Source organism: Rattus norvegicus, chromosome 20 (assembly GCF_036323735.1).
Source record: "Rattus norvegicus strain BN/NHsdMcwi chromosome 20, GRCr8, whole genome shotgun sequence".
Classification (NCBI taxonomy): Eukaryota; Metazoa; Chordata; class Mammalia; order Rodentia; family Muridae; genus Rattus; species Rattus norvegicus.
In genome coordinates this window covers 37,355,505-37,427,593 of record NC_086038.1, presented here as the reverse complement: position 1 = coordinate 37,427,593, position 72,089 = coordinate 37,355,505, and the positions used below count along the sequence as shown (strand labels likewise).

At 38.9% G+C, this 72,089-nt stretch overlaps 2 protein-coding genes and 1 long non-coding RNA gene across 7 annotated transcripts; 2 read left to right on the top strand and 1 right to left on the bottom strand.

Annotated features, from left to right (window-relative positions):
• The first annotated feature begins 12,160 nt into the window (after nt 1-12,160).
• Nucleotides 12,161-31,097, top strand: Serinc1 (serine incorporator 1). Its single transcript, NM_182951.3, has 10 exons — nt 12,161-12,281; nt 14,783-14,944; nt 17,903-18,072; nt 18,994-19,073; nt 19,296-19,433; nt 19,975-20,144; nt 20,894-20,984; nt 27,003-27,147; nt 27,242-27,472; nt 29,643-31,097. Exons 1-10 carry the CDS (start codon nt 12,243-12,245, stop codon nt 29,776-29,778), a joined length of 1,362 nt encoding a protein of 453 aa, NP_891996.1. The 5' UTR covers nt 12,161-12,242; the 3' UTR covers nt 29,779-31,097.
• A 2,574-nt stretch (nt 31,098-33,671) lies between these two features.
• Nucleotides 33,672-61,293, bottom strand: Hsf2 (heat shock transcription factor 2). 4 transcript variants are annotated; one of them, XM_017601769.3, is made up of 14 exons: nt 61,024-61,163; nt 53,830-53,983; nt 51,735-51,843; nt 51,460-51,587; nt 50,220-50,344; nt 48,195-48,270; nt 46,446-46,507; nt 45,116-45,203; nt 43,089-43,237; nt 42,411-42,635; nt 41,689-41,794; nt 37,956-38,009; nt 35,344-35,428; nt 33,672-34,925 (listed from the first exon to the last, which is right to left on the bottom strand). In XM_017601769.3, the coding sequence occupies exons 3-14, from the start codon at nt 51,763-51,765 to the stop codon at nt 34,630-34,632; spliced, it is 1,425 nt and encodes a 474-aa protein (XP_017457258.1). In that variant the 5' UTR covers nt 51,766-51,843; nt 53,830-53,983; nt 61,024-61,163; the 3' UTR covers nt 33,672-34,629. The 4 variants fall into 4 exon arrangements, with proteins under 4 accessions (XP_017457258.1, XP_006256567.1, XP_006256568.1 ...); XM_006256505.5 differs by lacking the exon at nt 53,830-53,983 and having other exon boundaries at nt 61,024-61,157; XM_006256506.5 differs by lacking the exons at nt 53,830-53,983; nt 61,024-61,163 and adding an exon at nt 60,545-60,687.
• A 3-nt stretch (nt 61,294-61,296) lies between these two features.
• On the top strand, nt 61,297-68,426 carry LOC108349075 (uncharacterized). 2 transcript variants are annotated; one of them, XR_005497712.2, is made up of 3 exons: nt 61,297-61,433; nt 66,855-66,996; nt 68,229-68,426. It is a non-coding gene; the product is annotated as an uncharacterized LOC108349075 (long non-coding RNA). The 2 variants fall into 2 exon arrangements; XR_005497713.2 differs by lacking the exon at nt 61,297-61,433 and adding an exon at nt 63,612-65,955.
• The last annotated feature ends 3,663 nt before the right edge of the window (nt 68,427-72,089 follow it).

Below are 72,089 nucleotides of genomic sequence, written 5' to 3'. Positions count from 1 at the left end.
AACATAGATAAATATCTCAGAAAAAAACCTACCTGGTGAGTAGTGTAAAAAAAAAAAAAGCTTAAAAACCTTACAAATAATTCAGGGATCTTCTTGCACACAGCGAAAGATACAAATCTTAAATTTACAAAGACCTGTCTTTCTCTGTTAGCCTAATCAATTATTCTTGGAGACCCTAAAATTACTAGTTGTGGGAGCTTCCTGGGTCCCCTCACTGTTTGCCCCCTGCTGAGCCTTGCTGATGCATGTGGAAGCTTTTGTTCCTAACAAAGGAACATCTTGACCATTCTGTTTGGCACTTGGGTGGTAACACCAGGGTGGTAACATCATTGAGTCAATTCCTGTTTTTTGTTCCTGAGGGCTTAAACCTGTTCTTCCACTGTGCTTCCTGGAATTTTCCACTCGGTGGACTTGGGGTATATGTTCTGTGAACCTCAGTAAAGCTTTGGCATTCTCATAACACGAACGACCCGAGTGTGTGTCTTTTCCTTATATCCCGTAGGCCTATGACCCATTCCCGGTACCATGACAGCATGGGCGCCATTAACTAGTGTATGAATGTTTTCAATTAAATTCTTTGACACCTAGAACATTTTTAGTACTAGAAATAATATTCTCCTGCAATTAAAACATTAAGAGTAGTTTTCCTTAAACTGATTCTAAACCAGTGATGAACAGAAGCAAGACTGTCCCATAGATTTTATCATAATTAGGAGTGACTAATAATAATAACCTAAGGGAGGCTAATAATAGTGATGAGATTCAAGGTTTGTCACTAACTTGTCCAGTAAAAATACAATTTCACTTCATAAAGTACTACACAGCCAAAAATTAAGTATTTTCATGGAGAAAGTTATTAACCATGAAGAAGTTCATACAGATACTTATGACATACTTCTAAAATGTGGGCAAAGCCTCAAGATTAGCATGACTATGCAATTTATCATTCAAATTTGATAATGACCCTAAATATTTATAAAAAAAAAATAAAGAACAAAGATCAGCAGAAACATGTTTGAAGAAAAGAATAAACGTTTCTTTACAAATATCACAACTCGAGACACCGCAGGACCCTGAAGGAAACAGACCGGATAAACAGTTCTCTGCACCCAAATCCCGTGGGAGGGAGAGCTAAACCTTCAGAGAGGCAGACAGGCCTGGGAAACCAGAAGAGACTGCTCCCTGCACACACATCTCGGACGCCAGAGGAAAAAGCCAAAGACCATCTGGAACCCTGGTGCACTGAAGCTCCCGGAAGGGGCGGCACAGGTCTTCCTGGTTGCTGCCGCTGCAGAGAGCCCCTGGGCAGCACCCCACGAGCGAACTTGAGCCTCGGGACCACAGGTAAGACCAAATTTTCTGCTGCAAGAAAGCTGCCTGGTGAGCTTGGGACACGGAAGCAGAATTTCTCTAGAACCGGGCACGTTCTGTGTTTACCGGAAGTCCCACACCCGCGGATCCCGGCCCGCAGCAGCTCTCTGCTCCCAGACCCGGTGAGAGAGAGACCCAACCGCCTGGTCAGGTGGGCACTCCTGAGGCTGCAGAGCGGAAGAGACCACCAACACTGCTCACCCCTGCCCACATCCCTGGCCCAAGAGGAAACTGTATAAGGCCTCTGGGCTCCCGTGGGGGAGGGCCCAGGAGCGGCAGGACCCCTGCCGGAGACACCGCCGGACCCTGAAGGAAACAGACCGGATAAACAGTTCTCTGCACCCAAATCCCGTGGGAGGGAGAGCTAAACCTTCAGAGAGGCAGACAGGCCTGGGAAACCAGAAGAGACTGCTCCCTGCACACATATCTCGGACGCCAGAGGAAAAAGCCAAAGACCATCTGGAACCCTGGTGCACTGAAGCTCCCGGAAGGGGCGGCACAGGTCTTCCTGGTTGCTGCCGCTGCAGAGAGCCCCTGGACAGCACCCCACGAGCAAACCTGAGCCTCGGGACCACAGGTAAGACCAAATTTTCTGCTGCAAGAAAGCTGCCTAGTGAACTCAAGACACAGGCCCACAGGAACAGCTGAAGACCTGTAGAGAGGAAAAACTACACGCCCGAAAGCAGAACACTCTGTCCCCATAACTGACTGAAAGAGAGGAAAACAGGTCTACAGCACTCCTGACACACAGGCTTATAGGACAGTCTAGCCACTGTCAGAAATAGCAGAACAAAGTAACACTAGAGATAATCTGATGGCGAGAGGCAAGCGCAGGAACCCAAGCAACAGAAACCAAGACTACATGCCATCATCGGAGCCCAATTCTCCCACCAAAACAAACATGGAATATCCAAACACACCAGAAAAGCAAGATCTAGTTTCAAAATCATATTTGATCATGATGCTGGAGGACTTCAGGAAAGACCTGAACACACTTAGGGAAGCACAGGAAAACATTAATAAACAAGTAAAAGCCTACAGAGAGGAATCGCAAAAATCCCTGAAAGAATTCCAGGAAAACACAATCAAACAGTTGAAGGAATTAAAAATGGAAATAGAAGCAATCAAGAAAGAACACATGGAAACAACCCTGGATATAGAAAACCAAAAGAAGAGACAAGGAGCTGTAGATACAAGCTTCACCAACAGAATACAAGAGATGGAAGAGAGAATCTCAGGAGCAGAAGATTCCATAGAAATCATTGACTCAACTGTCAAAGATAATGTAAAGCGGAAAAAGCTACTGGTCCAAAACATACAGGAAATCCAGGACTCAATGAGAAGATCAAACCTAAGGATAATAGGTATAGAAGAGAGTGAAGACTCCCAGCTCAAAGGACCAGTAAATATCTTCAACAAAATCATAGAAGAAAACTTCCCTAACCTAAAAAAAGAGATACCCATAGACATACAGGAAGCCTACAGAACTCCAAATAGATTGGACCAGAAAAGAAACACCTCCCGTCACATAATTGTCAAAACACCAAACGCACAAAATAAAGAAAGAATATTAAAAGCAGTAAGGGAAAAAGGTCAAGTAACATATAAAGGGAGACCTATCAGAATCACACCAGACTTCTCGCCAGAAACTATGAAGGCCAGAAGATCCTGGACTGATGTTATACAGACCCTAAGAGAACACAAATGCCAGCCCAGATTACTGTATCCAGCAAAACTCTCAATTAACATTGATGGAGAAACCAAGATATTCCATGACAAAACCAAATTTACACAATATCTTTCTACAAATCCAGCACTACAAAGGATAATAAATGGTAAAGCCCAACATAAGGAGGCAAGCTATACCCTAGAAGAAGCAAGAAACTAATCGTCTTGGCAACAAAACAAAGAGAATGAAAGCACACAAACATAACCTCACATCAAATATGAATATAACGGGAAGCAATAATCACTATTCCTTAATATCTCTCAATATCAATGGCCTCAACTCCCCAATAAAAAGACATAGATTAACAAACTGGATACGCAACGAGGACCCTGCATTCTGCTGCCTACAGGAAACACACCTCAGAGACAAAGACAGACACTACCTCAGAGTGAAAGGCTGGAAAACAACTTTCCAAGCAAATGGTCAGAAGAAGCAAGCTGGAGTAGCCATTCTAATATCAAATAAAATCAATTTCCAACTAAAAGTCATCAAAAAAGATAAGGAAGGACACTTCATATTCATCAAAGGAAAAATCAACCAAGATGAACTCTCAATCCTAAATATCTATGCCCCAAATACAAGGGCACCTACATATGTAAAAGAAACCTTACTAAAGCTCAAAACACACATTGCACCTCACACAATAATAGTGGGAGATTTCAACACCCCACTCTCATCAATGGACAGATCATGGAAACAGAAATTAAACAGTGATGTAGACAGACTAAGAGAAGTCATGAGCCAAATGGACTTAACGGATATTTATAGAACATTCTATCCTAAAGCAAAAGGATATACCTTCTTATCAGCTCCTCATGGTACTTTCTCCAAAATTGACCATATAATTGGTCAAAAAACGGGCCTCAACAGGTACAGAAAGATAGAAATAATCCCATGCGTGCTATCGGACCACCACGGCCTAAAACTGGTCTTCAATAACAATAAGGGAAGAATGCCCACATATACGTGGAAATTGAACAATGCTCTACTCAATGATAACCTGGTCAAGGAAGAAATAAAGAAAGAAATTAAAAACTTTTTAGAATTTAATGAAAATGAAGATACAACATACTCAAACTTATGGGACACAATGAAAGCTGTGCTAAGAGGAAAACTCATAGCGCTGAGTGCCTGCAGAAAGAAACAGGAAAGAGCATATGTCAGCAGCTTGACAGCACACCTAAAAGCTCTAGAACAAAAAGAAGCAAATACACCCAGGAGGAGTAGAAGGCAGGAAATAATCAAACTCAGAGCTGAAATCAACCAAGTAGAAACAAAAAGGACCATAGAAAGAATCAACAGAACCAAAAGTTGGTTCTTTGAGAAAATCAACAAGATAGATAAACCCTTAGCCAGACTAACGAGAGGACACAGAGAGTGTGTCCAAATTAACAAAATCAGAAATGAAAAGGGAGACATAACTACAGATTCAGAGGAAATTCAAAAAATCATCAGATCTTACTATAAAAACCTATATTCAACAAAATTTGAAAATCTTCAGGAAATGGACAATTTCCTAGACAGATACCAGGTATCGAAGTTAAAACAGGAACAGATAAACCAGTTAAACAACCCCATAACTCCTAAGGAAATAGAAGCAGTCATTAAAGGTCTCCCAACCAAAAAGAGCCCAGGTCCAGACGGGTTTAGTGCAGAATTCTATCAAACCTTCATAGAAGACCTCATACCAATATTATCCAAACTATTCCACAAAATTGAAACAGATGGAGCCCTACCGAATTCCTTCTATGAAGCCACAATTACTCTTATACCTAAACCACACAAAGACACAACAAAGAAAGAGAACTTCAGACCAATTTCCCTTATGAATATCGACGCAAAAATACTCAATAAAATTCTGGCAAACCGAATTCAAGAGCACATCAAAACAATCATCCACCATGATCAAGTAGGCTTCATCCCAGGCATGCAGGGATGGTTTAATATACGGAAAACCATCAACGTGATCCATTATATAAACAAACTGAAAGAACAGAACCACATGATCATTTCATTAGATGCTGAGAAAGCATTTGACAAAATTCAACACCCCTTCATGATAAAAGTCCTGGAAAGAATAGGAATTCAAGGCCCATACCTAAACATAGTAAAAGCCATATACAGCAAACCAGTTGCTAACATTAAACTAAATGGAGAGAAACTTGAAGCAATCCCACTAAAATCAGGGACTAGACAAGGCTGCCCACTCTCTCCCTACTTATTCAATATAGTTCTTGAAGTTCTAGCCAGAGCAATCAGACAACAAAAGGAGATCAAAGGGATACAGATCGGAAAAGAAGAGGTCAAAATATCACTATTTGCAGATGACATGATAGTATATTTAAGTGATCCCAAAAGTTCCACCAGAGAACTACTAAAGCTGATAAACAACTTCAGCAAAGTGGCTGGGTATAAAATTAACTCAAATAAATCAGTTGCCTTCCTCTATACAAAAGAGAAACAAGCCGAGAAAGAAATTAGGGAAACGACACCCTTCATAATAGACCCAAATAATATAAAGTACCTCGGTGTGACTTTAACCAAGCAAGTAAAAGATCTGTACAATAAGAACTTCAAGACACTGAGGAAAGAAATTGAAGAAGACCTCAGAAGATGGAAAGATCTCCCATGCTCATGGATTGGCAGAATTAATTTAGTAAAAATGGCCATTTTACCAAAAGCAATCTACAGATTCAATGCAATCCCCATCAAAATACCAATCCAATTCTTCAAAGAGTTAGACAGAACAATTTGCAAATTCATCTGGAATAACAAAAAACCCAGGATAGCTAAAGCTATCCTCAACAATAAAAGGACTTCAGGGGGAATCACTATCCCTGAACTCAAGCAGTATTACAGAGCAATAGTGATAAAAACTGCATGGTATTGGTACAGAGACAGACAGATAGACCAATGGAATAGAATTGAAGACCCAGAAATGAACCCACACACCTATGGTCACTTGATTTTTGACAAAGGAGCCAAAACCATCCAATGGAAAAAAGATAGTATTTTCAGCAAATGGTGCTGGTTCAACTGGAGGGCAACATGTAGAAGAATGCAGATCGATCCATCCTTATCACCCTGTACAAAGCTTAAGTCCAAGTGGATCAAGGACCTCCACATCAAACCAGACACACTCAAACTAATAGAAGAAAAACTAGGGAAGCATCTGGAACACATGGGCACTGGAAAAAATTTCCTGAACAAAACACCAATGGCTTATGCTCTAAGATCAAGAATCGACAAATGGGATCTCATAAAACTGCAAAGCTTCTGTAAGGCAAAGGACACTGTGGTTAGGACAAAACGGCAACCAACAGATTGGGAAAAGATCTTTACCAATCCTACAACAGATAGAGGCCTTATTTCCAAAATATACAAAGAACTCAAGAAGTTAGACCGCAGGGAAACAAATAACCCTATTAAAAAATGGGGTTCAGAGCTAAACAAAGAATTCACAGCTGAGGAATGCCGAATGGCTGAGAAACACCTAAAGAAATGTTCAACATCTTTAGTCATAAGGGAAATGCAAATCAAAACAACCCTGAGATTTCACCTCACACCAGTGCGATTGGCTAAGATCAAAAACTCAGGTGACAGCAGATGCTGGCGAGGATGTGGAGAAAGAGGAACACTCCTCCATTGTTGGTGGGATTGCAGACTGGTAAAACCATTCTGGAAATCAGTCTGGAGGTTCCTCAGAAAATTGGACATTGAACTGCCTGATGATCCAGCTATACCTCTCTTGGGCATATACCCAAAAGATGCCTCAACATATAAAAGAGACACGTGCTCCACTATGTTCATCGCAGCCTTATTTATAATAGCCAGAAGCTGGAAAGAACCCAGATGCCCTTCAACAGAGGAATGGATACAGAAAATGTGGTACATCTACACAATGGAATATTACTCAGCTATCAAAAACAACGAGTTTATGAAATTCGTAGGCAAATGGTTGGAACTGGAAAATATCATCCTGAGTGAGCTAACCCAATCACAGAAAGACATACATGGTATGCACTCATTGATAAGTGGCTATTAGCCCAAATGCTTGAATTACCCTAGATCCCTAGAACAAATGAAACTCAAGACGGATGATCAAAATGTGAATGCTTCACTCCTTCTTTAAATGAGGAAAAAGAATACCCTTGGCAGGGAAGGGAGAGGCAAAGATTAAAACAGAGACTGAAGGAACACCCATTCAGAGCCTGCCCCACATGTGGCCCATACATATACAGCCACCCAATTAGACAAGATGGATGAAGCAAAGAAGTGCAGACCGACAGGAGCCAGATGTAGATCGCTCCTGAGAGACACAGCCAGAATACAGCAAATATAGAGGCGAATGCCAGCAGCAAACCACTGAACTGAGAATAGGTCCCCTATTGAAGGAATCAGAGAAAGAACTGGAAGAGCTTGAAGGGGCTCGAGACCCCAAAAGTACAACAATGCCAAGCAACCAGAGCTTCCAGGGACTAAGCCACTACCTAAAGACTATACATGGACTGACCCTGGACTCTGACCCCATAGGTAGCAATGAATATCCTAGTAAGAGCACCAGTGGAAGGGGAAGCCCTGGGTCCTGCTAAGACTGAACCCACAGTGAACTAGTCTATGGGGGGAGGGCGGCAATGGGGGGAGGGTTGGGAGGGGAACACCCATAAGGAAGGGGAGGGGGGAGCGGGATGTTTGCCCGGAAACCGGGAAAGGGAATAACACTCGAAATGTATATAAGAAATACTCAAGTTAATAAAAAAAAAAAAAAAGAAAAAAGGAAAAAAAAAGGAAAAAAAAAAAAAACAAATATCACAACTCACTTCTAAATGTTATAATTAAAAGTACATACAAGAAATACAAGTGTAGATAGTTAAATTTATATACAGAACATAACCTATTTATCTAGAAACAAACACCTATTTATATGGAAAAATTACATATCACATTAGAGGCATTGCAGGAGTAAGATGAAGCTATATAATCTATAAATTTTAGTAGAAAAAATTAATATCTATAAGAAAAACTAAAACATAACTTTGCTTAGGCATGTACCAGTGGTACCTCCAGCTTACCATATGCTAAATGTTGAAGAATTTCAAAGGTATATTGGTAAACCACTGACACCTTGAAATCTTTCAGTGAGAGGGTTTATACAATGAAAAACAGTAAACACTACATATCCAGGTGTGGAGAGCTTTGGGGCTACCTTCTGAATGCCAGCAGCAAACCACTGAACTGAGAACGGTATTCCCATTGGAGGAATTAGAGAAAGGACTGAAAGAGCTGAAGGGGTTTGTGACCCCATAAGAACAACAATGCCAACCAACCAGAGCTTCCAGGGATGAAAACACCACCCAAAGACTATACATGGACTGACCCTGGGCTCCAACCTCATAGGTAGCAATGAATATCCTAGTAAGAGCACCAGTGGAAGGGGAAGCCCTTTGTCCTGGCAGGACTGAACCCCCAGTGAACGTGATTGTTGGGGGGAGGGCGGTAATGGGGGGAGGATAGAGAGAGGAACACCATATAGAAGGGGAGGGGGAGGGGTTAGAGGGATGTTTGCCTGGAAACCGGGAAAGAGAATAAAATTTGAAATTTAAATAAGAAATACCCAAGTTAGTAAAAATGGAAGAAAAAAAAAGAATTTGACATTGGACTAGGACACAGAAGTAGGCTCAAGAGGAATACAGCTGAGAAATGTATTCTTTTTATCTTGATGGTTTTTCATTTGTTCCTGCCCAGTCTATGCCTGTTTGTCCCCTAACTGCTTTGTTTATGACTTAGAACTGGCCTTATTCTTTGTATGTACTTAGAATGATATAAAAGCAGACTGGAAAAAAAAAAACCCACTTCAGCCTCAGAACTGACTGGGGTCAGGCTATAGTATTGTCTAATTGTCTTTTTTCTTTTTAATCCTCGCTCCTTCCCTGGAGAACCCTTTGCCTGACAGAGCTGGGGTGGGTGGGGTTGCCAGTACATCACTGGTGGAATTTCTAGCTTACATCATACATAGATGACTTAATCATTTACATGGAAAACTAAAATTCAAGACTTAGAAGCAAATAAACAGACGAAGACATCTTCTAAATCTTGGAATTGGAAATAAGTTTTGAACAATAAATAAAGTCATGTAACTCAAAGGACAAATGTGCTAATTATGACACTTAAAAATGATTTTAAAATTATGTGCCAGTAGTGACTGAAAAATGGTATTTTACAACGTGAAAAAAAATAAGTAAGCTCAGACCAGGGAATGACAGTTTTTCACTATATTTTTCTAAAAGACTCATATTTAAAATGTATACAAGGCCATCCACAAATCAATGAAAATAGGTAGGTGGTCCAACTGTGACATTTTTAAAGGCTTGAAAAAGAACTTTATCTAGAAGAGTTTATCTCATTGACCAATAAGCAAAAAAAAAAAAAAAACAAACAAACAAAAAAAACAGAAACAAAAACAAAAACAAAAACTCATTGTTATCAGCAATCAAGAGTGCCAATAGACAGCATGAAGGGTTTCAAATTTTCCCCAGGAAATGTGATAAATTCATGTTAACCAACAGCAGGGCAACACAAGTAGAGAAAGAGTGCATTGAGGCAGCAAACTGAAACTACCACAGCATAGATTGTTGGCTATTCACTAGCTGTCCTAATTTCTAGTAAGAGAGCAGGGCAAAAATACAACCAGGAACCACCCTATTAGTAATGATATTTCATGAGGACAGAAAGAGTTAATGATCATGACATTTTTCATCTTACTATGCTTCTGAAATATTTTGAAAATAGTTTTTTTAGTAACACATATTGCCTTTTTTGATATGGCACATATATGTATCTAGTAGGCATCCATATGAATCATCTTGAGTGTGTAAATTTCTTTCTTGAAAAAAATATTCTCATGCCATCAGTCTCTCCCCTCCTACCTCTAACCTAGTACTACATAATTGCAGTCTCCAAAACTTGTTCATAGAAGTCATTTATAATTAATATATCACTCTATTATCAGATATAGCAAGGAATGTTCTCACATGAATTATTATATGTCTGAGGAAAAGGCATGACTGAGACCAGAAATTGCAACTGAATACAAGGTCTCTACATGAGCAACAAATATTAAATGCTATCTGGGTCTCCCTCATAAGTGTATCAAATATCTTGGAAGAAAACTTCCATTTTATATGTTAACTGATTATATCGATACCACAGAAAATGTAAAGGAACCTGGAGACATCACCTGAGAAATTGACACAACTTGTTGGGTGGAGATTGTGTCCAACCTAGGTTGGCAAATGACAGACATTAGTAGTGTGGGTAGGGAAGAAAGTATGGAAAATAGCCTGTTTTCCTTATCCATGGATTCCTGTATATGGTGCTAGCATTTGCGTTTGTAAGAACATGTGTCATATCATTTAACCCTTACAATTCTATAGTTGATTTTCATACCTGTGCAGTATTAATAAAATCACTACCCTTTTAAGAAATCAAGTATTTTACTAATGGTGTCTTGGTTTCCCTCCCTTCCTTCCTTCCCTTTTCCTTCCTCCCTCCCTCCCCCCTCCCTCCCACTCTTCCTCCCTCCTGCCTTCCCTTTCTCCCTCCCTTCCTTCCTTCTCTCCCTCCCTCCTAATCTCCCTTCCTTCCTTTGTTTCTTCTTTGTTACAGTGATAAAATACTCTCACCAAAGAAGCTTAGAGACCACGGGCTTATTTTAGTTCATAACTCCAGGTTATAGCCCATCACAGCTCTGTTTATAATTAAGGCCCATACAAATTAGAGTAATCAGGATGATTCCTCATAATTTGACCTCATAAGCATGACCAGAGATGACTCTAGATTCCATCAAGTTGACAATACTAACCATAACAACTTGTGTCTTCACAACATATACTAAGGACAGAGTTTAACACTTGGATAAAAGAGAGTACAGAGTTAGCATTATCAACCAAGGGTGGTACAAAGTAATAGTCTCTATGTGATAGTTATGTCTTGAAATGTTGGGCTCTGTTTCAAGGACTCTTCGAACTACAATGTTTCCCAGTGGCGATCATCTTTCAAGTCTATCTTAAACCACAAATGGAATCACTGTACATTGTGTAGCTCACTTTTTTCCCCAAGCTTGGATTCCCAAATATCAGGGAACTCATCCACAGATTTTACAGATGGGCATGCTCAAAACATTCTGATTATCTTTTGTTTGCAATTTCATCCCCACTTTTTGGTCTGTGTTAGATAACAGTTGTAGTTCTGCCAGAAATGTTAAGGGTTACTCCGACCCTATTTACGAGGCTTTCGTCAATTTTATGAGACATCGTTATTTTAAAATATTTGTAGTAATGGGTATTTCAAAGCGACGTTTGTGTGCCAAACCCTGCTCACAGAATATTTTCAAGGGCGAATTACAGGAAAATAAGAATCAACTTTCCTTTGGATACATCCCAAACATATCAGAACAACGTTGTCAATTGTTATGTCCAGACAGCTGTCAATAAAACCCCTACGCTGTAACAAATGTCTTAATAAGTGAAGCATTTTTCAAGTACAAACCATGTACTTGGAAAATCTTACTAGGAAAAAAGAAGTTAAAATGTGCATCAATATTAAACAAAAGAACTGAAAGGGCTATATTTGGAGATATATATGTATGTATATACCAGTGAGACTTGTTCCACATAGTGGCCACAGGCATAAAATGCGTATGTGAACAGAACAACAACAAAGGAACACAAAACTAGAAAGGGGACTTAGGTAGACATGAGATGGCTAAATCCCATGAGGAACCAATGTCTCAAAAGCAGTAACAGTTCAGAGCTCTTCAACAGTGGTACGCACGGGCCTTGCCTAACACAGTTTTCTTTACTTGGCGAAGAAGGGCCAGTCCACGAAGCCACAGATCTATTTTTTAACAGTGGTCCTCCGAGGTCGCAACGCCGAAGACCACGCCCTTCCTCCGGGCAAATGCACTGCGCACGCCCGGCAGCAGCCACCGGATCCAGGTCTGAGCGGAAGTGACGCACTCAAAGCTGAGGGGCGGGTGCGTCTGCGTCGGAAGTGCCTGCCAGACAGTAAATAAGCCTCGAAAAAGCAAGGAAGAAGCTGTCTCCATCTTGTCGGCTCGCGCTGGTCGGGCGACGCGGCGACGATGGGGAGCGTTTTGGGGCTGTGCTCCGTGGCGAGCTGGGTAAGGCGGCCTGGGGCTCGCGGGCCCGTGAAAGTTGGGTTTATCCGCCCTCCTCCGGTCTGTGCGGCTCCACTTCGCGGCTGGAGTCTACTGAGGGCGAGGCCGAGGCCGGGCGGAGCGGGGCGTCGCCCGAGCAATGGCTTTCCTTCTGGTGTGAGCCTCGGCTGTCGCCGTTCCAACTCCTTCCTCCCGCGGGTATCGCGGTTCTTGCTGTCACCCCGATACCGGCGACCTCGCACTGCGACACTGTCATTCCCAGAGGCCTCTTTGTTTTAATGCGCAGCCACCAGGGAATCGGGCCTGTTATTTGGGACAGCTTGACAGCAGTGTCGTTGTAGCCTCGTTTTTGTTTTTGCTTTTGTTTTGTTTTTTAATACATTAGTCAGAATTCCCTTACTACCTACCTTCTTCGGCATCGGTGGCTTGGATTCTTATATTTTTAAATTTTACGTTTCTGGAAAAGGTGTTCAGGTCTCGGGTACTGATTTTTTTTGTGTGTGTGTGACGTAAAACATGAGCGTGCAGTCTGAAAGTCGATGCTATAGGAAGGGTATATTGCGTTTTCGTTAGACAGTACAATCATTAGATCAATGGCAAGATTTCGTAACCCAGGTGGCACAGAGGACTCCATTCCCCAATAGACAAAACATTGGCAGTGCAGTTTATAATAAAAACCTTCATTGCTTTTGACTTGGTATTTGGATTCGAATCTTATTCTTTGGCCTATGATTTCTAAATTTAAATCGTAAGAATTTCCTGACTAGCCAAATCATCCTATTGCATATATGTTAACCAATGAACTGGCTAGTTTACATGCGTCATCTCTTGAAAAATGCTTTGGTATGACTTGAATTATAAGTGCTTAGTTTTTATTCAGTACTGTGTGACAGTCCATCAAGTTATTCCCTTATATTTTTCTATTTGCAGTTGGATATGGAAACTTGACCTCAGAGCCTAATTGAATCTGTTGACCCTTTTATATAGAAGGCAAAATTTAGTGTAATAAAACTTAATAAGTATGAGCTGGGGAGACGATTCAGCTTGTTGCTCTTGCTAGATTATGGAGTTTAGTTCCCAACACCCACACATTCGACAGTTCACAACTGCTTGGGAATCTGACACCCTCTTCTACTCTCCTCTGACTGGCTCCTAGAGGCACATTCTCCCACACATAGACATGCATGCACATAAAAATCGTTTTTTAATTTGTGATACTAGAGTTAGCTTGGTTGTGATGTGAGCACACAGCAGTTCCATTGAGATCATAGACTTAGAGGGATATGAATTTTCCATTTTATTATTTCCCAGTTCAGTTATGAGCAATGTTTGTTTTTTTTCCCCCTCAAGGCTGGTGTTTCAATATTTTTTTTTCCCTTTTTTAAGTTTTAAGGAGTTTCCGTATATGTGCGTTTTAAGTCAAAATAGCTTTGGAGAACACTGTTGGATAAATTTCATTACTATGTCTACAACTTAAGATCGGCACTTTGATTCACTAAAGGAATGCCTTTGACGAAGCTGGTACTGTCTCTGTCCTCTTGCCTCTCCCTCCCTCCCTGGCTTTTGTTTCTCTCGCTCTCCAATGAAGTGCACTGGTAGGACTCGTCCTTTTCTCGCTGAGTTATTTTTATATAAATGTCTTATCTTGTACATAGAATTTATTCTTCTGTGTATGTTTGCATAATTGCTATACCATCCCATTTCCGTTCCTGAAACATAACGTGAGGCTGCTTCGTGTGCTTCTGAGCAGTTATACTTGATATGGAAATTTGTCTCCTACAACGCTGTTCCCTTGGAGTACCTGTGGGTCTCTCCCCCAGAGCTGGGATACCCTGCTACATCCAACCTGAAGTCTGACTGATGGTGTCAGTCCAGGTTATGCCAACCCTTGTGAGATACTTAAACTCTGCCTTAGTAATGTCTATACATGTTAAGCTCTCCTGGTCTAAAGCTACTCATTAACTAATTCATTAGCAAAGAGTTCATTAAAGTTAGCTAGTTGTTAACCAGTTGTTGACTTACCCTTAAAAAAAACCCCACCTTTTCTAGTGATAGTTTTATTGCTATTAACAGAAAGTTGGAAGAAAATAAGAATACCAATTCACTTCAGGGTTGTGGTGCATCATTCATGCCCCCCACCCTTCCCCACCCTCTAGGGTTGAGAATTCCCAGAATTCTATGACTGTATACTTACTGGGAGGTGGAGCCCGAAGGTGAGCTTAGTAGCTGTGCTCTTTATGAACCTTCCATTTCTTAGATGAGTCTCGGTTGCTGATGGTTATTTCCCATGTTTTTAAATAGTTTTACTTGATATAGAGGACAAAGGCTGTTCATTATTTGACCTTGTTCTATTTTTGCCTTGGGTTTTAGAGCGTGTAGGTAATGTATGCACATCAAATACTTTTAAGCTTTTTGAATTAATGTCACTGTTTATCCCTTCAACACATAGAATGTATATTTATTGGACTGTTTTAAACTATGCTGTTGTTTAATATTTTTCCCAGATTCCCTGTTTGTGTGGCAGCGCCCCGTGTTTGCTGTGCCGATGCTGTCCTAGTGGGAACAACTCCACTGTGACTAGATTGATCTATGCACTTTTCTTGCTTGTTGGAGTATGCGTAGCTTGTGTAATGTTAATACCAGGAATGGAAGAACAACTGAATAAGGTCAGGCTTTTGTTTTAATGTTGATGAACTAAAATTGTAGAATATGCATAAAATAACTTTGGGGGTATTAAAAGTAAAGTGGTATAAATGTAGAGTAATATGGAACCCCAGTTTTAGTAGATTTTGTTCTTATGATGGCAGCACAGAAAATGTTAGTTCCCATCAGAACAGATGGTAGATTCCTTACTAAGACACAGCATGCTGTAGCCTCAGGCCATAAGAAATCAGGCTGGAAGTGGTCTAGACGTTTCCTTCCTGCAACTGGCCCTCATCATATCAGTAGCTGCTATGCAGGCTGTTGGGGAAGATTGTCATCGGCAGTCTTACTCGGTCGTTGACTCTGCCATAATACCCAGGCAAGATGTAGCCAATGGTACAGTAGTGACAAGCCAGTTAGAGAGGCCCCAACACTGGAAGGAATTTACATCTGTTATTAACGTAAACCCTTTACTATAAGCCTCATCAAAGCCTGGACTAGAGAGTATCGGGCCTACTTGGGATGCTGCTGCTACTGTTTCACTAAGTGAACTACCCTCAGATTTCCTCTAAGTAACTGTTCTTCATATATACAGCTCAGTGGTATTTAGCTGTGCTCAGAGAAGCTTGTGTTTTACAGTGGACACTGGTACCTGCAGAGGCCTAGAAACCAGCTAGGGTGTGGGAAATAACTTAATGGTTGAATGGGTTATCTGTGTCCCTGTGTCCAAGGCTCAGGGAACATTGTTTATGTAGGGACAGAAAGAATGTAAGAACCAGAGGAAATGAAGAATGGTGTCAAATTCTGACTTTCAGGCATAACATTCTACGTGCAAACTCGCAGCGTCTATGATGTACATGTGATTGGACCCACAAACATCAGCGATGGAGGAGGGAGGGACTCCCACAAGGTTCTACCTCTTAGAATTCACACGTAATTAGGTAGCTGCTGGGGGAAGAAAGACAATTTCTTCAGTAGCGTAGCCATGGTGTCTGTGGTCCTCTAAACAACCCTTCAGGAAGCTACTGTAATGAAAGTGTCATTGGGTCAAAGGAAAAAATAAACAGGACAAATAGGAAGACAACAGGGATCAACAGGAGTAGGAGGAAGACAGGAAAGGATGGTGGCGTGATGATGATCAGAGTACATTATACATATGTACAAAAATGTGATGGAAGCCATATGTATTAATGTATATCAATACAGAAGTAAAGAAACCATACTTTGGTAATGTCATTGTAACAGGAAAGCTGTTACACACACATTGTGTGTGTTTTGATTTTTGTTCCCTGAAAAGGGAACATTTTAAAGATAAGTAAAATGTAAATGCAATGCCTGAAAGTGAAGCAGTAATGACAGGGAAAGGCTGTGAGCAAATGACTTCTGAGGATTGCCTTGGTAAAGACAGAAGTCAAGCACTTAGATGTAGAGACTGTTGCAATGGTAAGATCATAGGGAATAGGCCTCGGGTGGTTTATATGGATGTTGTAGTAACTGGCATCCAAATATTGTCAGTGCCAGCCAGGGTCTAGTTCTTGGGAACTTAGGGGGAAGTGCTCACAGCTGCCTGACCTCCCACTTCCTAGAGATGTGATGGCCCTCTTCTGTCCTCAGTGGGAACCTGTGCACATATCTACAAAACACATAATCAAAAATAAATCTTTTAATAGATGAATAGATTGATTTATACCTATAAACAATATATACCATTATATATAAAACTATATAACTATATAACCGTGTGTGTGTGTGTGTGTGTGTGTGTGTGTGTGTGTATGCACTGTTGGAAAGTGACTCAGTGTTAGCAGTGCTAGAACTTGATCAACAGCTCTCTCAAGGATTGACAGAGAGCAAGGACAATACCTGAAGAAGCAATGAGAAAAACCACAAGAACACAGGCTTTAGATAGAATTGTAGGAATGACTGTCAGTACACCAAGGATTAAAGAAGGTGAGGACTTAAACAGCTGCTGGATATGGCTGCTTCAAAACTAGTATTTAAAGTACAGTATCCTTGGAGTACTGCGATTAGGCGTGGGAGAAATAGTTTATTTTTATACATATGAACAGTAAGTTTGTGTAGTTCTTAATAATACTGCCACTTTCCTCACAAAAGTTTCTTCTTTGTACTCTGAGTTCAGTGTGATTTTCTGTCTGTGAGAGTGTGTTGCTGCAGATCACCCATGTTGCCTGGCAACAGTGCTGTTACTGTGCCCCTCTATCCGAATCCATTGTACTTTTCTGAAGTGGTCCCTGCTGTTTCTCAATTACAATATAAATACACTGTCAGCAATAAGCTCCTTATAATCACAAGTAACATTTAAAGGTCTTATACTCAAAATCGATATAAATAGCCTTGGCTTTAAAAAGCAACTTTTTTATTGTCTATGTCTTAAAATGTGACTCTTTTATGTAATTCTTTAAGCTTTTGTTCACTTCTCACCTATTTTGCATATGTAATTCAGCATACCACAGTAGTAGTAGAATGCTAGTCTTAGGATATTTGAAATTATGATACAATATAAATATGTACATTTTGTTTTTATGTAACTTAAAATACATATTTAAAGAATAAAAATAAATCTTGAGCTCAGAGAAATCATCTATCTTAGACTTGGCCATTGATAGTTTACTGTTTGCCTGGAAGTTTTAATGTGTGTGTGTATATGTCTGTGAAAATGTCTTGCTATATAGCCCCAGTTGGCTTGGATCTATGTGTAGACCAGGTTAACTTTGAAATCTGCCTACTTCTGCCTCCCCAAATGCTAGGACTAAATAAATGCCCCTGCTACCATGCCTGGCCTTAACTTCCCACCACCTCATTTTACCCAGTTAAGATGCTTATATTGTGTGTGCCTGTGCATGTGCGTGTGTCTACGGATGTATGCCTATGTGTGTTATGGCCTGTAAAGCAGATTACAGTTTACATGGAACTTTTAGTTCATGAAAAGTATTGATCATAAACTCATTTGGTTTTTCTAGATTCCTGGGTTCTGTGAGAATGAGAAAGGTGTTGTTCCTTGTAATATTCTGGTTGGCTACAAAGCTGTGTATCGCCTGTGCTTTGGCCTGGCCATGTTCTATCTTCTCCTCTCTTTACTAATGATCAAAGTGAAAAGCAGCAGCGACCCTAGAGCCGCGGTCCACAACGGGTAAGCTTTGGTGACAGGAGAGACTATCTGTATCGCCTTTTCTTTCCAGGAATTTTGACTTCATCTAAAGAAATTTCAAAGCAGATTTATCTTTTTCATTAAAAAAAGTTTTAAAAACTGTTGATTTTACTAGAGAAAGTCTTGTCTTGGGTATTAAATAATAGTGCTGGGTCATTTGTTGGCATCACATCTGATTATGAATTTTAATATCAAAAGAGGCTATATGTGTGATTAAAGGAAGAGTATTGGTGCCCCTTCTTTTAGCTTTTGGTAAACCAGTCCTATCATATAGAACTCTGAATTCCTAGGTCTGCAAGGCAGCCAACTAGAAAGAAATATTATTACTGAACAGGTATATTTTTCTAGATGATTGTTTTCCACAAACTAGGAAGAAAACAAAACTGCTAATTTAATCAGTCTCCTTTACTATTGAGTATGTCATCTGTTTTTTTATTTGAATGACTTGAATTTTATCTGTTTCCTTTTATAAATTAGTTTTTCTTTATATGTTCTATTTATTTGTTGACATGCTTTGTGAAAGACAGGGAGTAAAAATGTAATACTAGGATAATAAAAATTGTTCTATAACAGGTTTTGATCAGTTTAGTCATTGGCTGTCTTAAATTACTATTTTAGATGTAGGCATTTGTCCTAATTTATTAAAGCTGTTCATTTGTGACATGAAATTGTACTTTATATATACACATATTATGCAGCTCAGTGCGGTGAAATGAAGCCAGTGTTCTTAAATGAACTGGTGGCACATCTTTTCTTAGGACCATCTTTACAGTAGCCTACATAATGATTATTTTATGTTCAGTATATGCTTAATATAAAGTGTAACTGTTCTTTAAGTGGTTCTGAAAAGCTTTAGTATTTGAGTTGTTTTTTGGGTTCTTATTACATTTGTTTCTGTCTTAGATTCTGGTTCTTTAAATTTGCTACAGCAGTTGCAATTATTATTGGCGCATTCTTCATCCCAGAAGGCACTTTTACAACTGGTGAGTTTTTAAATATTCTGTGATAATCTTTTGTTTTGTATAGGAGGCCATAGTAACTGCTACCTGGAGTTCTAATTTCTTTTGTTTGGTATTTCCTTTTTTACCCCAGTTGCAAAATCAATTTACTTACGTTTTCCCTTTTTGTATTAAGATTTATTAAGAAAAATAATAAAAATGAACGCAGTCATTCCTTTGCTTGAACTGCACTGTTTTTCATTTCAGTGTGGTTTTATGTGGGCATGGCAGGCGCCTTTTGCTTCATCCTTATACAACTAGTCTTACTTATTGACTTTGCCCATTCTTGGAATGAATCCTGGGTTGAAAAAATGGAAGAAGGGAACTCAAGATGTTGGTATGCAGGTGAGCTTTTGTTTCTTCTATCTTGCGTGTAGTGAATGTTGGTGAGAGCAGAATAGGTTACGGGTACATCACTTAGGATTTTTGTGTTCTAATGTCCTCTGAAGAGGTTTTCTGTTGAAGTTTATGAATGACTGTATCAGCAACTTGTTGAAAATTTTGTTCTTAGTAACTAGGAATTTATCCAAGGACCAGAAAAGAAACCAAAGACCCTTAAATAGCCCAAAAACGCTCCAAGTCCATTTCTTAAAGCTTTATTTTTGTACCCAAACTTCCCTGTACATTAAAAGTTTAAAGGGAAGACCACTAATAAACACAGAGTTGTGTAATTGGTCAGCAGCAGTACACAGCACAAACAGGAACTTCAGAACACTATACTAAAGTATAAAGGATGCCTAACAGCTAAGATTTCTGCAGTAGTATAATTATAATAAGCATGAACTGATTAGTTATCTAAAATGTAAGATTTATTTAGAAACAAGTGCCATGCTAAATTCCTAATATTTTTATAAAATCTAATAATTCAGTTGTATTTCTTTCACAGCCCTGTTGTCAGCCACCGCTCTGAATTACTTGCTGTCTCTGGTCGCCATCATCCTGTTCTTTGTATACTATACTCACCCAGCCAGCTGCTCAGAAAACAAGGCGTTCATCAGTGTCAACATGCTGCTCTGCATCGGCGCGTCTGTAATGTCCATTCTGCCCAAGATCCAGGTATGCACTGCCTACCACGCTTTTTTTTTGTTTTTCATCTTTATTAACTTGGATATTTCTTATTTACATTTTCATTGTTATTCCCTTTCCCGGTTTCCAGGCCAACATCCCCCTAATCCCTCCCCCTCCGCTTCTCTATGGGTGTTCCTCTCCCCATCTTCCCCCCATTGCCACCCTCCCCCCAACAATCTAGCTCACTGGGAGTTCAGTCTTAGCAGGACCCAGGGCTTCCCCTTCCACTGGTGCTCTTAACGAGGCTATTCATTGCTATCTATGAGGTCAGAGTCCAGGGTCATTCCATGTATAGTCTTTAGGTAGTGGCTTAGTCCCTGGAAGCTCTGGTTGCTTGGCGTTGTTGTACATATGGGGTCTCGAGCCCCTTCAAGCTCTTCCAGTTCTTTCTCTGATTCCTTCAACGGGGGTCCTATTCTCAGTTCAGAGGTTTGCTGCTGGCATTCGCCTCTGTATTTGCTGTATTCTGGCTGTCTCTCTCAGGAAAGACCTACATCCGGCTCCTGTCTGCCTGCACTTCTTTGCTTCATCCATCTTATCTAGTTTTTTTTGGCTGTATATGTATGGGCCACACGTGGGGCAGGCTCTGAATGGGTGTTCCTTCTGCCTATGTTCTAAAATTTGCCTCCCTATTCCCTCCCAAGCTACCACTCGTTTTTATAGATCCTTTACTTTCTAAACTTTCACAAATCAGAATGTCAGATTTTTATCTGCATTGCTTAATATTTTCTTTGTAGGAATCACAACCAAGATCTGGCTTGTTACAGTCTTCAGTAATTACAATCTACACAATGTATTTGACATGGTCTGCTATGACTAATGAACCAGGTATGTTTTCTTTATAATGAGTCATGCAGTATTGTTTTTTATTCAAAACTTGTCATTTTAAGAGATGAAGTTAGTTAGTTACTAGTAGAGAAGTAAAGCTTGTAGGTAGTACCAGTTCATCTTGAAGGTATTGCTATTTCTTTTCACTACTGATACGGCTTTAAAAGCAATCATTTCTACAGGGCTGGAGAGATGCTTTAGTGGTTAAGAGCACTGACTGCTCTTCCAGAGGTCCAGAGTTCAAATCCCAGTACCACATGGTGGCTCACAACCATCTGTAATGAGATCTAATGCCCTCTTCTGGTGTGTCTGAAGACAGCTACAATGTACTTATATATAATAAATAAATCTTTTTAAAAAATCATATATACTTAATTTTTACAGTTATCTGAGATAGTTGAATATGGGGAGAAATAAAGTATTTTCAAATGTTTCGTGTTTTGTTTAAGACAGAGTTTCACTTTGTGGCTCAGGCTGAGCATGAACACTTGGAAGCCAACCCCTACCCTCCACCTCAGCCTCCAAAATGCTGTTGTACATTTAGTTAGATGTTTTTCCCAATTTTTGTAACTATCTTGTATTAGATAATTGGCTTTGTATGGATCTCTGTACTCCAGTTACAGTGAATCCCATGGGAAATAGAAACCTGTATATTTTGAAGGTATAAAGAAATTATAATTTTTAGAAAATAATTTTTGCTTTTCTGTAAATTAATATTCATATAAAATAAGTTTTCTGATTCATTATTTGCAAACTCAAATTTGTCATTTACAGAGACAGGGATCTTCTCCCCTCCCACCCTAAAATAAGCAATTTTAAAATATCCCAAATAATTTGCTTGAGAAGTTATCCCTATGTTGTGTTCATTAATAAAGTGGAGGTTGAAGATTTGGATTTGTTGGAATTTAAAATGAATATATATTGGATATTTTTAGTGCAGTGGTTCTCAAACCTTCCTAATGCTGTGACTTTTTAAGAGTTCCTCATGTTGTGATGATGCCCAACCATAAACTTATTTTTGCTGCTACTTCCTCATAGTGATTTTGCTACTGTTATGAGTCATATGTAAATCCCTGAGTGTCAGTGGTCTCGGGTGATCCCTGTGCAAGAGGTGACTCACAGATTGAGAAATCCTGCTTTGGCGGACACTTGTCCATTCAAAATGGTAAAGAAGGGTAGAAGGGTAGAAAAGGGTAGAAAAGGCTTAAAACACTTGCATTTCTTTTTCATACTTTTTTTTCTTTTAAATATATGATAGGTTTTACTTTTTGAGTTTTATGAGGGTGGTATGTTATAAACATGGGCTAAAGTAGTAGATAAACCTGATGCCTTAAGGATTCCCTGAGCTCTTGAGGGATTTGATGGAGACCTTCCATTTAGACTTTCTCCACATAGTGTCTGCCTGTGGGTCTCTGCATCTGTTTTCATCTGCTGTTGGAAAAAGATGCAGATGCTGACGAGATAAGACACTGAGTATAGCATGAGTATAGCAAAATTTTGTTTGGTCTTACTGTACGTCTCTGGGCTACCTAGTCTCTGGATACTCAAGCAGTGTCGGGTATAGGAGTTTCTTCTGGTGGAGGAGGCTTAGGTAAAGTCAGACATCGGTTGTTTACTCCCACAAGTTCTGTGTCACCATTGCCCTAGTATAGTTTGTAGGCAAGAAGGATTGTGGGTTAAAGGTTCTGTGGCTGGGTTTGTGTACATATTTCTCTACTGGTAACCGGCAGAGCCCCTTCCTGTACCAATAGAATGCAGGAGTCTGTGATCAATGAGTAGTGTGGGTGTTGTCCTCTGCAGAGGGGCCCTGCTGTCAGTTTGCAGAGAGCAACACTTTCTCTTAACAAAAGCGTGGGTTGTTTGGGAATTTCTATCCCACCACCTTGGCCAACAACTTCACTGAACAAAACTCAGCCTCACCACTGGAAGCCTCACTGGTGACAAGAGATGGCCAGTTGGGACTCTACATGCCCCACTATTTAACAAGTCCCCATTAGGATCACCTTCATGTATTCTAGGATATTTCCACTGTACACTAACCCAAATGCCCCCCCCCCCCAATCCAGCTGTTTTCTCCTGAATTCTATCTATCCACCCCATCTCCCTGGCCCCCTTGATTTTCCACTCCCATCCTTGGCCACACCCAGTACACCTGTAAAACCTCTTTCCCCCTCTCTGAGATTCTGGTATCCCCTCAGATCTCTCCTCTTGACCTATCTTCTTTGGATCTACAATTGTAGCCTGGATATCATTTACTTATAATGGCTGATAGCCACTTATGAGCAAATATATACTGAATTTATCTTTCTAGGTCTGAGTTACCTCACTGAGGATGATTTTTTTCCCCTAGTTCTGTCCATTTGCCTGCAGATTTCATGGTAACTTTTTTCTAATAGCTGAGTAATATTCCATTGTGTAAATTTTATTTTTCCATTCTTCTGTTGAGGGTCATCTAGGTTTTTTCCAGTTTCTGGATATTATGAATAAAGCCACAATAAACATTGTTGAGCAATTATCCTTGTGGTAGGATAGAGCATCCTTTGGGTATATGGATCTTTTCTCTTTCTTTATTTTGGGGGGCTGGGGACCGAACCCAGGACCTTGCGCTTCCTAGGCAAGCGCTCTACCACTGAGCCAAATCCCCAACCCCTATATGGGTCTTGAGGTAAATTGATTCCCAGTTTTCTGAGGAACAGCCACTGTATGATTTCCAAAGTGGCTGTACAAGTTTGCACTCCCACCAAAAGTGGAGAAGTGTTCCCGTTCCTCATTCTCAACAGTGTGAAGTGTCACTTGTGTTACTGATTTTAACCATTCTGACAAGTGGTAAGATGGAATCTCAAGGTGGTTTTGATTTGCATTTCCCTGAATGGCTAACAATGTTGAATATTTCTGTGTTTCCTCTATTGAGAATTCTGTTTAGATCTATCTGTACCCCATCTTTTAATTGGATTATTTGTTTTGGGGTTTTTTTTTTTTTTTGAGATCTAGTTTTGTGTATTCTTTATATATTTTAGATATTGGTCCTTTGTTGATTATGGGTAAAAATCTTTTCCCATTCTGTAGGCTGCCACTTTGTGTGATAGTACCTTTGCCTTATAGAAGCTTTTCAGTTTCTTGAGGTCCTATTTATTGTTGATCTTAGTGCCTGTGCTATTGGTGTTCTGTTCAGGAAGTTTTCTCCTGTGCCAGTGAATTTAAGGCAATTCCAACTTCCTCTTTTATCGGGCTCAGTATATTTGGTTTTATGTTGAAATTTTTGATTCACTTTGTATTGAGTTTTGTGCAGGGTGATAGATAAGGATCTATTTGCATTCTTCTACATGCAGACATCCAGTTAGACTATCACCATTTGTTGAAGATGCTCTTCCCCCCATTCTATATTCCTGGTGTCTTTGTTAAAAATCAGGTATCCATAGGTGTGTGGATTTATGGCTGAGTCTTTGATTCCATTCCATTGATCAGCTTGTCTGTTTTTGCCAATACCAAGTGGTTTTTATTACTACAGCTGTTTGTAGTACTTAAAGTCCCGGATGATGCTACCTCTGTAAGGTTTTTTTTTTTTTTAATTGTATAGGATTATTTTAGCTCTCCTTGGTGCTTTTATATGAAGTTGAGAAAGTTGTCCTGTCTGTAAAGTTGTCTGTAAAGAATTGTGTTGGGATTTTGATGGGGATTGCATTTTGGTTAAGATGGACATGTTTATTACCATGTTACTTCTACCAATTCAGGAGCATGGAAGATCGCACCATCTGTTACTGTCAAGTTTTAATCATACAGATTTTTCACTTGCCTGGTTAGAGTTACTCCAAGATATTATATATTATTTGTGGCTATTGTGAAGTGTTGTTTCCCTGATTTCTTTCTCAGTCTGTTTGTCATTTGCATATAGGAACACTACTGTTTTGTTTTGTTTTGAATTAATCTTATATTCAGCTACTGTGTTGGTATTTTTGGCTGTAAGTGTTCACTGGTAGAATTTTGGGGGCTACTTATGTATACTATCATACCATCTGTAAATAACAGTACTTTAACTTCTTCCTTTCTAATTTTTATCCCTTTGATCTCCTTCAGTTGTCTCATTGTTCTAAATAAAACTTCAAGTACTATATTGAGTAGATATTTATGGACAACCTTGTCTTGTTCCAAATTTTAGTGGAATTTCCTTGAGTGTCTTTCCATTTAATTTGTTGGCTATATATAGGGTTGCTGTAAATGCTTTTATTATGTTGAGTTATGACCCTTGTATCCCTAATCTCTTTAGAACTTTTAGCGGTGTTGGGTTTTGTCAAAAGCTTTTTCTGTATCTAATGAGATGATCGTATGAGGTTTCTTTTTTTCTTTAGTTTAGTTTTTTTGATGGATTACATTTAATGATTTTTGTATATTGAGCCATCTCTGAGATTTCTTGAATGAATCCTACTGATGGATGGTCATTTTGATGTATTCTTGGATTCAGTTTGCAAGTATTATATTTGTAGCTGTGTTCAAAGGGGGAATTAGTCTGTCATTCTCTTTCTTTGTTGAACCTTTATGTGGTTTATGTATCAGGGTAACTGTGGCCTCATGAAACGAACTGGGCTGATGTTCCTTTTGTTTCTATTTTATGGAATAACTTGAGGAGTATTGGTGTTAACTCATCTTTGAGAGTCTGGTAGAATTGTGCTAAATCCATTTGGTCCTGGGGATTTTTTCAGTTGGAATACTTTTAATGACTGCTTCTGTTTCACTAGGTACTAGAGGTCTTTTAAAATCCGATCTTCGGTAATTTTGATAAATGTTACCTATCAAAACTATCCATTTTTTTAGGTTACCCAATATGGTAGAATCTAGGTTTTTAGTATGTTCTTATGATTCTCTGGATTTCCTCGGTGTCTGTTATGTACCCTTTCATTTCTCATTGTATTACTTTGGATAGTCTCCACATTTTGGTTAGTTTGGATAAGGGTTTGCTTATCTTGTTATTTATTTTTTTTCTAAAAGAACCAGCCCTGCTTCCTTGACTGTATCATGTCTCTGTTTTGGTTTGGTTAGTTCTTGCTATCCACTCCTCTTGCATCTTGCATGTGCTTACTTTTTTTTAGAACTTTCAGATGTGCTTTTCAGTTGCTCGTATGAGAGCTCACCTTTTTTTTTTTTTTTTTTTAATGTAGGAACTCCTCTTAGCACCCCTGTCGCTATGTCCCAGAAGTTTGGCAATGCTATATGTATATTTCATTTAATTCTAGAAAAGTCTTTTTACTTGTCCTGTTTTCTCATTCAGTAGAGAGTTGTTCTTTCTCGCTGAGCTTGTAAGCTTTCTGTTGTTCTTGTTGCTAATGTCCAGCTTTAATCAGTGATGGTCTGATAGGATGTAGGGTTTGCAGTTTTCTTGTATCTGTCGAGATTTACTTTGTCTAAGTATGCGGTCACTTTTTGGAGACTAGTCCATGAGGTGCAGAGGTGTATTCTTTTCTGTTGATGTGAAATGTTGTATACCAAGCTGTTGGGTCCATTTGGTCTGTAAGTACTTCTGTTTAGTTTTTAGCTCAATGACCTGTACATTGGTTAGAGTGGGGTCTTGAAATTTCCCAATAGTATGTGAGGGTAAATATGTGATTTAAGCTGCAGTGATTATCCTTTTACAAACTAGGGTGCCCTTGTATTTGGGGCGTAGCTGTTAGGAAGTGAAGTGTTACCTTGGCGGATTTTTCTTTTGATGAGTATGTAATGGTTACAACAACCTTCATTGTATTTGTAAATGTATTAACTTTGGATAAGGTATCTAAATTTTTTACTTATTTGTTGACCAAGATACCTTGGCTCTAAGGTAAGATTGGAAAGAAAGTGATTTTAGCTTTTCTAAAAATCTTTCTAAAGTCTCATCAATACAAATTATATCTCAATACATACGAATTATGTTTAAATATTTTGTTATTTTGTGCCTTTTAAAGCCCTGTTAGAGGTAGGTCCTAAGAGTTCAGTGTCCTAATTTTTTTATATTACTGTAACATTAAAGAACCTTAATGTACTTTATAGAAACAAACTGCAATCCAAGTCTGCTGAGCATCATTGGCTTCAATACCACAAGACCTGTCCCAAAGGACGGGCAGTCTGTTCAGTGGTGGCATCCTCAAGGAATTATAGGACTCGTTCTCTTCCTGCTCTGTGTGTTTTATTCGAGGTAAGACAGGCTATGAGTCCACTTTACAGGAAGTGCATTTATATAGACTAAGGAATCATTAAAAAACTGTTTCTTTATGAATTTCTTCATGCAGCATCCGTACCTCCAACAACAGTCAGGTTAATAAACTGACTCTAACAAGTGATGAGTCAACATTAATAGAGGACGGGAATGGCAGAAGTGACGGGTCACTAGACGATGGTGAAGGCGTCCACCGAGCTGTAGATAACGAAAGGGATGGAGTCACTTACAGTTACTCCTTCTTTCACTTCATGCTCTTCCTGGCTTCGCTTTACATTATGATGACCCTTACCAACTGGTACAGGTACTTACAGTTCACAATCACTTCAGATAATTCTTGTGGATTTTCATGCTATATGGCACTACTTGAGTATGCGTGTGTGTACATTTGTGTGTGCTAAATAGACTAGCTAGCAAACTCTAGTGATTCTTCTGTTCCCACCTCTCCCATGCCACCATACCTGGTCTTTTAAGCTGTGGGTTCTAGGGATCAGACTTCAGTCGTGATGTTTGCAAGGCAAGTGCTTTACCTCCTGAGCCATTTCTTGAGCTCTAAAGCACTTTTTAGTCCTCGGATGTATCTCACTAGTTAAAATGAATTCTGAGACACAGACTTACTTACTTATTTGACAATTACACAAGCATAGTTGTTCCAAATCTTGAGGATACTTAAATAGAAAACTTCACTAAGCATATTTTAATAGAAATGGATGTTAACTAAGTTGGTTTAACTTACTAGTATTTTTAATTTTTAATTTTAATACTATAAATTTATTCCTAATATAATAACAGCATATAGTTGTTTCATACAGTTGTTTAAAAGGATTTTTTTTTTTAGCGATATCATTAAAAGATCTGAAAAGCTGGGCTGGAGAGCCAGATGACTGGTTAAGAGAGCACCGGCTGCTTTTCTGAAGGACCAGGTCCAATTTTCAGCACCCATATGGTACCTCATAATTTTTTAACTCCCATTTCCAGGGCATTTCATTCCTTGTCTATACATGGCACCATAAGCATAGACATGTATGGAATGCAGACATACATAGAAGCGAAATAACCGTACAACACATAAAATAAAAAATATAAAATAAAAATATAAAAAAAGGTATCTGAAAAATTTTGATGCAGATATGTTAATGTGAGTTGATTTTAGAACTTCCAGTTTTCTTACCCCAATCCTATCCCTCCCTTCTCCAGTCCACTCCCCTCTTTTTTTCTTCAGAAAAACAATATCAGCCAACCATGGCGTATCAAGTTGTAGTAAGACTAGGCACCTCCCCTCACAGTGAGGCTAGATAACCCAGTAGGAAGAGTATGTCCCTAAAGCAAGCAAAGAGTCAAAGACAGCCCCTACTCCCACTTTTATGAGTCCTACAAGAAGACCAAACTATTAACTATAATTTTTGGTAATCCCTTCAAAATTAATACTTTCCTGATAAAATATAAAGTAACTTTATAATTTGCTTTTAAAATGGCTTTGACTAAAATGATTGCCAAAAGAATCTAAGCAAGATTGACACTGACCTATGTGGTTGGATAAGTATGTTTTTTTTTATACATGTCTTTAAATATTATAGAACCAGCAAAAGATGGAGAAAAACATCATTCTTGCTAGTATTTACACATTTGTATTATGAAAGAGTATTTTAATTTACTTAAATTTTGTAAATTTAAATTTATTTAAATTACTAATTACATCTTATTGGGTTAAGAATTAAGTAGTTATCAGTAATTTAGTAATTTATTTACTATATAACAAATATTGAAAATTTAGAACTAAGCCAGGCAATGGTGGAGCACATCTTTAATCCCAGCACTTGGGAGACAGAGGCAGGCGGATCTCTGATTCTATGCTAGCCTGATATATGTATATATATATATATATATTATATATATATACATATATATATTGTATATATATACGTACACATAGATAGATAGATAGATAGATAGATAGATAGATAGATAGATAGATAGATATAGATAGATATAGATATTGAATTCCAGGGAAGCCAGAACTACACAGAGAAATCCATGTGTTGAAAAACAAAAGTAAAAATAAATATGAAGGGGTGTGTGTGTGTGTGTGTGTGTGTGTGTGTGTGTGTGTGTGTGTGTATACAGAAAATCAGCTAACTTCAAGATCTCTTTCCTTCCCCATCTGTCAAATCTGAGAAGGGTAGGGAGGTGAGGTAGAGAAGGGAGGCCCATAAACATTCCAACCAGGTACAGAATAGTCAGATGAGACTACTCAGTTCTCATCCACTCCTGTTTAATAACATGTACAAACTGCATACTGTGCCTCAAACTATGCGAAAGGTCTGCTGCAGCACCATCATGAGTCCATGATACTGCATATTGCTATCACAAACTCCGTACAAAGGAAGCTTCGATTAAGGGGCCTAGTAGTCTGATGACTTAGTAACTTAGTAACACAAGCCACTGACCTCCAGTCACTTTTTATTAAATTGCAGGTATGAGCCTTCTCGTGAGATGAAGAGTCAATGGACAGCAGTCTGGGTGAAAATCTCTTCCAGTTGGATTGGCATTGTGCTGTATGTTTGGACACTGGTGGCACCACTTGTTCTTACCAATCGGGATTTTGACTGAATGGGGCGTCTGGCATGAGTCCCACTTTGGTCATTGTTTATTTGACAGTAACAGTATTCGCAATTTTTGTACAGTTGTATGTGCTGTTGTGTAACAGTTTTTTCTCTTGCATGAAATAGATTTACTCTGCCATTTTATCCATGTTCTTGCTAAGTGTACTGGTGATATAAATTGCAAAGGGAGAATTTTGAATGTGGTGGCAAATTAGCAAAGATGGACGTTGATAGGCATATCTCATCTGCTCTGTACATATGGAATTAAAATTGTGTTAGAACTTATGCTACTTTAGAAACATTAAGTGTATGGCTGCCTTTTGAAATACTGGACGTGTTGTTGCCTTACAGAGGACTACAAATACAAAGCAAATGGCTGTTTTAAAATTATGTAAATAAGTCACAAGCTAGTTGTCTGAAAACTCTTAAGTCCCTTTAATTTTGATAGAATTTTTTTCTTACTAGGAGGTCCAGGATGTTTTGTTTCGTGGAAAGCAGTATAGGAAGTGGAGGTAAGCTGAGCAGTAGGCAAGAGCCTTCACAGAAAGTCACTGGTAATGAGTTTTAAAGCAAGTACTGTAGATTATGATTTTCTCTCTAAGAAAGTATGGCCTTTACAAAAAATGAATGGTTTGCTCTTTGTGAACACACAATTATGGATTTCATAGAGATATTAACAGCTCTTCATGTAGACACAATTTTGAAAAGGATATTATGTTAGAAAAATTTCAAACTACGTCTCCCAAACAAAATGGGAAACCTTAGAGGACATAAAATATTAGGCTCGGGTTAGGTACTTTTAAGATAAAGTCTAGTCCAGTTTAAATGTCAACTAGTGCAAAAGCTAGTGACAAAGCTGGATACCAAAAATAGCCAACACTACAACATAAACACTTTGTATTCAAAGTATACAATTCACTTTATAAATTATTAATGGTATATAATTTGTATAAAATATATTGCTGCTGTCCAGCATGCTTTTTTTTAAAATCCAAACACAAGGCCAGGAGGATAGTTAATTTGAAGAATAGATAACTTCCATTACACTACACATTTAACAATGCTTAAATGTTTGTTTACTGCCATGCAATTGATATTATAATTCTATTGAAAATCAGTATGCCTCAATTTAGATAGAAATGCTTATTTATGTTAGTATCTAGTTTAAAAGCTTTTAAAGATCTACAAGCTTCTTTAAAAATATTTATTGTGCAAATGGAATAGAGCAATTCATCTTAATTTTCCAACCTTATCCCGTGTTAATACTTTGTTTCACAAGTTTGAATGGCTGTGTTCTATCTCTTAAATAAACGAATTCAAAGAAAATGTGTGGTGTTAGCTCTTTAGCATTACAAATTTAGATGGACTTAACTCAGGTTCTTTCTTCCCTCCAGCGGCCTTTTTTCCCTTTTTTAAAAGGTTGTGGTGTGTTTTTCTCCGGCCAGCAGTTTGTCTCGGGATTTCTATTGCTGTGATAAAACAATGACCATTAAGTAACTGGAAAAGAAAGGTTTATTTCATCCTACAGTTTGAAGTCCACCATCCAGGAAGTCGGGGCAGGAACTGATGCAGAGCCTCGGAGGAGAGCTACCTATTGGCTTGTTGCCTATGACTTGGTCTGTCTTTTTTTATATACCATTCCAGAACCATAGGCCTGGGGGTGGAAGGTGGGGGATGAAGACACCACCTCAATTGGCTGGGCTCTCTCTCCATCAAGGTGATTTAAGAAAATGATCATCAGGCTTGCCTACTAGCCATATAATTGGGATGTTTTCCCAATTGAGACCTTTCCCAAATGACTATCCTTTTTGATAAGATATTTCTATCCATGAACCACTACATTAACTTTTGGTCTCTAATGGAACACATAAGAAGACTTGGAAACCTTTTTGGCTCATAAGTCTGAAGGTTCCAGTACACAATAAAGTGTCCTTATTTCTTTGGAGTGTCAAGGTATCACACCAGTGAGAATCCACAGCAGAGCAAGATTTTGGACTCTTCAGCCCTCAAAATGGACTAGGATTATGTATCTTCAAGGGTCTGCCCACAAGGTCCCACCTTGTGAAGTTTCCTGGGAACACACTGTCAACATGGGAACATTTGACATTCAGCTCTAGCAGTTGCCAAACTTTGGTATATTTTATTTGTAAATTCTTTATAGTTTCTAGAGTATTAGGCAAGCAATTTATATGGGTATGTGAGAGAGACAGACAGGAGGCCACTGGAGTAGCTAGAGCTAGTGAATTGCCTGATGAGAACTGAACTCTGGTTTCTAGCCATTACAACTCTTGTAATAGCCAAACCTAAGACAATGGATATCTTTCGGTGGGTGAATGATTAAACATGGGGTATAAGCTAAGCAGTAAGGAAATAGCTAACTCAAATTCCAAGTTAGTGAAAAAAGTCACAAAATGTGGAAATGGCTTGTCTAAAATACTACTTGTAGCTTGTATTTGCAAACCTAACTTTAACCTCTGGCCAACCTAACAATAACAAGCCAGGTTAAGATTAACTTAATGAAGACAATGTAATCAATTTTACTACACTTTGGAACCCATTGAGATATACCATATTCCCAATTTTTCCTTTGTGGCCCATTCATCCCTTGAGTCAGAGTATCATACATGCATGTGTGGTGGCTAGACCAAGATGATCTGCTGGAAGCAACTAGAGTGGAAAGCAACGCTCTTCATTATGTCAGTTGTAAGTTATTTTTTTTCACAAATATTTTATGGGATAAAGAGTTTCCTTAGAGATGCAAAATATTGCATCCTATAGTGGGAAGTTCTTAAGTAGGAAGGAAAACTCAAAATAGCTTTAGGAAGTTCCTGAAACTGACCAGATTCACTAGGCCTGTTCCCACCAGAGCACACAATTAAAAGGGGGTCAAGCTTTGAACACTATCAGATAAGCCCCAGCTGCCTGGAAGAACTAGAAATCAGCTAAGCTGATTTAAGAGGTTTACATCAATTTGGAGTCACTTGGAAAGAACACTCACTCTTCCACTTGAACCTCACTCACATTCTGTACTTGCTGAGCTGTTCATTAATGATGATTTTTATACAGGAGGAAAGTTCTGAACAAATCAAGCCCAGAGTTTGATAAATGGCACCAAGGGTAGGTTTCATTTCTTGTCTGCTACTTTATCTTTCTGATATTTCCCTTTCAGGATAATTAAACATGACCTGATAAATAGCTGAATTCTAATACAGAATTATGAAAGACATAAAATAATATTTACTATAACAAAATAACAAAATTTATTTTTCATAAATGTTTGTGATAGCAAGATCAAAACTGATATTCAAGAGCCATAATTAAACTGTGAATCGTGCTTATCCCTGTAAAAGATTTATTTGTGGAAAAATTCTGATTATTCTGTACCAGTGAGCACTAACAGCTTTTACAGACCAACCTAGAAAGCCCATAATTGAGATGATTAGTCTACAGTATGCAGGAGAGATGGGTGCCTCTCCTATAAGATGATTTTGAAAGGCAATGTATATTTAGAAGGCTGTACTTCTCCAGTCAAGGAAGGAAGCTAGTGAAGGAATATAAACTGGAGGACTACATGAGGAAGGTCAGAAAAGTCTTCATTTCTCCTGCAAACCTATTAGAACTAGAAGAAAAATTCTAATACTTGGGGCACAGTATGGCCCACAGAAGCCTTCTCGAAATGCCTTCCTACATAATTGTACAATTTAGGTATCAACCACACTGCTTCTAGCCCTCTGCCAGAATGGAGACTTCTCCAAGTTGAAAGTACCCTGGCCTTAAAGTCTCTCCAATTATTGAAAAGGACAGCTTGATTTGATTCTCTTGTCCTATATGGAGGCAAAAAATGTTGGCATTTGGTGGCATCCAGTGGTAATGTTCTCTTATTTGCAACAATGCGAGTAATTTTTCTCTTGATTCTTTATTAGAAACATAAAAAGCAAGCCAGTATACTTTTTAAACAAAGAACATTAAAACACATTAAGGTCAGATTCTTCCCGTCCTCTAATACACAGTCTTTTTTTTTTTTTTTTTTTTCAGGTAAAGCACAAAGACCCTGATGTGACTCACAGTGTGATAATGAACAACACAGAGTTTAAAGCCACCTTCTTCCTATGAGAAGGAAAAACACTTCATGTGGGCATCACTTCCAAAGACAACTCAACAAATAATAGTACTCGACATTCGTCATATTTATTTTACTAAATACCATGGTTCAAAAGAACACAAACCAGAAGACATACTTAAACTAGTCTACATGGGTGGGGTTAACCACACCCAGTCTCCACATTCTCTCTATGTATATGGAGCTAGTACCACTTCAGAGTGACTGATTACTCGTGTACGCTGCCTTTTCTGTTAAAATGAATAAATTTCTCTGAACATAAAAAAATTTCTCTGAACCAACAAAGACATGAAATATTACAAGATACAGGCACTTTATGTTCCCAGTTTTAGAAATAAGCCAAGTGAAAAATATTTAATAAAAGTAACTGGGCCAGAGTTTTCTACTTTAGTTCTAGACACTTAAACTCAATTGAAAATAAACAAGTTTTAGCTGGGATTAATGCAATGGTCATATTTGTAAAAAAGAAAAAAAAAATCCAATTACAACTGGAGAAAATGGCCATTTGAATTCAACTTAAACATATGCCAATAATGTGCATTAAAGTTTATATGCCTAGTCAGCCAGCCGAGTACCATCTGAAAGCTTTGTTAAGTATGGTTAGGGAGAAAAGCAAAAGGTGCTTTTATTCCACAGTATCTGATTAAACAAAAAGTAATTTACAAAACAAAGTACCAAACGATACTTTAAAATAAATACTTCATCACTTTGATGAATATATACAGTGTCCAGTGGAGTTTAACTATCTAAAAGGGGCATATCACTATCCAGGGGCGCAGGAGCGAGTTCACATAAGTAGAACAGTGTGGCTTCACTGGCTTCTGCTTCAGTCAGTGGTTCCAGGCGGACAAGCTTACTTTGGGTTGGTTCTTGGTCTAGGTTGCTATCCAGGAGCTCATCAACTTCTATAGGCTTATCTACAGAGGGTACAACTTCTGACGATGCTGTTGTAGTCCCCTGTTCAACAGCAGATGCAGGGTTCCCATCAAGGAATGCGAGAAGTGGAAAGGCAGTGTACTGGATAAGCTGTTTATCTATAAAGATCAGACAAATATGTTTACAACTCAAATAAGAAATCATATATTTTATGTCACTACGTTTTAAAACATGTAAGTAAGGAAAGCTAGCCTTTCATTTCAACAATTGAACTGATTCTTCTTTTAATGTTAAATTAAGGGGAAATGTTTCAAACAGTAAGATCCATTACTTTACCATGTAAGTTTTATTTAAGTACTAGAAGCTTGAGACACCATCCAGAGCCTGCTCAGCTCCCTCACTTGTTTATATGGCTCATAGCACTGGGGCTGAGCCCAAGGCGATCTGTGCATGCTATGCCAGAGCCCAGTCCATCCAGCTACTGAGTATGACATTTTCCCCACTGTTTGCATTAAATTCTATACTGAAATTCTTAAAAGAAAAACCTAAAGAAAATAAGATTACTTCCATTCCTACCTGGCTTGGATTTAGATTTTCTTCCCTCTTCTGAAACTTGTTGAACAACACTGTTCTTGGTAGCTTCTAATCCCTTATTCTCAGACTTAAAAAGAAAAAAGTAAAATTACTATTATACATTCCTTAAAAGTATCAAATAATTAAAAATTGATAAAATAACTTCAACACATCTGAACATCTGAAATATATTAGAAAGGGAAACATCAGAAAAGATGAACCAGAAGAGAAATCTCACTGGAATCAGCCAGACTGGCTAAGAAACCTGTCCTCCAGGGCCAGAAAAAAGTCCCCAAAAGGAAAGAGTGTTTCAGTAAGAGAAGAGCGCTGCTGCCAGGGAGATGGGAGGGAATCAGACGGTGCCTTCACACGCTAGTGAAGATGTAATTAACCCCATCTCAATAGGTGATGAGAAATGCATCCCACACTGCTCTTCTCATGAAGAGAGGAAGCCTGCAGAGAAGAACGCGTCCAAGTCACCAGGGATGACATGGGGACACCTCTCAACTGCCCCTGTTCTTGGAAGCCTCAATTGTGATGCTTTCTGTAACTCTTTAGATCATCTCCTTCATTTCAGTCAATTCTTCAGCCACAGTCTTCTTGCCTTCTGGTTACCATGTGGAATGAAATCTACAGTGCTGCTGACAGGGCAGTGAGCTAGACAGTGCCGAACTCTGAGGTGCGGACAAGGCTTAACTGTTTCAGACAACCCTGTACATCAGGTACCACCAACTACTGCGTCCCCACACACTGCTATAGTATGGATGAAATACTGAACATCTGTGCAACTCCTACAGTCCTTTGATAGCTGTCATAAAGCACTAAATCAAGATTCTAGAAAGATAATGACCCAAGATGAAAAGTAAATCACTCCAAATTAAGGAAAAAGAATTCATCATTTAGAAGTTATAATGCATAAATGTTAATACATTTCTATAAATCTTAAAATAGGGATTTCCCAAGAACGCCACTGTTGATGTTCTAAACTTGAGAGCCAAGATTATGAGTGCATTTTCCCATGTATATTCTTATTCAATACTAGTGGCCGCTTAGTTACACTATAATGTACCTAGACTAAGAAAATAGTGATACACGTTATATATGCTTGTCATGAACGAGATAAAAATACCAATCATTTTCAAATCTCAGAACAGTAATAAAGCATCACCCTTAAATATATTTTTATAAGATCAAAAAGCAATATTTAATTATTTGTGTTACTGGTATTTTTGAAAATTCTAAAGTTATTGGTTTCTAGAATAGAGCATAATCAAAGAATAATGAGTCAGTTTTAGTAAAAAACAGCAAAGCACGTTCACTAAATTAAAGCATGTGACTTAATACTCAACACGACAAAATCTTACACTGTAAACATAGGTGAAATTCAGCTGCCTGTTTACCAAAAGTCTATCACATTCTTCTATGTATGAAATACTGAATATCTGTGTAAATCCTATAGTCACACATTCTTCTATGCATTATCCATATCTGCTTAATCTACAATTACAGCATTCACTATTGGGATATACAGCTTATAAAACCAAAAATACTTCTGTCTGGCCACTTATATGTGTATGCCCATAACCCAACAATGCCCGATGAACTTCCGACTCTACACTCTCATACAGTTCCGAGGCAGGCAAGGCGAACTTTCACCTCCTAACACATGGCAACAGGAAATCCCAACTCATCAACTGTATGATCCCTCACATTTACTTGAGAGGCCTTATTTTTAGATTACAAAGGACAAGCATATAACTGACTTCACTAATCCAGAAACTGGCCTTAATTTATTTTGTAACTAATAAAAAATAAGGATTAAACAATTTGATATTAGATACTGGATTAATCAGTCAGGACAATTAAGCTATACAAAAGTAACAAGAATTTTATAAGCAACTGCCATAAAGACTGTCCTTAAGAATCTCCTGTCAAGGGGTTGGGGATTTAGCTCAGTGGTAGAGCACTTGCCTAGCAAACGCAAGGCCCTGGGTTCGGTCCCCAGCTCCGGGGGGGAAAAAAAAAAAAAAAAAAAAGAATCTCCTGTCAACTTGCTAAGTCCAACTGGATCCTATTTGTTGAAAAAATTCTTACAGTTTAAAAGAAGGGAATATATATATATTTACTAGCTAGGGGATATGCATATATATATATATATATATATATATATAGTAAAATTGACCCTTGCTTTACTCACTCATGTTAAGCTAATGAAGTAAAGGAACTTACAGAGGTCAGAGGGGCCAGTTATTTTCAACTTAAATCGAGAAATTGTTTGTGAAAAGAAAAATACACAATGTAGAAATTATATTTTAATTTTTTTATTTCAAAGAAATATCTGAAGGAGCCAAGGCTAGGTGATTTCCCAACACTAAGAGGCTGGTTCCATACTGAGAATGAATCCCACATGTGCCAGGACGACTGGGCAGAGACTAACCCCATAACCACCTGCTACTGTGCACCTAGAACTGCACGGTCTCTCAATGACACACAGCACGGAAGGAAGGCTGGGATGTTCTGTAATTGAGAGCGGCACTGCTTTCCAGGATATGTTTCATAGGACTCTTTCTTATTTGTATAGCTATGGGTCCTGAGCAACATGGATTAAAACTTACTTTTGTATTATTGATGTAATCTGTGGGATTCATCTGCACAGAACTAGTGAAAAGCTGAAAGACCAAACAAGAAAGATGATAAGTTTAAAAAATATTTAAAAAGATTTGTGTGTTAAAAATTTTTATACAATCATGGTGAGTGAAGAGATGTCACTCCTGCATGAGGAAGTTTCCACAGATTCAGTCGATTTTGGAAAAGCAAGAAAGCAGAAAGAAAAACAAACAGAGGCAGAGCAAGCTGGCCCATGCGCTAGATAGAATTTTACAGTGGGGTAAATAGTTCCCCATAATTCTTATCTGTTCATCAGTCTCCATTCAATTTAATATCTTTTATTTCTTTCTAAAGTTTATTCTTGGTCATACCTAGCACCGAAGGCTGAGTCTCATGTCTCGACACTAAGCATTTTCTGAACACCTACTTATTGGTGAGGTGACAAATTCATCAAATCTACTGACAGTGGGACCTAGCATTCATATCAAGTGGGGCCTCTGACAATATGGCATACCTACTTTATTTCCTACATAGTAAGGGAAGTTAGTAAGTGGTAAGACAATGCCAATGAGCTACACTCACGGTCCAGCCAATTTATAAATACAACTTTCAAGTCATAAGCTTCAAAATTCTAGCAAAACCCTTCCATAGGGTGAGGCTTGTAAGAAACCTCTGGCACTATACAGTTATTTCTGCTCTCTAGGAGCTTACAATCTAAAAGACGATACGGACATTAAATAGCTAAGTTATACTCACTTACAGTCCACTTTTACAATTATAGAGCTTAAAAGCACAAATGAGTTTGGAGACCAAGAGGAACAGAAAGCAAGGACATAGGCAGACACAGGATGAACAGAAGGGCCGTAATGAAGCTAGGTACTACATGTCACCAGTCTGAGAGAACATCAGGAATTTGGAAGATATACGAGTACATAGGAGTACCAAGAAGGTAGAGCATGTTCTAGGGATGGTTCAGACCAATCCAAATAACAGAAGTTCTAACTTAAACAGTTATATACAACAGTTAAACAAAAACAAAAACAAAAGTGAGCAAAGTCATGGGTGGTCCAAGCCCCATCCGATCAGGCTTAGTTCAGACTCTGAGAACAGTCTGAGCTCTGAGTCAGACAGTAGATTTGCACTGGATGAGAATGAACAAAGCAAGAAACAACGAAATGCACGTTACTTCCTTCTGCTTCCAGTCTCGTCAGACAGGGACTCCTTTCTTTAAAGACCACAGTTGTTATAGAAGTATACCTTGGCTCTCTTTCCACTTCCCTCTCTGTTCTTATAACCTACTGTCTGCTGAAGAGGAATGGAGCTCAAATTGTTGGTGGTAGATGACTACTATCTGTATGCCGATTCAGCCCGTTACTACTTCAGAGAACCCTGATGCAATTCTGCACCTAAAGACAGGGTGATACCTGAGTGAGGCCAGTAGTGCAAGCAAGTTTCCTTTTCTCTCTCTCTCCCTCCCCCTCCCCCTGCTCAGCATCCTATTTAGACTTGGGAACATCTCTTACGCACTCCCAGAAGTACATGGGGCCAATATACACACAACCAACTCACATAAGGAACTGATGCAGCTTAAGTTCTAAGGCCCAACAGCCTCCTGTGACTCCGCCCTGACAGAGAACTGATCACGACAAAGGGAAGGCAGAACTCTCAATACGCTTGGCTTAAATCTTGAGCATCTTCATCATTTCAGAGAAGAAGGGAAGCCAGAGCTAGATTTTAAAACTTATAACACTTTAGTCTAATTCATGGGTAATAGAAGTCTTAGAGAGAAGTGAAAACACAAAATTAGGATGGTTTGTCAATGTTATTTTGGAAAATAGCACCCACTGATGAAACAAGCAAGAAGTGAATCTGGTGTACACATGAGCTCCGCTCCCTGCAGTGGCCAGTGGCTACCATGAACAGAGAGGGAAATGAAACGCAGAGAGCACCAAGGACATTCTATGACAACTGCGGTCTTTAAAGAAAGGAGTCCATGTCTAAAGAGACCAGAAGCAGAAGGTAAACTGCTATTAACGGTTACATAGTTTCAGGAATAAAAAACATTTGGGCATTGAATTTAAATAATCTAAGGGCTTACAGATAAAGTAGGATATCCCAAATGTGCAGAGTAGAATTTGAGATAGAGAGGAAGAAAGACAGACAGACAGACAGACACACACCCCAAGGATGGAAACTTGAATTGGGTAGGAGACTTTGTCAGGACTGGCGCATAGCAAATTATTCTTAGCAACTATGGAGATTTGAATAGCAATTTAGTAAATGTTCAAAGTGAAACTGAAATGACCCAAAGACCACATAGCTTTGTTGATAGTCAGAATTATTATTTTTCAACATCCACATGCAGAGTGGAGAATGGGGCTCACGGACTCAAGGACTGTTAAGGTATTGCTTTCAAGCTGGAATGGGATAGCCACGTGGAAGGACACTTAACTACTGTAGTAACAAGGACAGCATGGGAAGGAATTCTTTACAGACAATGAAATACAAGCCTGTGTGGTACTGATAATTTGGGAAGGATGTTCAAGCTCTGTGATGGACTTATTTCATGAGAAGAGATGTTAAGTGATTGATTAACCAGAAATAAGACAGAAGAGGAAGAAGGGGCTAATTCCTTCTGGCATCATTAAGAGTTTCTCCAAATGACCATCCTACAGGACCACACTACAGGACCACCCTATAGGACTACCCTACAGGACCACACTACAGGACCACACTACAGGACCATCCTACAGGACCACACTACAGGACCATCCTACAGGACCATCCTACAGGACCACCCTACAGGACCACCCTACAGGACCATCCTACAGGACCACACTACAGGACCATCCTACAGGACCACCCTACAGGACCACACTACAGGACCACACTACAGGACCATCCTACAGGACCATCCTACAGGACCACCCTACAGGACCATCCTACAGGACCACACTACAGGACCACACTACAGGACCATCCTACAGGACCACACTACAGGACCATCCTACAGGACCATCCTACAGGACCATCCTATAGGACCACACTACAGGACCACCCTGTAGGAGCCTTTGATAGGAAAGGAGACCCCCTGTGAGTGAGGCACTTCTCAGAGTAAAGAACAGATATTGGGAAGAGCAAGAACAGGAGTCATGTGAGCAGGACAAAGCCAGGTGAATCTAGAAAGCTCTAGAGACCAAGAGAAAAATGCCACAGACAAAAAGCAAAATGGCAGATCCAGGTGCTCAGGGCCTGAAACCAAAGGGAAAGATCATCAGCATAGACAATACTGGAGTTCAGTTCACACAGCTGGGGACAAAGACTGAGACAGGGAATCAGATTCGACATTAAAAATATACCAAATAAAATGATATGTATTTACTAGAAAAACATTAATTCCCTAAATATTAGGAAGTGTCTTTATGCTATTCCCACTTCTATTACTGATTTCCAAAGGTCTTTATTACATTTGTCCTAGAGAAAATTATACAGACAGTAACACAACAGCAAGTCCACACTAAACCAGTGTTTAGTAGCAGTAATGTTGAAAAAGTGGCATGTTGTTATCGGAGCAATGGCTCCTCAGAGGCAGGCAGTGACCCCACATCAGTGTCTACGCTTCCTAGTAAAATCATGAGGAAAGTAAAATACAGGAAATGTAGAATACAAAGAGTGTTGACTTAAAATGACACGTCTAAGTACACAAATTTACAGTACAGTAAAGAGTATCCAAATACCTACATCAACCAGAAGGTCTGGGTCTATGCTAAACTGTCTTCCTGAGAGCATAGCTTGGAAGTCCTCTAAACTGCAATCAATACTGTCAAGGTAATCCAACAGCTCAACCCTAAAGAAAAAGAAGTAACACATTTCATATTCATTAGGTATTCTCCTTCTTACATTTAAAACCACTTTTGGTAACCTAGCTAGTGCTACAAAATAATCTTGGTGAGTCTTAACAGTTCTTAAGACATCCCATTTAAGATTTGGAATTTCTGAAAATTGACAAACTCATAACATTTACACAAATTTATTCCTTTCAGAAAATAGGTGCTACAATAACAGTGTGTTTTACCTTTTTCTATGTGACCTCCCTACTCTTAATACTCCTAATAATCAAATTATTTCTATAGTATAAATTACTGCATTTTAATTCAATGTGTCCCTTTATAGAAACTATACAAGTATATACACCTGGTAGTTAAAATCAAGAACATTTTACAGTTAAAACAAGAATTTCATTTTAAAAATCTAAAGAAGTGCTCACTAAAGTTCCAAGACAATTAAATCCTAAATGTTCACTAGAGGGTTCAACCTTTGATCAACAGAAAGAGACACAGGATCCACATCTAAACCGAACTTTAAGCTACTACTGTTAACTTTAATTAACAGAAATTTTACTTTAGTTTTATTACTGAACTGAATATAATAAAGTAATTTAAAGCATCTGGATGACCACTCACTTTCCTAAAAGGTTAATGTTGTCATTCAGAATGGAATCCATCATGGTCACAGGGTCTTCTGAGGTCAGGTTGGAGGAGCCATTTAGCTGGACAGCACTAGACATGAGAGGGCTGCTGCTGCTGGCACTCCCCACTCTGGCTGGCTCACTCTGCTCTCCACTCTGAATGACAGGAGCGTACTCATCCTCATTGTCATCTTCAACAATGACAATGTCAGGATACTGGCTACAGCCATATCAGCAACATGAGAAGAAAAAGAAACAAAACCATTGCAGCTTCAGACAAGGTAAAGTGATTTTCATTCTCTGAGGATCTCCAGATCTATTCAAAGGTTTTCTTTCCTGGAGTAAGTAGCTTTAGCACAAATTTAGACAATTCATACGACAGAAAGCCACAGAGAACATAAGACAGAAAACCACATAAGACAGAAAGCCACAGAGAACCAAGAAAAAAGGTTTAACCCCAAGTAATTCAGCAGTTTTCTCTCTTTCTTTTTGGTAGGTTTACCTGGTTCCAAATATGTGAAACAGATTAGCACTTCAAACCAAACATGAGAAAAGAATTCATTTTAAAGAACAAAAACAAAACAACAAACAAAGAAACAAAACCAGGGCGTTTCTATTCATTCATAAGAAAAATGGCCAATATTTTCCCAAATTTTATCTCATGATTCCTTACCTGGAGGGATCAACTACAACATCCTCATTTGTTTCTGGAATAACTGGAATATTTTCTTCATCCACATTATCCTCAGTAACATCATAAATAATTATGTCATCTGAAATCCGTTCTCTTGACTTTAAACCTTCAGTTCTGCTGTGTGGAACCTAAATCATCAGAAGAAAACAAAAACACATGGGCTATAATGAAAGATATTAGTAAAAAAAATTGACTCATCCTATTTACTAAATATTGAGCATTCAACAGTAAACAGAACAGCTTTGTCCTCCATCCCCCAGGGACTCACATTCTAATGATTTATATTATTTTTCAGAGCTATTAAGTATATATACCCATATTCTACTTAACAGTCACTTTACTGTAAGAGACCCTGAAGATGAATGACATGCCCAAAGTGTGTTTTTCTGTAGAGATGTTCAAATCCTAAAGTATTTTCTTTTTATAGATAAACAATGCACAAGCTCCAGGCCTTCAGAAGTTTCCATCCTAATCACAGTCACTGCAGTGACTGCTCTAGCTGAGCCTGCTGTGTCTAAAGAGGTCTTATTTTTACTCATTAAAGACCTTCACTGAGAAATACAGCACTTCAACAATCCCACAGAGGTCACTGGCTATTTTACCAACAGTGGTTTGTTTTCATGTTACAATGTACATACACCGGTCTGACGGTGCAGGCCTGCAACTCCAATTAATCAAGAGGCTGACACAGGAAAATGTTGAGTTCAATGCCCGCCTGGGCTACAGAGTGAGTTCAACAGCAGCCCAGACAGCCTGACGCAATCCCACCCCAAAAGGAAACAAGGCAGCTGGGCAAAGACTTCAGTGTACAGGGCTTGCTTAGCAAGCTTTGGACCCCAGGACTGACACCCAGGAACACCAATGAATAATAAAATATATGGGTACATTCACATCAGTTACATTAAGAAGTTCTCTAAAGTAAGCAAGTCATTATATAATGCAAAAAAAATTTAAGTTTCAACAATAGATGAGACAGTTAAGAGAAGTAAAATGTTTTAAATATAAAATTCTAGTTAAACAAAAAGTCTAAAATATATGAACACTTAAAAAAATATATAAATTTCAGATAAACTAAAACAAACCTTTATCTACTTATATAAGCTTTTAGTCCAACACTCACGCTCCACAGGTTTACAATATATACTTGGTTTAGAAAGGAAATGGAGTGAACAATAAGATATGATGAAGTCAGTACTGTCCCACGGGGTAAAATAAACAAATAAAACTTCAACAGTAAGTCTGACATAATATTTGAAAATTGTAACAGTTTACAATAACGACAGTAACTTAGTAGGACAGCATTTGCCTTGTTCAAAAATTCAGCTATGATCTCTAGCACATCAAAAAAGAAAAAAAAAAGATTTATCACTGAGAGAATAGTATCACAAAAAAGGCTTCAACTAGTTTGATGGTAGACTAATCTGCAATTAACTATTAAAACTAATTATGTAGTCTACAGCAAAAACAAAAGCATGCAAAAAAATTTGAAATTGCTAGGAAAAAACATTTTAGTTGGTACATAATAATCATAGAAGATTGAAAAAAAAGTAGGAAATTCTATAATCACATTACACTATGATGACATCGTCACACTCTTCAACTTATACAGCATCACAAAAACTACATTTCTCAATTCCAAAAGTAAAAACAGGCCAACCACACGGTTGAGGCACCGCTCCCTGGTAAGCTCCATGCAGTGCACACCACACAGTACTGAAATATCATCTCTATCAAGTGTAGACATAAGCAAAGTAACAGTAATACTTCTGAACTCAGCACATAAAGCAGCTGTGGAAACGACAAATATGAAAGCTTGAATACAAGCAGCTGTATCTGCAATGGTGTTTCTTAAAATACTCTAAAGCAAATAAAGAAAGCATCACGATGTAACAGAGCTGGGGAATGAGCACTTACATTATTATTCACTAAACGTCTTTGACTGCATGAAACACTGCCACAATAAAATTTAGTTTGAGACAATAAATATAAAATATATTAAAATTTACTTTATGATGGTGATTATCGGTTGGTTCTTTGACTATGTGCTGAAATAGATTCTTCTTTGGGGCTCCATTTGTGTTTAGAAGTAGAGGCCTGTAAATAGTAAATAATAATTGTAATATTTATTTAATTCCACCCACAAAATTAAAGAACAAAAGGTTTCTAATATTTTACTCATAACACGTCATGCAAATGAAACTTTCAATAAGGATGCAATAGAAATTCTTTAGAACAGAACTTTTCAACTCCACACAAAGTAGACTTAGTTTTTAAAAAAGTAGTATCACAGAATAAAAGGCAATAAATTTAAAGCCACCAACTTTTATTTATAAACTGTCAAAATCTTGGCTTATCTTTTCTCCTTCCATCTATGCCTTTTGTCAATTATTCTTCTAGTTTAGATGTGATGATGGCATCAATTGTTAATATTTTATATGCATTACAACCTATCATTAAGGTTTTACTAAATTTATTAAGGTCTACTAAATTTAAAATAAACCAAATAGTATCTGATTCGCTCCCTCCCTCACAGCATTATCTTTAAAGAGTTCTCCTCACTGGGGCCTCCTAATGCTACTTTAAACTGTTAACAAGGAAAAAAATCATAAGACCTGCAAATCCACTCCTGCAAGTGACCTCCTGGCCTACCCTACTTCATAAAAACATAAGCAGGAAGCTGAGCACCTTGGTGCCTGTCGGCACCCCAGTACTCAGGCGGCATACTAGGAAGATGGGGGTTTGAGGCCACTTCCGGGTACCTAGGTAAGACCCTATCGGAAGGTAGGAAGGTGGGAGGAGGGACAATAGATCATCACAAGGATGATGAGAGGATAAACAGGCTGTATATATCCAAAATACATCACCCTATTACGATGATACACGACAAATGGAAAATTCACTCATACTTATGTAATGGGCCTTGTTGAATTAGGGGTCTGTGAGATGAAAATCTGAGCCCTTTTAGCTGTATGACTAAACTACCTCGTGTACAAAAATCATTAAGATATTATATATAATTACTTTAAATTATTAAAGATATTATATATAATTACTTTCAGACTGCATGCACACAAAACACAAAAATTTGAACTCTGACATAAATTTCATCATAGGTAATTCATAGGTTTGCAAATATTCCAAATCTGAAAAAAAATCTCAACTATTTCTACTATCCTAAGTATTGTGGGAAGGGGTCCACACCTTGTTAAGATGACTCTTAAAATGCTAACATAATTTAACAAGGTAAAGATGTTCTTTGGTACTAGGCATAAATTCAGCAAACAGGTATTCATGTTTCAACACTAAAGTCTCTCAGCCAAAAGTCAAAAGACTTACCTTTTACGTTTTAAACTCACAAGTTGATTATTCTGAACCAATGTAACAATAAACTGGACAATCTGAGAGGAAAATGTAAAATAAAATTCTTTCATCAAAGACCGTGCAAATTATATTAAACACACTAGTTATTGGCCAGCTCTCTGCCCTTACTCAGTGTGCTTAATAAACGCTCCTAAAGCACACGCGGAAAAGGCTGAGTCATTATCTTTCCCACAACCTAACATGAGATTCACCTTTGCCGGAAGACAGCACTGTGAGGCAAAATAGACAAACTGGTGTTTGACAAACATTTTCTAATAAAGGTAATATAATTAGAAGCAAAATTACTAATTGAGAGCAATCGTAAAATTCAGGTTTGAAAAGTCTTTTCATACTGGTCAGTTTTATCATCCACAGAAGCTTACCCAATCTACAGACATAGTAAATTTTAAGTATCTGCTTAATTTGGAGGAAAATCTATTTTATTTTATGGACTTGTTTCTTGATGTAAGACACACGGCTAGCTGTACTGACCCAGCATCATCTTGGACATTTAATCCTCAACCTCACTCCAGAGCTGCTCCACCTGAATTCTGATGCTGCTCAACAATGTATGTGTTAACTAGCTGTACAGGAGCCTTCTAGGTAAAATTTATAAGAGTCACTGTGGCTTACAGTATGACTTGAAACGCTATTGTCAGCTTCCTACCATAGATGCCAAGTAAAACTGAAGCCTGTCAGTAATACCGACCATAGTGTTCTGGTGTCTGAAAAAGGCCACAACAGTTGGAGAACTGTTCAGACTTGGTAGGGTTTTATATCTTTATGACATTTAATTACATGATTAAAATAGACTATATCAACTAAGTCTATTATATTATACATCATATTCATACTTTAAAGTTGAACAAGAAAAGTGCTGGTCAAAAACTGAAGTCCTGTTTTAACTTCAATCCTGTTTTAACTTGTTTTTGGAAAAAGAAAGTGCATATTAAGTAGTTAACATTTAACCAAAATGCTGTCTTGTGAAAAATAGTAAGAGTCTTTTCATCAAGTACAAAATTAAGAACACCTGTTATTTTAATTCTCCTTAACAACTAAGACCATGCATTAGAATTGCATACTGAAGTTTTAAAAAACAACGTATACTTGAATAAACACTGAGAATTGAAATCAATTATACTTAACCTTAATGTTATTTTATAACACTAGTATATGATTTTGATCATAGGCCACATGTGACAACTGTTCTTCATCTCTGCCCTAAGGCTGGTTCACTACACCCAAACCCTGTCAGTCATCAACTTATTTTTAGCTCAAGTGCCTTTGCAGGCAAGAACAAGATTCATCACTCCCCACCCTCCCCTCAAAAGAACCTGTTTCTATGAGCCTAGTTTACTCATAAGCAAAAAATAGATCCCTTTATTGCTCTCATGTTTCTTTTCTTAATAACAAATGGATGTTGGAATGTAAAGATTAAATGACAAGGACACAATGCCATGGGCAAATTCTAAGTCCTCCTTTGATTTAGTTCAGAATGTTGAATTTATATGTTTACTTTTGAACTACTTATATACCAAGCCCAATTATAACATACACTGAAAAAAAGCACTGCTGAACTCCTAGTCTGGCCAAATGACTTAAAAATTACCTATACCTATCAGAGTAAAAAGCAACAAGAAAAAGTCCGCAGAAGACAAACACAAACACAGACACAGACACACACACAAGCAAAGGCAGGGTACAGGACAGGCTGGCCCCACTTACCTTTCGAATAACTTGCTGCTGCTGTGCATGCTTCGCTCTTAACTCTGACACCTCCTTCCAAAGGGATTCATTCTCACTGTGTTAAAATTTATTTAAAAACCAAAACAAAAAAGGTTGGGTCAGAAGATCAAGCTAAGAGATTTTTATCAAGAAAGCCAGAGAACTTGAACTCAGAGACAGGAGGAGGCAGGCAGAGGTAGGAGAGCCACAGGTTCAAGACAAGCTTTGGCTACACAGTGAGACCTTGTTTAAAGAAACCAATACTGGAAAACTATATTCTTTCTCCTATGCTATAACTATTTCTTAACTGTGTGATCCACTAGTCACAACAACACGGGGAGGGGGGTAAGATACATATTTCCATGTACATAGTAGTCAGCAATTTACTAACTGGGCTTCTTACTATTTTCTTTTCTTTTCTTTTTTTTTTTTTTTTTTTTTTTTTTTTGAGCTGGGGACGGAACCCAGGGCCTTGCACTTGCTAGGCAAACGCTCTACCACTGAGCTAAATCCCCAACCCCCTATTTTCTTAAACATATACAAAGTTTCACCAGGATAGCAAGCGTCCTCAGGCTTTGTTAACTGCTTCAGGAAACAAAGGAAAGTGCCCCTGAGCAGCATCCCATGTTTCCAGGCACTGTTCCTGTATGACGTTCCACACGATCCCTAAACTTCCATAAGCACAGCCAAGAAGAGAATCTTGTTCTTCATTGCATAGAGGAAGACACTGATATATGGAAAAGAGAAAGGACTTTGCCCTATTATCACTGAGATAAATCTACAAATATTAGACACAAAAGTCTGTTACACCTTACAGCTATCTGAAGGTCTGTCTCAAACCCTCTAAGGAAGTAAAGGAACTCGTTTTTAAGGAAAGGAAATTCAGTAACTTATCCAATAGGCATGCTTCCTTTCACTTCTTTCTTACCTTGTAAAACTGAAACTGCAATATGTAAATATTAGCAGAGGTAACATAGAAGAATAATCCAACTATCAAATACGTATATGAATTCTTATTTATCTCATAAAAGTTATCTTCTTCAACCTGTCCTATTATAAAAAAGCATGGCAGGTTCACATACAGAGATGTCAGAAAAGGAAACTGCTTTAAGTACTTTCTAAAAAAATCACTGTTTTCAAAAATCAAACTTGAAAATGCTGCTAGTTGTCTACGGAAATAGAAGATGGTTACCACTATCTATTACCACTATTAAAGGGTGATTAGATGATCGGATGCGTGAATGAGGTTAAAGGACATAGCTGGCAGACAATAGAGCACGTAACTCAGCCAGTTAGATAAAATAAGCAGAATGGGAAAGTGCTACGCTTTCTAAACGAGGAATCAAAGTCCAAAGTCACTCATCATGAATACTTTTGAGTTAAAAACTAACAGCAAAAATGTAAGACAGAACACGTAAAGTAAGTATTCTCAGGCTCTTGTTATTAAGGGAAAACCCCAGATATGTAGGAATAAAACACGCCTAATCTATCTATATACATTATTAGTATGGCATTAAGAAAAGTGACTAAGTAATGCAGAGAAAGCAAGATAAAACATTCTATGAAGAGAAGGGGTTTGTACAGCCCTCTCCTGCATCTGTGCAGCATCAAGTAAGGCAATTCTCTTGTGTGCACTTTTTTATTCTTCTTTCCCATGCCCTACTTTTTCCTAAGCTACAGAGCAACATACATTTTAACAAATTCATGTACGAAGACCGTATAAAAACTAATCTATGTATAACTTATTACACTATCTTAAAGGTCATAAATAGGACCAATTTCATGGCTAGATTTATATACTCTTCTTAGAACATAATTAAAACATATTATTAGGACAAAGTCCATAGCTACAGACTAAAGTAAAGCAAACTAACAGTTATAAGCAAAACAAACAAACAAGCAAACAAACAAAACATTGATCTTGGCTACTGAAGACTACTTAAAACACCAGACAATCTCCAAATCCCAACACAGATATCCCAACCTCCATAATATTAGCATTATATTTGGAAATAATATTTTTACCTTTTTAATTCTGAAAGCCTGGACTCAATAGTTTCTTGTTTTATTTGAACCTTCTGGGCACTACTAATAATTTTTGTTAAATCTTCCTGACGAATTTTATTTTCCTCTGGTTTTGAAGACGAAACCTTCCAAAAAACAAATTTAGAAAATTAAATATATACTAAGCCCCTGTGATTTTAAACCAAAACTTCCTGTTATAAGTCTCACTAGCCTATTAAAGAAGTGAGATGTGAGTATAAATTTCTAGATATTCTAAAACAAGAATACACTTCATAGTTCAATATAAGAGGAAGCAAGGAGTGATCATTTTATTTTTCCCTACCTTACTTAGGAGTAAGTCATCTCATTATAATGGGATGAGCAGGAATATGAGGGTCTTTTTTATTCCCTCTGCCAAGTTCCTTATCATTTTCAAGCCTCTTTATCATCACATCCCATATTTAACTCAAGTATACAGTAATATAGTTGCACAGTAGGGAGCTTTCTTCCACAGCTCTTCATCTTTGGTTAGTATTTTGTAGTACTTAGGACTCAAGTGGAGGATTTCTGCATGTTAGATGAGACTTACACTATTTTTAGCCATTGAGCTAGCATTCCTTTGCCCCCCTTTCATACCACCTCCCACATGTTGGTGATGGGAATTGAAGCCAGGATTTTCAGGGTGCTAGTCAAGTGTCCTACTAATGGACTATATTCCTGTTCTTTTATCCACCTTTTATGGATTTAGTAAAGACATTCATTTCGCAGAAGATACTTGGTCTTGATTTTTCCCCTCAGGCAACTCAGGAGTAAGCTCCCCCATTAAGATACATAGCCACCCTCTGGCTCAACACGGTAAATACTTCCTTTCCTTTGTTAAAGTGAAGATTGTACTACTCTCAGCACCACTGAGCTTAAAAAACAGGACAATTCACCAGAGCTTCGTTGGTCTGGTTTGTCTCAATAAGGACTAGTGCTGCTTTACTTCTGTACGCTCCTTTTCATTATTTATTATTTGTTGTTATTGGGGGTTACTGAGAAAGAGTCTCACTCCATAGTCCAAGCTGGGCTGGAGCTCACTATTTAGTCCAAGCTGGACTCAAACTTGCAGCAATCCTCCTGCCTCTGCCAAGTTCTGGAATTACAGGTGTGCACCATACGCTCAGCCTTTTCTGTATACTCTTAATTTCACTTCAGTAGCTTACAAAGTAGCACATCACATCTATAACCTAGCTAGTTCATGTCAGCAGCAGCAGCTCACCTTCCTTTTAATGTTCTCCAACAAGTCATCCTGGCCTTGTTTGAAATGAGGATGCTGAAATTCAACAGGGCCATCTCTTTCCTGTTTGACAATTCCAGATTCGATATGTACTACTTTACGGAAGCCATCTGACAAAGATTCAAATTTACATGACTAACATTAGACAAGTCAAAATTAATGAGGTTTATACAGAAATACACAGTTATTTTAATGAGAAGAACTGGCTTATCGGTGGCTATTAGCAGCTCTCCAAGCAAAGCTCTGGTCATACTCACACATATTTAGCTGTCTCACAAAGCTTGCCATGTTATTGTGTTTGAAGTACTTGGGGAGAATTTCCTTTGCAAATCTTTGCTCATCCAAGACCAGAAAACTTTGTCCATTCTAAAAATCAAACAAAGCCCAGAAATGTCAATTAGTTAAGGTCCTCTGACAAAAATCTAAATCAGCTCTTATTAAGTGTCCCCAGATACCTTCAGACGAACAATCTTTCTGATAATGGAAAAGCAAAACAAACAAAAAACTCTACAATTACAAGTCAAATTACAAGAATATTTTTGGTGTAGCTTCAACCCAAAAGCTTCATCATATTCTATGATGAATTATTAGAAGAATTTCTATTAGGAAAGCAAAAGGCCTAATATATTAGCTAGTACTATTAAGTTATTTTAAAGCTAAAGTAAACAGACAAAAATAAATTGGTAAATCACTATTTTACCACTATCCATAACATATGTAACTACATTTTAGTATTTGACAACTGAAAAACTATAAAAGAATTCAGAAAGTTTTCTGGTTACCAGATTAATTCAATACAGTGTGGTACAGGGACCTGAATTTAGACTTAGGCGGGCACTTACCTACTGATATTTATCTCTTTTTAACTTCTAAAATAAGATTTCCTGAATTATATATAAGTATTTTGCCTATATGTGTGTATGTATATCACCTATATATCCTGCTGTCCACAGAGGTGAGAAGAATGTTTCAGATCACCTAGATCTGGAGTTACATATGAACTCAGCATGTGAATGCTAGGAATCAAAGTGCTCTTAACCCACTAAGTCATTTCTACAGCCCTTAGTTTTTGTGACAGTTTCAATAGTTGCCTAGGCTGGCTTAGAACTCACCACCCTGAAGTCAGCCCAGCCTGACCTCAACTTGGTGATATTCAAGATTCAGCCTACTTGGAGCTGCAACAGGAAATACCACCACCACCAGGCTGGTTTCTAGATTAGCATTAAAAGTCATTAAGAATTTTTCATCCAAAAACATTAAAACAATTAGAGACCTAGAACAAAACTACAGTAATCAAAACACCATGAAACTGGAGGAAGACAGAGCAACAGAAACAATCATTAAAACAAAAACAAACAAAACAGCCTGGTAATAAAGTCTGTCAAAGTTTCATGGCAACTCGATGGGAAAATAACAAGTCTTTTTGGCAAATGGTATTGAAAAACAAGATATACATACGTAAAGTAACACAGCTGAATGCTTACCTGACATCATTTACAAAATTTAACTCAAAATAAATAAAAAACCTACACTCATTAGTATTAAAGACCTAAATCTTATGACAAAAAAATTCATCACACTGCATTTGGAAATGATCTCTTGAATATAGCACTGAAATACAGGCAACATAAGCAAAATCAGAAATATGGGACCATATCAAGTTTAAAAAGTATTGTAGGTAAACAAAAGCAAGAATGGGAAGAGCAGGCCCAGGATGGGAAAGAGGACTGTAAACCATGTATGTGACAGACACGTGTAATACAAATCCAGTGGATAAACACCAGCTACGATCCAGAAAACAAAACCGCTCATGAGTATTGGGCCAGGACTCTAAGCAGCACTTTTCCAAAGATTCATAATTGCCAATAAGCACATGAAAGATGCTCCATATTCACCAGTCGTAGGAAACTGAGGCTGACACAGTAAAATATTACTCTCCAGCAAGTCAGAATGGCTTTTATCAAAAAACATTCAAAGGTGTGAAGGAATGTGAACCACTGTGAATTGCTAGCAGAATAGAACATAGTACAAAGGTTGCTAAAAACACACAAAAATTAAGTAATTACTAAATCAGTCAGTAATTCCTATTCTGTTTACATATTACAAAACAGAAAAAGAACCTGAAGAGATAAGGGCACCACATGATCCTGTAATGTAAGTCACGAGGACAAAAAGTAAAAGCAACTTAAGTGCCTACCATTTGATCAATGGATAAACAAAATGTGGTATACACATGCAATGAAATATTCAGATCCATTTGACATGGTTTACAAAATGGATGAGCGGTAATGACATTATGCTACGTGAAATAAGCCAGTCCAAGAGCAATATATACAGTATGATTCCACTTACATAGAGAATTTTTAAAAGCCAATTTCTTAGGTAAGTAGCATGGGACTGTGGGTAGCTCAGGATGAGGTGACGACTACTGCTAACAGGAAGGCACTTGGTAGCTGTTTGAATGAAAATGGCTCAGACTTCAGTGATGGGTCCCCAGTTGGTGGAACTGTTTGGGAAGGATTAGAATATGTGGCCTTGTTAGAGGGTTTATCACTAGAGACTAGCTTTGAGGTTTCAAAAATCTACACCACTTCCACTTAGCTCTCCCTGCCTCTGGAACGTAGATTAGATATAAACTCCTAGCTACTGCTCCAATGCCATACCTGTCTGCCTGCCATGATTCCCATCCTGAGGGTCATGGACTCAATGGATTCTGGTCGTGGTCCATGCCCTGGTTATGGTGTCACATCACAGCAACAGAAGTTAAGACACAATTTCAGTTTGAGAAGATAAACCGTAGTGTAATTGAAGTATACTTAAAAATAGCTAAAATTATTATATTGATATCATTTATAAAATGTGTTATTTTATAAAACAAAACAAAAATAAGCAAAACCCCCCACAAAGGTGGCAGTATAAATCATACAGAAAACGATTATTTAATAAAAATGCTGGACAACTAAATAAATAAAAAAGCGAGATGGATCGATCAAACCACCCACAAAAGTTTATTTCACAGACTTAAGACAGAGAAAAGCAAAAGCATAATTATCTCTATAAAACATGAAAAGACAATTTGAAATTACAAAATGTGCCAATAATAAATTATCAAAAACACAGGCCCTTTAATTAAGTATTAAAAAGATGTAAAGGAAGCAAATTTAGCACTGTAAAGCCACTCATTCTCCTTTACCTAACCAATGCAGTAAACTGTCTCACAACATATATAGGTGTATACTTACTATAAGGAATTGCTATAAATAACAGCAATATTGATTTTAAAAGTCTACAATATAAATTTTCCACAGAACAGGAGGCTATGTAGCTAATAGCAGAAGAGAACTTCAGAATTCACTGATTACTACACAGAAATAGAAATTAAAGCAAAGCTTTTTGAGGTAGTATTTTCTATTTAGTTCACTGGTAACCTCTAAGAATGGTAATATTCTCTTTAAAGAGGTAAAGTAACTGCACAACTATCAAGAAAAATAAAGCTGACTTGATGTCTTTGGAAAGCAATGTATACAATCTTTAGTTAAATTATCAACATCTTATTTTACTGTAACTCATAAATTGTTTATACACACTAGAAATTTGAGACATTTGATGGCAGCATGTGAACTAACTTCTATGGTCTCACTGTTGGGATTACTCATTTTCCTTCCTGTCTAATTGGCTTTTCCTTACCTATTTAAATATCAAATCATTAAGTTCCTTTTTATAGAGAGTGGCTCTGATGCTTTGACTGTGAATCTACATATGCTGAAGTCCTGTTCCCCAACTGGTTCTTGATCAATCAATAAAGATTCCAGTGGCCAATGGCTGGGCAGAAGAGGCAGGACTTCCAGGTTCCTGAAGGCAAGCTAGGAGACCCAGGAGGAGGATAATTCACCATGCTTCAGAGTGAGAGTGACCAGCAATCTTAGGAGTAGTGGCCATTGGCTGCTTCCCCAAGGTGCGAGATTAGAAACACAACTAAGCTGAGGGCTTAGCAGGATGTTGAGCAGGGAGTAAAGAAAAAGGCACACTAGTCATGGGAGGCTTAGATGAGCCCAGCCACTGAGCCACACAGCAGGTTAACATGAGCAATGGCTGTGTGTCTTTTATCTGAGGAGCTGAGCTAGCCCCTGGATGAGTGCCTTCAACCCACAGAGAATTCAAACAGTGCAGACAAAACTACACCCTACACCTTTTGTCTCTGTCTTCCCAAGTAGTTTCTTCCAACCCCATGACTTTATCCTCAAGGCTTTACAGGACCCCCAATGCCAAAGTTGCACCTAACGACCTATTCACTGCTTCCATTCGGCTGTCAGAAGTACAGAAGCCATATTCAGACATATTTCTGTTCCTAGTAGTGCATATTTCCACTCCTTATCATACTAGGTATACACATATGACTAAAAGTGATTAACAAAATGTAAGCAAAATAAAACAATTCTCAAGTATGGGTTGGTATACCTTCTCCAAAATGTTTGGGATGAGAAGAGCTTCAAACATTTGTAAAACCTCTTCAGCTGAACAGCCATATTCCAAAAATACCTAATTAGTTAGTTCAGATTCCAGAGAAGGTATGCTTGTTTCACACTACAGTGATCTCTTTTTAAATTCAAATATAAAACATGACCATACAGAATCTGTAACTAAAATGCCTGCTAATCTCCTACTATCTCAGGGCAGGCCAAATCTGAGTACTCCTTCCTTTCTGCCTTTCTTTCTGGAGGTGGGAAAGTGAAAGACGGTACTGAGAATGGAATCCAATCTAGAGCTTGCCAGGCAAGCTCCTTTACTACTAAGCTATACCCTCCCCCATGAGCCATTACTGCTATTCAGTCTCTAGTGAACCCCACCAATCTCTGAAGCTTTGCGTTTACAACAGGTATCCAATCAAAGAACTTCTCTCGACACTACTGCAACTAGACTAGAAAACTGTGATTGTCTCTAACTGGTTCTCTTATCTCCGGTCTCCTTATGATACAGAAAGAACCTACTATCTCTTTTTGCACACCACAACCTCACCTTTTTCCTAAAGACAGGGCAACCACAGATCTGTCTGCTTGCCCAGTAAGGCACAGTGGTAAGTCTTATTCAATATTGCTGCCTCACCCATCCGTTCTAACCACTCTGGTCTCTACTTAATGTTTAGACTTGCTTTTCCTAAACTAGCCACAGTTCCTACTCAGCTTATGTGCCACGGTGCCAACTTCTTGCTGTAGACTCTCATTCATACTGTCTGATCTGCAAACAACAGAATCTCTCACATACCCTTTTTGGTCACAATCTAACCCTTGAGTCAGTAGGGGATACTAGTAAAACTCAGAAACAATGGATTCTTCTTGGTTCCAGTGTGTCTGGGAAAGTCTCCTGCAATGCAATAGGCTCACATCGGTTAGAAGCTAAAACAGCATCTTTCCTGTCACCCCACTCCCTTGGGAGGTTTCAAAGCCATGTTTCTAAGAAGGCACCTCCTCATTGTTTTCTGTGATGCTCTAAGATACTGGAGAATGGTAGACGTTTCTCAAAGTCAAATCAGTATTACAGACTTGCTAATCCCAAAAGTCCATGATCCTACTCCTATCCAAAATCAGCTAGGGCAGTATGAAAACACATATGGTCATAATGCTAAGGGTAGGGCTCAAAGGCAACACGGCTGCTTAGCAGCCCTAGCATTCCCAGCACCACAAAAATAACAGTACAAACAAATGGGCATGGGTACGTGCCAATTAAACTGTACTCATCAGGCAGAGTGTGGGCTGTTTTCTGTTTTTTTGTTTTTTATTGTGACAGGGGAGCCTCAATTGAGAAAAATGCCCTTGAATGACCTCTAGACAAGCTTGTTCGGCTTTTCCTTGGTTGACCTTTGAAACGGAAGGACATAGCTTACTGAGGACAATGCCTTTCCTGGGTAGACAGACAGCCCTGACTGTTGTGAAGAGAGCATAATCAGGAAGCCACAAGGAGCAGGCCGGTAAGCAGCCCTTTCTGTAAGGCTTCAGGCTCAATTCCTACCTCCGGGCGCCTGCCTAAGTTCCTGTGCCTCTATGTCTCACTATGGCCCAGCACCTGGGATACATACGCCAAACAAATCCTCTTCCTAAGTTGACTTTGAGCATCACAGCAATAGAAACCAACTAAGGAAACAAGCCTGCAAGCTAGGCTATAAACCCTGCTGTTTTTCCAGTTACAACAGCATTGAATAAGCAATTTTTTTTTTTGGTCACTCAGTAACACATGAACATACTTTCCCCAAAGGTTTGCATCGGAGCCCTGTGAAAGGGGTTCTTATCTCTCAACAGTGGCTGCTCTATCTGGACTTTTACTCTTTTGAGCTTGCTATTTCCATTTTGCTTAATGTAGTAGGTCATTCTATTAAACTTCTACTGCTGAAAATATGAGTTCTATGATGTGGCTGTATCTTCACTGGGAATACTGTGTTTACCCTGCTTTATTTTCTTCTTTTTTCTGTACTTATTACTACCCAAGATTTCATTACTTTCTTTCAGAGAGCTTCACTTAGAAAATGCTAACAAAAATAAAAGCTCTTCTTTGTCAATAAGAATTTCTATCTAACTTTCATAAACCCTTTTCTGTATCAAGTTTTTCAATTTGTTTCCATGTTAAACACGTGTTCTGTTTGGGACAGTGTTACATTAAAACATCCTCAGGGGGTCTAAAAGTATTATCTCTGTCCTAGATTCCGTTTACCAAAGCAAAGAACAAAAAAAAACCAAAAAACCCACCACCACCAACCAAAAACCCCAGCTATGTAATACTCTGAAGCTGCAGAAAATGTTAAAAACAAACACTGTATAAGAAACTTTGTTGGGGAAGATGGAAATACATTAAAAAAAAAAAAAGATAGTCTGGATCTAAGACCTACTATTCTGATTTGATAATTCATTCAGTATAATTGTCATAGCTCAGACTATCACAGTTTGTATTTAAGGATAATGAGAAAGTCCTTTTTTCAATTTTGTCACATAACAAATTTCTAGGAAAAGTGAATTTATGCAGACCTGTAGGACTATTAAGTCAAGCTTTTCAGAATACAGGTGAGGTTTCTCTCCTTGGTTTAGACTCAAGCTAAAGGAGTGTATGATTTTTTACCACCGTAGAGGATAGGGGTTTCGTAAAAGTTTGATTAGTCCCTAGAGCTTCTGCTTTTAAAAGGCCTTAAAGTGATAGCCACTGAGTCAGTGTAAATGCTAAAATTCACCTCTATAATTCAACACAAATTTAAAGGAAGCTAGGCACACAAACAGAAACTTTTAGAAGATCACAGTAGGGCTGGAGAGAAAGTTCAGGAGTTTAGAGAGAGTCACTGCTCAGAGAGAACCCCAGATTGGTTCCTACCACTCATAACAGCTCAAAGTCCAAGAATTGGAAGTCTGGATCCCTCTTCTGCCCTCATTCAAATATGCATATGCACACAATAGACAAGGACACGATTAAAAATAAAATCTTTTAAAAAAGAGCCAAAAAATGGGGGAGGGGGACACATTTTGGTTTTCTATCAACATCAACTTAAAATTGTACCTTTCAGTACTGGCATTCCAAATACTATTCCATCTGGTATCTCATTACAATATGACTTTGTCATCTACAAATGGTTTCGACCACATTCATAGCTATCTTAGGACACCTGTTACTCCATTCCAATCAAACCCATTTACATTTTCTAACAGTTTTAGTGACTCAAACATTAAGACACCAATTATGTCTCTAGAATCAATACCCCATTGAGTTTACTCTTTGACTCTCTTATTGGTGTACTGGATATGGGCAGATGAAAATATAAACTGAGACTTAATACGATAAGTAAAAGTAATTAAGTAGATTTTTCGTCTGCAATTAATAAGATTTCACACTTATGCACTAGTTTAAATTCTCCAGAGTCTGTACTGATCAAAAACAAAGTTATTAAAATGTTTTGGCTAATTTGAAGTTATCAGGCCGCTTATACAAATCTGTTTAATTAGAAACAATTACCAGTACATTCGTGTGGAACTTTTAGACAGTACAAATAAACAGCCTTTTGCAAGCTCAATAAGTTCAATAAACTCAGCTTGGTTGGGACAGAATATACTTCAGTCCGGTTTCTAATGTTAAAAGAGAGCTGAGAAGCAGTCCGGACTGATCGTGCCTTGTCAACCTTTAATCCTTCTGACTGACGAAAAGCATGAGCAGTCTGTTTATTTTAAGTTCATGCTGGTAGCTGCCTTTCTTATTTTCACTTCTTTGTACCAATGTATCAAATTAGTCAGTCAACTGCTTAGTCTACACAACCAGCAGGGGGTGGGGCACCCGTGTGACAATACTCAGGGAAATTAAACCCTAGAAAGAAATTTTTAAAAATTGGCACGAATACTCAGCAAAATTCAGCGAGATAATTGTCCAAATGTCAGGTATATTCTATTGCTGTTACCTATGAAAAGCACGCAAGGCTGAAAACTAGTTTTAACAACAGAAAGAACACAAAAGAAACGCGGGAAGATAACATTTATTTGACACATAGCCAGGTATTTCCCACTTACTCATCTCAAAAACCGTGAACATGAAAATACCCCGAATAAGTGATCAACTCCAGTAAGAGGAGCCGATCCCCTTCATGAAGTGATTGGAACAATCCAAGAATTGCGCGTCTAGTAAAGCAAAGGCACAAGTGATGTAAATAATCACTCTGCAAAGAATCTTTGTGTGGAACTGGGCGGGGGAGGGGAGGGTCCTTGGGTCACCTAGGCAACACATCCATCTAACCCACAACTTAGACCACGCAAGATACCGGACTTGATTAAGATCATCTTTATTTATAAAGAGAATCTGGATCTAACTGATCAAGGCAACCACCTACCACTCTGCCAGCAACTATTCTTTGAAATTTAACGACTCGTTTTTAACTCCCTGCCGCTAAGTTACTAAGCATAATCTACAGGCACTTTTACTACTAAATTTTTTTAAAAAAGATTAAGCAAATGACCCAGCCTCCAAACAATAACTGGGAAATTTCTATGTTAAAACTACATAAATGAACTACATAAATGAACTACATGAATAAAACTAGAAAGCTCACGGGAAGAGCAGTCTGAGTCCGCACATTTTCCCTTTACCATCATAAAAGATCCCAGACCAGGGGACAAGTAATCACCGCGGAGGTGATTTCTTTAGATAAGCCCGGTGCTCGCCCCCTAGCCAGCTCGCCAGTCTAGGGTTCCGCAACCTCCGTGCCCCGCGGCGAGCAGACGGCCGAGGATGAGTGTGCAGAACGCGCGGCTGGGGCCGGTTCCGAGCTCCCGGGGCCGGCGGGACCGTTACCAGGGCGCCCCTCCCCCACGGCGCGCGGCCCGAGGCGAACGGAGCCTGCCGGGCCCGGCTCGCCGCGCACACAAAGCCGGGGGTCCACGCGTGGTGGGGAGGCCGCGCGCCGCCGCAGGCCGCGGGAGCGGCTGAGCCCAGCCCAGCCCAACCCAGTCCAGTCGAGTCGAGCCGAGTCGAGCCGAGCCGAGCCGGTTCGACAAGGGAGACCCGAGGCCACCGCGTCCCCGAACGTACCTGACTCCAGGTGATGAACTCGTTAGTGTGGGTTTCCTCTACAAGCGTCCACAGCTTGCTGAGGAAAGCCGGCACGTTGGAACTCTGCTTCATTGTTAGCCGGGCGCAGGGATTCCGAATTCTACTCCCGAACGCGGAGGTAGCGGCGGCGAAGGCGTTAGCAGCAGCGGCGGCGACAGCAGCAGCTGCTCCCGGGAACGCACACCACGCAGGCGCGGCGGGTCCCGGGCTCCGCCCCCTCGGCGCCGCGGGGCGCGCGGTGAAGGCGGGGAGACCCCGCGGCCACACGTGATGGACAAGACTTCGCGCTCCACCCCTGCGCTCTGCTCCCGCGCCCGGTCTCTGCGAGTCCAATCCGAGGCTTCGAGTGCACCACAGAGCAAAACGATTGGCAGCTGCCGAGAGGAGGGGTGGGTCCAGGAGTGGTTCAGCCTTCTCTGCTACCTTTTAGGCAGGATACTGTTTTGGGAATGATATTGGGTCCAGAGAAAAACCTTGTTTTGTGGACTCATGTGGAAAGGGTTTGGGTACACCGGCCATGTCTGGCAGAGTGCAGAAACGCCCAAGGGCAGTTGACTCATAAGTTTGACTGGTGAAGAGTAATTTGCTCCAGTCTAAAGGAAGGAATACAGCACATGGGGCAGGGAGCAAGATATGCTAGGCCCCTGGTTGAAACTATCTTAAAGATAAACGAGCCTTTTTATACATTTTTTCCACTGGCAGAAGATGACTCTTAAGACACTTTTATCAAAACCTAAAGCATGAATAATAAAACTCGCTGTTTGCAAAGTACTTGCTATTATATATACTATTAGAATTCAGCAGGCATCAGGTACCTGCCAGAAACCCAGTTCAAAAGCCACTAGTATAATTTTAGAGTATCTGAGTCAAAATAGTTGTTCTGCATGTACCTTATGCAGGTTTTCTTTGGCAAAGTGTGATTTGGAACAGCTTCTTTAGCGCAATGCCCCATTTCTTCATTGACTTTCTACCTATAAAGAGTAGCTGTAATAATGTGGATCTCTGAGAAAAAGATTTTTTGATCTTAGTGTCCTGAACCTGTAAGTTGAGCACTCTGGAGGCTGAGGTAGAAGTGTGGAGCCGTGGAGGCCAACCTGGGTTAAATAGTGAGCTCCAGGTAATCCTGGGCTAATGGCAAGACACCCCACCCCACCCCATACATATATTGTACATGTATATGTAAGCATATACTGAACTTAGTCATATACAGCACTGTTTGGTACATAAACAGCATTTGCTACATATACAGCAACCTAAAGAGGAAGCTTCAAAGGGTCTGATTCAGGTTGGTACAAATTCTATTCAACAAATTACCCAAAGCTAATCGGAACCAACTCTGTAACCAGATTCCCAAAGTGGGTTGGCTAGAAGTTTCCAGCTACATCCCAATGTGATGATGTGTTGATTTACCTCAGTTTGGGACTCTTTTCTGTCCCAGAGCCTCAGAGATAAAATGTCAGTGAAAGTCCTGCTATAGTTACCTGACAAAGTAAAGCCCTTTGAAAGTGGTTCTTCTTCTGGTCCATTACTGTATGCTTACAAATATGTTTTTGAACCACAAATCTGAACAGCCACTTCCAGACTGGAAGACACCCAGTGGCCTTCGTGCCCTCCAGAATAAGTCCTGCCCTGTTAAAATGGCATAGAAGATCTTTTGTGACTCCTTCCAATCCACTCAATCTCTGTCCATGTCTCCGTCACACGTAATAGGTAACTACTCACATTCTTTCATGTCTCTGTATAGTTCTGGCATGCTGTTAGCTCCATTGTGTTATCTTAGCCTGCAAGATCTAGCAGAATTCTGTACAGATTTTATGATGACTATTCTTGGTTGTCAACTTGACTACATCTGGAATTAAAAAAAAAAAAAACAAACAAAAACCCAAGTGGCTGGGTACACCAATAAGGGGGGTTTCTTGATTGAATAATCTGAAGTGGAAAGACAGACCCACCCTAAATACAGATCTTTTGAGTGGGATGATCCACCTTAAATTTGGGCCAAAACTTTTGCTCGAAGTCTGACCAGAATATGGAAGAAGGAAGCACTTGCTGTTTTCCCTGCTTGATCTTGCTTTTGCTGGCAACTTCATACTTTGAATTCCAAAGTAAACTGACTAAGACACCCAGCTTCACTGACTGAACAATGAATGAATTTTTGTACTTCACAGTGGTAGACAGCCATTGTTGAACTAGCTGGACCACAGCCTGTAAGCAATTCTCATTAATCTCACATGTATGCTTGTGTGTGTGTAATATATATACATAAATACATACACAAATCATACATAACATGTCTGTATATTATGATGTATATAAAACACATAAAATGAATACATGTATTCATTTTATCAGTTCTATTTCTCTAGAGAACCTTGACTAATACAGAATACATGTTTTTGTTAAAGCTTTAGTGTTGTTTTATCTCATTTAACACAAAGGCACATTTTTGTTCATATACTTTTTATGCTAGATTATGAAAATTTATTCTATTAATTAATAATATCAATATTAATTATTTATACTAGATTTTGAAAATATTCAATAAAAACATTGTCCATAATGCCTTGTGTACAGTCACCTCTCTAATATTTGTTAAATAAATCAATGAATACATAAGCAGACAAATGCTGTCTTCCATGACCTCCAACTCTGGATTAGTTGTTCCTTCTGTGGGCTCTCATAGCTTTTGGAACTTTGGCTTCATAAAATTTATCTTACTGCAGTTGCTCATTTACTCGCCAGCACCCTCATTAGTCTGGTAAACTGCTTACCTTGTGCACCCCGTATATTTAGCACTAAACACAGTGCTAATAACATAGGAACTGATTGATATTTATCACACGAATTCAGCTTTAAAAAGTCATTTGGATAAGATGTAATCTACCTAATCATCAGAAAAGCCCTCTTAATTCATTGGCAATCAGTACAACTATTTTTGTTGACTAAAGAAGAAACTGGGGGTGGGGGTAAGATTAGTTCAAGTTGGAGTTATTATATGGTTAAGGAGCTATTAGCTCTGAGAAAACATCAGATTCTTGAAAAGGCCAAATAATAATGGAATGTCTTTGAAACCTAGGGTTGAGGTCATCTGTGGCATCAAAACAAATTGGAGTAGCAAAATGCTTAAGCACCCGTAGGGAGGCATTTCTACAAGCAGAGAGCTCAAAAGAAGACTAGAAAAGTTCACTAAAGGTTTTCAAGAAGGCAGATGCCTCACTCTGCTTTCTACCGCTGTGATAAAACACCATAACGAAAAGCAACTGTGGGAGAAAATACTTTATTTCAGCTTACAGTTGTAGTCCATCATGAAGTGTAGTCAGGGCAGGAGCTCAATGCAGAAACCTGAAGGCTGGAACCGAAGCAGAGGCCATGGAGGAATGCTGCTCACTGATTGCCCCTCACAGTTTGTTCAACCTGGTTTCTTAGAGAACCCAGGACCACCGTTAGAGATGGCACTTTACCCTCCCACATTAATCAAGAAAATACCCTACAGATGTGCCGACAGGTAGTCCGATGGAGGCATTTTCTCAGCTGGTAATTCCTTGTCCCTGTTAATTGTGTCAAATTGACAAAATACTAACCTGGGTGATTGGCCCCTTCTCAATTTGGCACATCAGCACAACTCTACTAGATAGTAATGTCTTCCTTTTTGTTTACCTCTAAGATCCCATATTAGTATCAATATAATAATGTAAACGTTGCAACTTTTAAAAGTCCTGCATTATTTAAAAAAAAATTAAAACATTTTAAAAGTTCAATCTCTTTGTTGTGTTAGATTTGCGGCTCGCATCCAGACAGACCACACCAGGCCAGAACAGTTCCACAGGAGAGGTTTATTGTGGGGAAAAAGGGCAAAAGAGGCGACAGAGAAGAAGGGGCAAAGAGAGAGGGAGGTCAGGAGGGTCTGCCTTTTATTTGGGCCGTGACTTAACCGTTTGCAGGTAGAGGTGGACCAGGTGTATGCTGGGATTTCATGGCGATTGCCAAGGCAAGAGACGCGCGGGTCCCTGTCGCCTATGGATGACGTCACCGTGACCACTGGATTCGGAGATGACCGGCGGCGGTAAAGCTGGTTCCTGACCGTAAAGCCAGTTTTTGATGCCAACATTATTAATTGTGGATGCCTGAATATCAAAAAGAAGTTAAACATCGTATTTCAAGAGGGAAGAATCAAAGTCTAGTCACAATCCAATTAAAGTTAAACCAAGCTTCAGTGGTTTAAATCAAATCCTATAGCTCTTCGGTCCCCAGCTCCGAAAAAAAGAACCAAAAAAAAAAAAAAAAAAAAAAAAATCCTATAGCTCGATGTCTTGCACCTGAGGATTCCGTATGACGTTCTGGGCTCCGAAGAGCTTGGGCAGCTCTTTCTCTCAGGGTCTGCCATTCACAGAACATGCAGCTTCTCTTGTAACTTAGGCTAACACCGTTCTACACTTGCTGCTTTTCTTGGCAATCGTCCCGTGGCCCTACCATCTCCAGTATGTTTGTGTCTGTACTCCACCGGAGCTGAACCTTCACTAATAGCCTCTCCTGTGCCCTCTCCAGGGACTCTGAACATGCCACTTGGTGCTAAACCTCAGACCATCTCTCTGACTCTTTAAATTCTGGGGTTGCTACTGTAGACCTTCACCAATGCCCTCCCCGAGACCTCTCAGAGTGTCAAGCCTATTCCAGGATCCCTTCATGCCTTCAAAAGCAGTGTCATCTGAGAGACTTTTACACAGTACCAAATCCACCTGACAGCATGAGTTGCAGCCTTGGCCCTGTCTGGACCAGGCTTCTTTGTGCTGACCAGGAGAAAATACTTCCAGAAAACTCCTCTTCAATGACTGTGGTATCTTCTTAATCACACAACTGACTTAACCCCTGCTAACCTGAGTCATTTGTTCCAGTGAAAGTTTCACTTCAATGGTATTGGTCTCTTAATCCCAGCTGATTCTTTAGCTCCAGCTGACAAAAAACACCAGGTTCTTAATTCAAAACCTCACATGAATGGCTCTTACAGAAATTTCCGGGAACTCTCAAACTTGCCTCTGAAGTGTCCCAAGCTAGACCTGCTTTGTCTCCAAGACAATGGGCTGCTCTCACAGTTATCTTGCAAGTCTGCACAACAGCTCATTAATCCCTAAACACTCATTCACTCATTGTTTCTGCCAGCCAGAGGGTTCAAACTCCTTCCACAACTCTCCCCTAAATAACAGGGCCAGATCTGTCAAGTCATTCCCTGCTCTTGGTACAACTTTTGTCTTAGTTCGCTTTCTACTGCTGTGATTAAACACCACGACCAAAAGCAACATCAGGAGGAAAGGGTTTTAACTTCAACTTCTGGGTGTAGTCCATCGTAAAAAGAAATGAGGGCAGGAATTTCAAAGCAAGAACCTGGAAACAGGAACTGAAGCTGGGTCCACCGTGAAGCCCTGCTTACTCATTTGCTCCTATGGTGTACACAGCCAGTTTTCTTAGACAGAGTAGTCCAGGAGTGGTGCTGCACATAGTGAGTGAGGCCCTTCCACATGATCATCAATCAGTAAAATCTGAGGGAGGCGTTTACGAAGTTCTTCTCAAAAACCAAGGTGAACAAAGAACAAAGAAGCACAGCTAAACATCATCCTTTTTCGGAAGGCCACAGCGTGTCTGTGGCAGACACATAGATGTGGTAGGGAATGTGTAAGTGTGGTTTGTAGCAGACTCGGGTTTAAATTCAGACTGTGTTGAATTCTAGGCTTGTGCAGGGCATATCTTAAGTACTAAAAGTCCTATGCCCCAAACAAATAAGAACAGTTAGTCACGTCTGTTCTAATCTCTTCCAGTTATTGATGCTGGACAGGAAGCAAAATTGGTCAAGTTAAGCATCTAGTGCGGACGGATGGTGTAAATACTTTAATACTGGCTGCCAGAGTCACCTGGGAGGAGAAAACTTCCACTGAGAAACTGCCTAGATCGCATTGGCCTGTGAGTATGTCTGTCAGGCATTTTCTTGATTACTGCTTGATTTAGAATGGCCCAGCTCATTGTGGACTGGGACATCCCTGGGGAGGCAGTCGGGTTCTATAAGGAAGTTAGCTGAGAAGGCTAAAGGAAGCAAGGCAGTAAGCTGCATTCCACCTTGCTTTTTGCTTCCGTTCCTGCTTTGGCTTCCTTTAATGACCAACTGTAACCTGTAATTCAAAGAAACCCTTTCCAACCCTGACTTGCTTTGGGTGATAGTGTTTATCGCAGGAACAGAAACCTAACTAGAACACAGGCTTTAGCCTTTTTGGAAACAGAGGAGTGGGGTGCTTTGACAGACAGTTCTGTGGACTGCAGATAAATAGATGAAATCTCTGTGTCCTACTTAAAGTCCTGATAGAGGTTTGCTGATTAGAAAGAGAACAGGTCCAGACAAGTGAAAGTCTAAGGAAAACGTATTTTCACCAGAATAGAATCAGACTAAGGCTACAATTTCCATTTCTTTTTTTTTTTTTTTTCCAATTGAAGGTGCGGGTAAAGATAAAGGAGTTTGCAGTTCATCTTCCTAAATAATGAGATTTAAGCGATCTTTTATTCGAAATAATCTTATCACAGATATCTCTGAAAACAGAGCTATTTGAAGCACCTCAAATGACTTGTGTGTAGACTGAGCGCAGAAGTATACTCTTAATTTGAATGCTAGATTAAAATGTAAATATTGGCTTCTAAAAGGCACAACTATTATTTTGGATATATCACGATCTGAGAGGTGTTTCCAGGAGGGTAGCACTGATGGCAACACACCTAACACTCTGCTGTTTAGCCATAATGGCGGCCATCAAATCAGTTTGACATTATCTTAATCATGACCTTGTAGGACATGAAAAGTAATTCTAATAAGGTTTCTACCTCTGTGATGATTGTTACAATTACTCATTGTTACAATTTGCTGTATAATACCATTTAAGCAGTATTGTGAAATGTAATCTGTACTCTAGTGTGAGTTAAGACTTGAAATGTTGGGATGATGAATGCATGCTTTTCTGTCAGCATTAGCAAGACTGACCAAATGCCTACCACGTGAAAGCTTATCTTAATTTTTCTTCTGTTTTAAAGATCATCAGAAATTCTGATGGTGGATGTAGAAATGAATTTTTACTTTTTGGTAGTCCAAATAAAGTTCAAAGTATTTACTTCAATTACAAACAGTGTTTTCTTTTGAATTCTTGGCCCAGGAGGGAGTCTAATGTCTTGAGTGACAACCTATGACCTTGTGAAGATCGTCACACCTTTGGATTCTTGTATGTGCTGCTGAAAGAATTGAGTGGCCTGAGGCCAGAGTAAAACACACAGGGCTGCACACCATTCTTAGAGCACTTAAAGCACATGAATCAAATTAACCAATTGCTCAATAAAATACCTCGTTGAATGGATATTTGTAAAAACAGAATAAAAGGCGTATAGAGTTTTTCTGAGTTTAGAAGGTGAGCACATGATTCAGTGACAGGGCACCTGCCTGATTCTCAGTCCTAGGTAATATTGCCTGATGTTTTAAGATGGTTTTTACAGGATCTTTCCATGTAGTTCTGGTTGATCTGGAACTCATTATGCAGAACAAGCTGGCTTGGACCTTGTGATTTTTACCTGGGTTACTTAGGTGCTGGGATTATGGGCATTCTCCACCATACCTGTCTGTGATTTATATAATTAATTATAATTTAAATTATAAACTATAACATATAATTATATAATTATTGTTCTATGGTCATAGGCTTACAATTGTTGTTATCAATCTTTATTTCAGTACAGCCACTGGTTGGTCTGTCCTTATGAAAATTAACACAAAACTAGTGTTCTGTTGGCTATCTTGATCAAATTATTAAAATCTCAGCATTTTCAAAGCACAAAAAAGCAAATGCATCTTCCTAAAATATAAAAGTAAATATTGAACATTGAAAATTATAGTTATGTTCATGTAAGAATTATAAAATTTCAAACTAAATGTAGATAAAATCAATAACTTCAAACTTTAAAAGAAAATTATCTACATAAAATTGTTATTTTAAACTTAATGTTTTGGGAATATAATCAAATTCAACTAAATATTAAAGAAGTGAATTCTCTCCTTATACTGAAGCCACTGACACTTGCAGGTTGCACAGCCTGTAACCTTTGTATTCAAGGAATTTGAAAGTCAAGGATTTTCCTGGCGTCCTCCATTACTGGGGTGGTACAGGGTCTTTCAGTTTATTAATACTAGTGTTGGATCTCAAGTATTGTTTCTTAACACATTTTAAGGTTTTTTGTTTTTGTTTTTGTTTTTTTTTTTAGATTTATTTTATTATATATAAGTACACTGTAGCTGTCTTCAGATACACCAGAAGAGGGCATCGGATCTCTTTACAGATGGTTGTGAGCCACCATGTGGTTGCTGGGAATTGAACTCATGACCTCTGGAAGAACAGTCGGGTGTTCTTAACCACTGAGCCATCTCTCCAGCCCAATACATTTTAAGGTTTTATTAAGTGGTTTGTTCATTGTTCATATGTGACTTTGATAGTTTCTAAATTCTGGCAGACCCAGTTTTCCAGAATCTGAAAGTGTAATCATCATATTTCTATTGTCTGAATAAAACACCACGAGCCGAGTCAACACACAGAATAAAGAGTATACCTGAGTTTACCGTTCTTGAGAAATAGGACTTCATAACCACAGAGCAGATGGCAGCTAGGGTTGAAAGCTGAGGGCTTATTACATCTTGCTCTGCATAGACTGAGAACACACAGTGAATAGTGCAACACTGACGAACTTTCTCTAGCAAGGTCACACCTTCTAAACTTACCCAAGCACCACCAGCTCAGGACTAAGTGTTCAAATACAGTAGAGCATGGAGGCATACCGCCATGGAAGGTAACAGTTTTGTTTTGGAGAGAATACCTGTTGTCACTGTAATGTCTCTAGGCAACACACTTCACTGGGTTCCTAAACCTGGTAAACGACTTTTTGTGCCCTCTGGCTGACTCGCCTTTGCATGTGTGGAAGAATCCCAACTGAGATTTATGTGCCTGTAACATTCCACATTACCACACGGTTGTGGAAGAACAACTGGACAGCAATTCTTTGGATGTAACCAAAAATTATTCAGTCATAGTTAATTATGAAAGAAGTTGAGTATCATTCTTCTGAGTGGAAACATGACCAAGTTCTCTAAACGTGTGGAACAGAATAGAGTCTTCTTCCAACTATGAGTTCAGTGAGGAAGCTGGATTTCAGTGCTGCCTTACAAAGTTCATTACATGTGACTTAGTAATGTGACTTAGCATGCCTCTTAGTGGTTAGAAATGTATTCCGAGATCTTACCAGCCAGCGTGTAAGGAAGCTTTACTGTGTGATGAACTCCCATTGCTTCCATACAGCGAACCACATATTTTCTTGATGTAGAACAGCTATTACCTACTGTCAAGCATGACACAAGGATACTCACTTGACAACCCGGTGTGAGCTTTCCAGCTATCCTGCATAATTGATAATTCTGCATGAAAGCATATATGTGTTTATATAAGTAATAGAGGTTATATATGTTTAGAAACATATATATGTGTGGCCCTTTATGTATGTATATATATACATACATATATATATTATATACATATAAGGGGTGGTGACGGCTATAGGCCTGTTTTGATTCCTGGGTTCACTGGAGCCTCTTGCCTCAGAATAACTGGGCCTACCCTTAACTTAATTTCAGTATAGTTAAATATTCTGTGTTCTTCTGTGGTGGTGTTTCTGTTTTTGTTTCAGACAGGGTCTCCAGTCCCCAGGCTGACCTCGATGAATTCCCTATGTAGTTGAAGATGCCCTGGAATTACTGATGTTCCTGCCTCCGCTTCCTGAGTTCTAGGTCACTGGTGTACTATCCCACCCAGTTTATGCTAACTATTCTAAGTGCAAAGTTTAATAGTGTTAAATACATTCCAACTATGCCGCAAAGCTGCACGGCTTCCTTCATCTTGAAAACCCAAAGCCGTGAAAAATCCGTACTTAAGAAACAACCATGTCTCTCTTCCTACCAATTCCTGATAAAGAACCGTTTACATTCTGTCTTTAAAATTTGGATATTCTAACTACCTCTTCTACATAAAACCATATGTTGGGGTACATTGTGTGAAGGTGTGTCTCTGTATATTCAGTTGTCAACTCTGTCCCAGCAGAGAGCTGCTAAATGCTGAAGGAATTCTAATATTGTTGTTTCTATGGCCCATTACCAGGTTTTCTATTTTGTAAATATTCATTCTTCTTGACCTGCTTTAAGGCAATCTAGAATGTATCAGAGATTGTCTCACTACTGATTGGCTGTAATAAAGATTTGATGGCCAATAGCTGAACAGGAAGCAGAACTTCTAAGAGGGAGAGGGAGAGGACAAGAGGTAGAGGAGGGAGGGGAGGGGAAGAAGGAGAGAAAGGAGGGAGAGGAGAAGGGAACAGAGAGAGGAGGACAAGGGGAAAGGGAGAGAGGAGAGAGGAGAGAGGTGAGAGGAGAGAGGAGAGAGGTGTATTTATGTGGTGGGGTGGGAGTCCGGGAGAAGGGATGAGATGTGGGAGACTCAGTCAGTGGACATGGAAGTGACAGACTAGAGCAGAGCAAAGAGGTAGACCTGGCCACATGGCAGGATATAGTACCAGGATTAGTTCAGTGGGAGACTCCCCAGCAAAAGACCTAAGCTTTAAAATATTGATAAACCTTTGTGTCATTATTTAAATTTGACGGGTCCTAGATAATTCCACTATAATCATACTTTATTTTCCTTTTTTTTCAAGTGACTTATTTCCTTTAGCACAATGTTCTTGTAGCATTTGTAAGAATTTCCATCATATTTAAAGTATGATAATATTACTTTGGAAGCATATATTCAGCTTGTCTATGATGGACATTAGTTGGCCCCCATTTTTTGGCTATTGTAAATAACAGGCTATGAATATTGGCGAATATATACAGTTTGCTATATTTTGTTGTTCTCTCCTGACTGCACATGGTAGAAATTCTTTCAAGCTGACACAACTATATTTAAATTACTTATAATTAATATACTTATACT

Coding starts and splice junctions, on each gene's coding strand:
- Serinc1 (NM_182951.3), top strand. CDS start 12,243: ATGGGGAGCGTTTTGGGGCTGTGCTCCGTGGCGAGCTGG. Junction 19,074..19,295: donor AGAAGGCACTTTTACAACTG/GTGAGTTTTTAA, acceptor TTTTCATTTCAG/TGTGGTTTTATGTGGGCATG. Junction 20,145..20,893: donor CCATTCTGCCCAAGATCCAG/GTATGCACTGCC, acceptor TTTTCTTTGTAG/GAATCACAACCAAGATCTGG.
- Hsf2 (XM_006256505.5), bottom strand. CDS start 61,116: ATGAAGCAGAGTTCCAACGTGCCGGCTTTCCTCAGCAAGCTGTGGACG. Junction 51,844..61,023: donor AGTTCATCACCTGGAGTCAG/GTACGTTCGGGG, acceptor TTTGATTTTTAG/AATGGACAAAGTTTTCTGGT. Junction 41,795..42,410: donor AACATTAACCTTTTAGGAAA/GTGAGTGGTCAT, acceptor CTTTTTCTTTAG/GGTTGAGCTGTTGGATTACC.